The sequence below is a fragment of the Serinus canaria genome, chromosome 3 (genome assembly GCF_022539315.1).
Source record: "Serinus canaria isolate serCan28SL12 chromosome 3, serCan2020, whole genome shotgun sequence".
Classification (NCBI taxonomy): Eukaryota; Metazoa; Chordata; class Aves; order Passeriformes; family Fringillidae; genus Serinus; species Serinus canaria.
Window position 1 is genome coordinate 43,544,478 of NC_066316.1, and position 72,089 is coordinate 43,616,566.

The 72,089-nt window shown below is 41.0% G+C and overlaps 1 protein-coding gene across 1 annotated transcript; it reads left to right on the forward strand.

Moving 5' to 3' along the window:
• The first annotated feature begins 4,628 nt into the window (after positions 1–4,628).
• KCNK1 (potassium two pore domain channel subfamily K member 1) lies at positions 4,629–39,317 on the forward strand. Its single transcript, XM_009092851.4, has 3 exons — positions 4,629–5,174; positions 30,241–30,636; positions 33,550–39,317. Exons 1-3 carry the CDS (start codon positions 4,820–4,822, stop codon positions 33,807–33,809), a joined length of 1,011 nt encoding a protein of 336 aa, XP_009091099.1. The 5' UTR covers positions 4,629–4,819; the 3' UTR covers positions 33,810–39,317.
• Positions 39,318–72,089: the final 32,772 nt, after the last annotated feature.

Genomic DNA, 72,089 nt, shown 5'->3' on the forward strand with positions numbered 1-72,089 from the left:
AAAATGCTTATCTTAATAAAATAGTTATCCATCAGTTAATCTACCTGGACACCAAGATCATTGGTTAGATATGAATACTTACTGCAACTCTAAGGAAAATTATCATTTCACTGAACAAGGATGACTCACTCAAGAAAGAAATTGTGCCTGACCATGCATATAAACTTCCTTGATTCTAAACACTACTACTTCATGATGCAAAACTTCCCCTAAAAATAGGTCCAAACTAGGCACATTAATTCCTTTGCTATCACACAGCAGTGGTCTTAACCTTTGTGGACAGTGTTGCACCATTAAGTAAACAGCGTAAAATAGGTTTTTTTTTGAGGAAACCACTAAATATCAAGCCTTCTCCCTTCCCTCTCAAGTAGAATTTAGCCAGGCAGGATTTGTTGGAAATGGCATGAACACGGACACAGAATTTGCTGACTCTTTTTTTTCCATAGCAATGTATCTACTGTCACCATTATGCTGCTGATAAATTTTAAAGACCTATATACATCTCTTACTCCATCTCCATCCTCCTGCCAAATCAAGACGGGAATGCATCCCCTCTTCACAGATTACTTTTTTCTCCTGAAAAGTCAGGCTCTGTTGTTTCAACTTTTGTAACTTTTACTTTATTTGACCCAAATCTATGATTCCATTTAGCCAAAAATAGAACACCTTACCCATTGGAAACAGAACACATGGCAACCCATCTGACTACTTCTCAACTACATTTGTGTTAGTGCCTGTGAGGATGTGATTCTTATAAATTCACATCCTACCTGCCCACAGGGCCATGACATTCAATCAGAGCCACTAGCCAACCTTGTACTAACTTCTGTGAAAGCTGGCAAATGGAATATTTAGAAATAATTGACCAGATAAAAATTTTCTTCTATAAAAGGAAATGTATTATGTTCCAGCCTTCATTAACAGACAGACTTAATCATGAAGGATTCTACTTCTTATCAGTGTCATTAAAAAATATTCCCGGGGCAAAATCATTAATAGAAGTGAATTCAGAGAATCTCACATTTATGGCAATCTTTCCTCATGTATACATAATTTAGGATTGATCAGACTTCAAACTTGCCATAACCACTGAATTTATATCCATGCCAAATTTGAAGAAAGGTTCTGAAGGACAAATCAGTTCCCTGCTGCTATTCGATATTCAGCTGTCAGGGTAACACAGCTTTGATACTGCCTCACGTTTTCCCCACTTAAGTTTCTCCTGCCTCCCACACTGTCCTGGTTCATCCCACCGTTCCTCACCACCACCTCCTCTGTTCCCTGTACTGCGAGTTCCTGCTGTACGTATGCCAGAGCAGAACAGGTTTGGCAGGATAAGTATTGCCTGGTAACTAATTTTATTTACCCAGCTCCTGGGACTTAAGGTTCTACAACATAATGCGAGGAAGGGCTTTTTCTTTCAAGACCGATTGAAAAAGTTTTGTGATCTGGCTAAAAGGCTCTTTTGGGGGGAAAAAAAAAAAGGAAAATAAATAATCCTTTCAGTCAACTTGAAGTTTCTGTGCATATGAGTAATTTTCAGTTTTCTTTTTGGTACTGAAAATATTTTATAGTCTTGACAGAAGTAACAGTGCCAAACATGGGTGTTTCCCTTTCCCAGACTCATTCCTGCTCACTGACGAGAGCTCAGCGATTACAGCAGCAGAGCCATGTCAGATCTCCTCTTTGGCCTATGCCACCCAGCACAGACCAGGCTCGGGGCACTGGAGCACTGCTGTGAGCTATTCTTGCTTTTCACTGAAGCTACTATTTTTATCTATTGTCATTTTCAGTCACTGGACAAAAGACTAGAGTCCCCCTCTCTGGTCGCTGTCTGCCACCAGGCTGTCCTCTTCCTCTAGCCACCATCTTTTTATCTTCTTATGTCTCAAGCCCTTCAGCATTTCATTGGAAATATTTCTGTAATTAAAGATTATTTTCATTAACCAAAAATCTCAGAGAAGAACAGACTGCCATTAACACAAATCTTCTTTACTTCAATTTCACTTCTCCCAACAGAAAATGTCAATGATTCATACAGCTCTTACACTTCATATGTACAAGAGAGGGTTTTCTCAGCCTCTGGACTATGCCATAAAAGCTGCTAGCCCAGTGATGTGATAGAGTAGTTGTCCTACCTCCACAGGCAGCAGAGTTGGAGACTACTAATTTTCTCTGTGGTTTTCTAGCACCCCAGGACACAACTGTGGTTTCTGTCTCAGTTCTATGGTGGATTAGAATGTCTACCTTCTTTTCTGCCCCTGTAGACAGGCAGCTTGTATTTGCATTTTCTGTAGCTCAGAGGAAATTTTGTGCAATGGAGAGCACCAGTACCTACCAAGAGTGGGTTTCTCCACTCTGCTTGCAGCTGGACTTCTCCCACAGTAAGGAGCCCAATCACCACAGAGCACTGCTGGTGGACAAGCAATGTGATGATGTGGTACACTTTATTAACTGGATTCATGTTTTATTAAGAGGGATGATCACCACAAAATGAAACTTCTGCTGGGGAAAGGCTGTTCTGTAACAGCCTGCTCCCCAATTTCAGTGACTCCCTGCTGAAGCATGTTGTGACATCCTGTTATACAGGTCATAACACAGAGTTCAGTACACTGAATCCTTGGCTAGCCTAATCTTTAACTAGCAAAACATGTAAATGGATATAGCATGCTGTGGAATGAAGCTGGAATGCCATAACTGCATTCACATGTGATATTATCATGGTAAATACAATCACTCAAAATCAGAAAACTGAATATGAAGACACCTTCCTATCCCAAAGAAATCTATAAATATTTGTAATGTTAGGCACTTTGAGTTAAAATATGAATATCAGTAATGGTGGCTAAAACTCAGACTGTCCAGATGTTAGCTTTAGAAGCAAGCACTGAATGCTTTGGTGACACAGCTGTGATGTTCTGCCATTGTTCCCCTCAAGCCATGCCTCTAAAAACCTTTGGAGATAAAAATTGAGTTAGGAGAGTACTGCAGGCTCTGTTCAGCAGAGAGTCCTCTTTTTCTTTTCAGCCCAACAAACCTCCAAGTGTGAGAGGCTTCTAAAAATGGAGAGTGACTGATTCATAAAAATGGAAAACTGAAGGAGGCTGGTTCAGCTTATCCAGCCACAGTTTCCTATAACTGAAGAGAGGTGTGTTCTTAGGCAAACATTTTCTAACCTTTAAACAAATATTTGGCTTGAAGGTTGGGAAAATTCTGTTTCAGAGCAAAGACATGACCACTGCCTATCACGAATGCCACACATGTGTTCTCCCAGCACGTCATGGAGAGTCTGCGAGTCTGCCTGCTCAGCCTGTCTCCTGTGTACCTCCCACATCCCCCCAGTGCTCTACTGACCAACCATTCAAGCAGTTGCTGTTTGCATGTAAGAGCACATTTACATTTTAATGAAACACGGGGGTGGGGGATGTGTTCAAGGCCCTGGAATGACCCAGCTGTGGCTGGCAGTGGGGAATAGACCAGGAGCTGGATGAGCTGTTCTGTCAGGCCAGATTTATCCCATAGCTTCATGTAGCTGTTGTATAAAAGGAAATGTTGACATATAACTTTAAGTTTCTAGCTTGAATTTTTTTTTTGCCTTTCATTTTTCTATTATTTTCCCACAGTAGTCCTTAAAGCTTAGAGGGGTACCTCACAGCTTAAGATAGGTTGCTGGATTTTATTTACTCTGTCCAAATTCCCTAGCCCAGCCCAAGTAAATTTCTAATTTGCAAGTTACTCCTTTGTGTCTGTATAAATTGCCATTAGCTGAGAGGTGGAAGGGCCATGGCAGAACTCTGTGACCAGGGAACCCTTTCTCTCTCCTTTACTAGAAGCTGTCTTTATTCACCCTAAAGGATAGTTTGGGAGGCTGTAATTTTTATTGTTCCTTTTCATCTGGTGGGAAGCCTCATCTGGCAAGTTTACAGTGTCGTTGCTGGTTGGAGTTCAAGATGGACGAAGAAAGAAGCATTCACAGTGAAACTTGTGAAAGATCTCTGGCTGGGGCTACAGAGGGCCGGCTGCACAGTGCATTTGTATTCACCACGGATGCTGCTCTGAGCACTAGCCAGGCACTCCACACTATTAAAAAGTCCTTTAGCTTGTTTGAGGAGCTGGTCACCTGGTTCAAACCGCACCCCCAAACAGGCCTCATTCTGAAGTTACAGACCTGAGGGAGGACTTCAACACCTGACATCTGGGATTCTCCTTGAACTCATCACATCCTGCACTGAATGAAAGCCAGCCTCCCGCTTCACACTGCGTCACCTTATTCTGCGTTGAAACGTGAATGAATGAATGAATGAATAACTAAATAATAACAACAAACAAGTAGAGGAAGGAATTGCTGTTTTGGGGGTTTCTCACCGCAGGGGGCGGGGAGCAGAGGGACAAGGAAATCTCCAGAGACTTTTGCGAGGAAAGGGGAATAAACGTCCGCCGCAGCGCGGGGCGGGGGGAGGCTCTCGGGTCGGCTTCTCGGAGCGCCAGGAGGGGATTGCACGCGTTACTCGGAGACAAGGAACAGCAGCAGAGAAAGCGCCGGAGTCCCAACACGAAGCGGCGGGAGCAGGACCGGAGGCAGGAGGTGAAGGGCGGGGGAAGGCCCTTCCTCCCTGCGTCCCTCCCTCCGCCGCGGTACCTGCGCCGCGCGTCCACGTGAGCGCCACATCAGCGCCGCTCCGCGCCCTCAAAGTCAGCCAGCGGCCGCTCGGGGGGCAGCCGGTGGCCGCGCTCCACCTTCCCTTCCCTGTTTCCTTCACCCCCGCTCTCCTCAGCGGCCCGGCCCGGCCCGGGGCTCAGCCGGCCCCGGCTCGGGAAGATGCTGCAGTCGCTGGCGGGCAGCTCCTGCGTGCGGCTGGTGGAGCAGCACCGCTCCGCCTGGTGCTTCGCGCTGCTGGTGCTGGGCTACCTGCTTTACCTGGTGTTCGGCGCCGTGGTCTTCTCCTCGGTGGAGCTGCCCTACGAAGACCTGCTGCGCCAGGAGCTGGGCAAGCTGAAGCAGCGCTTCCTGGAGGAGCACGCCTGCCTCTCGGAACAGCAGCTGGAGCAGTTCCTGATGCGGGTGCTGGAGGCCAGCAACTACGGCGTCTCGGTGCTCAGCAACGCCTCGGGAAACTGGAACTGGGACTTCACCTCCTCCCTCTTCTTCGCCAGCACCGTCCTCTCCACCACGGGTAAGGCAGAGGCGGTTCGCCCGCTGCCGGAGGCCTTCCGGGGAGGCCCGGACCCCCGAGGGCCCCGCGGCGGCGGCGGGGCCGGTGTGGGGCAGCCGGGGCTGCGGGCCGGGGTCACGGAGCGACCGTCGGCCCCGCGGGCCTGGGCGTGAGGGGGGCTCTGGAGGGAGCCTACTTCCGAAACTCTCCCGTGCCACAGGCGTGTTTTGTTAGGGGGCATCACCCATGACTGACCCCCGTGAATTCGGCGCCAAGAGCCAGGCTCTCGATTCACCCACCTTGAAATCGTTGGCGGATTCGAAAATCCGGCTAGATGCCCGGCTCTTCCTTTGAACTTTTTAATGCTTCTAGAGGTGACTCCTTAGCGTTCTCCTTTGGTTTTGGTTTTTTTTTATTTTTCATTCTGTCTCATTCTTTCTCGGTGGGGGATACACACACACACGGATGGACGGGAATGGACTGCTAACCCAGTTATAATTAAGTTAAATTTCATTTTCATGTTTTGTTGTCAATTTCCATTTAATACTTGCATATGAATGACTGAAAGATAATGCATCCTTTCTTCAATATAGCAGTTTGCATTGGTGTTTTGAAAAACTCGAGGAAACGTTCCTCAGATCATAGCTCTTAGGAGCAGTTATTTTTACAGTAGTTACATTTCACATACCATCATAGTGGACAGCCTTCTAAAGGATGAGTGCAGGCATTTGTGCTGGGAAGCTGTGATCTGGTGATTTGAATGCAGGTCACTGACACTAATAATAAGGGCTTGACAAATAAGAAAAGTTTTTAAAAAATCACCCCAAAATTTGTCCAACCAGAGAGGGCTTTGTGTCTTGGCAGTACATTGATATTGCTATAAAAGATGCACTGTTTCTTTATTTTTTTTACCTCCTTGCCCCCAAGTTAGCACTCCTTCTATTATGGGAAATTTAATCAGCTGATACTAATAATGACATTTAATAATTTGTTACTGTTCATATGTTAGTGCTTCCTGACTGATGTCAAACAGGCAGTGCTTCTCCTATAAATAGTTGCCATTGAGTATACAGATTAGGGTTATAAGGAGGTTGTGCTTTTAAAAAGTAAAACAGGGTTATGAGTGTCCCCACAACACCTCCTCTGCCCACTTCTTAATTACTAGAGTTTGTAAGAAGAGAGAAAGTGACACACTTGAAGCAGTTAAATGCTTTCAGTGAATAAATCTCCAAGCATTAATCAACATATAGAATACTGCTGATGAAAAAAGCATAAAACTGTGATAGTACTTCAGCATCCAGATTTTTTCTTTCTTTCAGTAAAGGTATAAAGCACTTAAAACTTAAGGAGCTGAATTGACCTGCTTTTTTTATTTCTAATCAGCTATACTGTTAGGTACTATAAAATGTAAGTTATTTTTTCCAAGAGCTATTCTTATATTGAAATTAGTTTTTCTGTAGTGTAGTAACTCACATTAAAATAATAAAAAAGGAATTAAAAAAGGTCCTTTTTTTTTTTTTTAAATGACTCAGGCAAAAAATGTTCACCATTGGGACAGTTGGGCTGGGTCTGAGTTGGTAACACCTTAACACTTCCTGCTGATGCACAGCTACAGGATGTTTGGTTTCAGTAGTACAGCTCAGGCTGTATCTTTGCCACTGCATGTGTGCTGAAGGGCAAGGCATAAGCTGGCCCTGCATGTTTAGCTGGCTTGAGCGTAGAGGCCTTGCCAGGGAAGAAGACTCAAGGTACCGTTGTCCAAATGGAAAACATTTTAGAAAATGCCACTTACATGGCGTGTGTGCAGAAAACCCAGAGCTCTGACATGCATGAGGTGAGTTTCATTATTTCTGTGAGTTTCATAAACTGAGGTCATCCAGTTATCACTGATGTGGTAGACCAGGCATCAAGTGGTGGTACTTCCTTCTGTGCCTGATAGTCCTTTGACTTGGGACCTTTTTAACCAAATCCATCTGTTTCTTGTATTATGCGGTGGCCTTCAGCTGCACGTAATCCCTATTTAATATAAATTAGAGTTTGTAAAAGTAGACAAGTATAAATCCAGACCAATACAGTACCTCCAATGCTTGTTCAAATTCGCCCCAGAGCACAGGTATTTCTGGTGAGGTGCATTTTTTTCCCCTCAGTTGACTCTACACTTGTGCAAGAAATCTTTCAAGTCTCTTGAAATGGTCATTAAAAGGGATGACAAGCAGAAGAACCCGCCTGGCCACCTCAAACAGTTGTTCAGAGGTGCTTGAACATTCAAAATATGCTCTATTGTTATAAAGTATATACCTGAAATGCCCTCCCTTTGCCAAGTACAGTAAGGGCAAAAGCAGAAAGGAGAACCCTGCTACTGGTGGTGCTAGCTGAGAGTTGTTTCTGTATGTAATTGAAATTACAGGGAGCAGCTGGATGCTCCTTATGTTCAGCTGACTGAATTTGTCTCTCATATGTAAATAAATGCACACCTACCCCTTGTACAGGGGACAAGGCTTCTTTCATAGCCTTTCAGTTTTCTATATAAAGCACATGGGGAAATGTTTAAATTTGGCAGCCCTGACTTTTCTTCTAGTTCCCTCCCGTCCTTATTATAGTCTTTGGCTTCTTACTCACCAGAGAAAAACCATGAAAAAAATGATAAAGCCAGTTATGAATTTAAAAAAAAATCTTAAAGGAGATTGCAGAATCAGGCAAATTGCTACTTGAAAGCAATTAATATTGCTGTGCACATGGGCTGTCACAGGACTGTCACAAGCTGCCTGAAGGACGGGCAAGCAAAGGGCAGTGAAATGGACTGGTGGTGAGGCTTCAGCAGATTGTAGCAGTGACAGGTAGCAAGTTTCTCATCTGACTTTATTCCTCTCTATGCAACTTAAGCAGTTGTGCAGAATGCCATATGAGCAATGTGTAAGGTGAAGCACTTTGGTCATTAATAATTGACAACCTAAACACTAAGAATACAGTTGTGTGCATTTAAGTAGTCCCCGGCTTGGAAATTCCCTGTAATTAATACCTGACACACATCTGTGGTCTGCTTCTCTCAGTGCTAGATGCCATCAAATAATTATGCTGAAGCAGTTCTTTCTGCTTGGCTTTGTTGTGGTGCCATCTGCACTAAAGTCTTTTATTTCTAACAATAAAAATGAAGTAATTTTTTGCACTCACCCTTTCAGGTGGTGTTTTCACTCATCTTGGGCACTGTCTGTGTCTAACATCTTATCCCGTATTGGTACAATATGGGAATGCTACATTACACGAGTTGTAGACAGAATGAAGCAACCAAAGAAATTGATACTGGTTGTGTCGAGAGATATGAAAAGTACACCGACTTCTGCTTGTTGAAGGAAAATAGGTAGGGAGGGAAAGGAGCTGCCAATTTAGGAACTTGGGGCCTGTAGTTTTATGTTTGTTTCTGGAAAGAGTCTTCTTTGTGCAAGGATATTCCATGGCGTTTTATACAAATGGGCTGTAAGATTTATTCTGACTGTCCAGCTTTGATTATTTTTGCCTTCATCTACAAGCCGTGCCACCTACAAGCATGGCTAGAGATTTCATATAACATTTTGACACCAGAGGGATCCTGAGGAACAGCTGCTTTGTATCCTGCTCTACTGTGATAGTGTTGGCAAGATAACCATTAGAAGGAAGTGAGGATAGCCTTGTCCTGATTTAGGGATTTGCCGAGGAAAGGTAAGAAGTTGCCTCTTCTATGATGGCAACGCATGTTTTAAATTTTTTTGATTGAGGTCAGCTAGCCTCTCATTTGAACCACAGGAGTTAAGGCAGTAAGAGGGGGGAGGATTGTCCGTATTCAACCACTTCCTGTAACATGGTTGTCTGCAAAGTGGTTTGTGGAAGCAGTGTTTTCTCCAGAATTCAGCCTGTACCAATCTCATTGTTGGTGCTGAGGATGGGTGTATTGGCATTCAGAAACTGTCACCCAAGATCCACAATGGACTGAGTTTGGGTTTCTGCTTGCTGTATTTTGAATGGAGTAAGGAACAGTAGTAATTCAGTAGTTGCAGGTAAATGCTGACAGAGGCTCTCCTTTGAAAGTGCTTGGTTGAAGGGCTAGTAAAGGTACAATATGGCTTTCAGGGAAAGTTTTGCATTCAGGTTATTTAACTACCAAGCTGAATGAGGAGTTGATGCATCTATAATTTGATTTATAAGGGTGTTCTCTGTTAGATCTGACTCTCATAAGCATTGCTACTGATAACTTGCAGGAGAAACTAAACTATGCCTTTATTTATGACAAGTAGCTGGCTGTGAGGTTGTGATGTACTGCAAAAGAAAGTGCATTCTGTATAAAGAGACCAGGGAAAGAGAAGCCTGGCAGGCTGCATCATTTTCTCCATGTTCTTCTCACAAGTGCTTGATTTTCTTGCCTTTCTTCTCCCTCAGGGGAACAGGCTCCACATGCAGTCCATATTTAGTGTGCATTACAGATCTGAACAAATCCATAGAAGATGAGCGAATGCAATGAAAGCATCACAATTGAGCATTACAAAGACATCATAAGATTTGTAGGCTCTTACAGCAGAGCCCTCAGGTGGAAGAAACTACTGGGATCTCTCAAGCCTGTATAGAAAGATGTGAATATAACTTAAGGTAATAAATAATAAATAAGAGGACGGTTTACAGAGGCTTTAGGGAAAACAAGGTTTTTTGTCCCTTCCTTGAGTTCACTGTAAAATGCATAAGTTATTTTTGCTGCTGTCAGAATATGTGGGCTGTGTCCCTGGTGATGTCTATTATCTCATTAATACACACCGAATAAATGTGTTTCATAATTCATACCAAATGTCTGTCTAGAGACCTGGCATAAGATTCTCTGTTGCCTCTTATCTGAAAATATACAAACTTGGTGATGGATTAAACTCAGATCTGGCTCACTGGTAGTCACCCTTGACTCCAGCAGAACACTGAAGCTTCATTGTGCTGCTGCGCTGACTGCAGCACTCATAGATTATTTAAATTGTTGTGATGAATTGGGTGAGGATGCCAAACTTTGGGAACTTTGTTTTTCTTTTAAGAGTTGTTTGTTACTTGGAAATAACATCTTCAGGAAAAGGTAATTTGCTGGGGATGATCTCGGAAGCAAAGGGAGGTTGTGCTGTGCTCTGCGACAGAGTGGTTTTTATACAGGAGAATAGAGCAAAGGAAATCATGAGGTAGGTTGAGAAAGATGCCACAGGAAAAGGATTACTTTCAATAAGCTGACTGTTTGGATCTGAAGCCAAGTAGTTGAAGCCTACATGGTTTTCTGGGACAGGGTAATCACAGTTACTGGCCCCAAGGCTGTTGGCCTCCAGATCAATAGACTGTCCTGGAACCAGGCATCCTACCTCTTGCATTAAGTGGTATAAACACAAAGTCTAAGAGTCATTCTGTCTGCCTGTGTGTCTGCTTTCTTCTCAAGGGAAGTTCCTTCATTCTATACCTGTGGAACCGTTCCAGATTTGCTGCTGTCACATTTTAGTCTGGCCCCAGGGTCAAGATGTTGTCTCCTGGGATGTGGGAGATTTCACTTGAATTTGGCTTAATGTTATTCTCAGCACAAGGATTTGAACTAGGGTTTTTTAGATCTCCTTAGGAAGAGGAGACAAAAAGACCACCATCTAGGGAAGTTGTGAAAGAAGTTGAGTATGTATGGACTAATACTGAGAAACTAGCTTGGATGCTTCTGGTGTCTCTGCCTTACAACACAAAATCATGGGAATGTTCAATGAAATAGTAAAAAGGAAAAATAAAATCACATTTGCAACCAGAAAAGAAGGGACTTGACCAGTTAAAAAACCCGACCAAACTGAAAAAAACCCCGACAACACAAAACCAAGCAAACCTGCCAAAATACACAAACCAAAAATGTGTGGTGTGAATATCTCCAAACCCCCTATTTTGTCAAAATCCACGTTAATAAACATATCTGAGAAAGGTTGTAGGTTCTGGACTTCAGGACAGAAGGCACTCAGTTACCAGAGATGAGTAACAGAGATGAGCTACAGCCAGCAGATTGGTCATGCTATCTCTTGTATGCCCAGGACAAAGGTCTTGTTTTCTTCTACTGCAGTAAGCTGTAGCAGGGAGGAAATCTGGGTCTCTCCCTGTTTTGTGTTCCAGGCAGGGTGGTAGTTCCTGGTTTCTCATGGGACTACAGCAATTAGCTAAGCCAAAAATCCTGCTTGTGCTTGCTGAAACAAAGGGTGTCAAGAGTCACTCTAAACCAATATTTAGCCTTCTTTACAGGCCAGTGAGTAAGAAAAACCATCTCCTGACAGAAACTGGGGAAGCCATGGATTACCAAGACTGCATTATTGTGTTACCAGTGCTGCTGATGGGTGGAATGTCTGTCTTACAAACTCTGTCCTCACTCCTGTATCCTCCAATTCCTCTTGCTTTGCTAAATCGCCAGTGATGAAGAGCCCCACCAGCAGCTCTCTGCTGGTAAAGGACTGCAACTGCTGCCTCTGTAGTCCTTCTGTATTTGACCTCGGGTCATTCCTCCTGTGCCGAAACACAAACAGTTGAAAGCAAGAGAGTAATCTCCTGCAAAATTGCCTTTCATTAAACACTTTCTATGTTTCAACCCTTTTGTAAAGCTGGAATTTGTACTATTATTCTACTGCCATCTCCAAATCAAGTCCTAAGTTAAAAGTCATTTATACTTTCAGAGCAGGATTTCTAAAACTTAACAACCAAATCCTGCAGTTCCTGGCCATTATTAGAATTTTCACTTTTATCTGAATATAATTGTTTAAAGGTCTTTTAAACCAGTTGTTTCTCCTGTTTTCATTTATTTGTTGGTTGTTTTGGTTCTTTCCTTGTTTCACTTTGACCCACTGCATCATCATTTTAATAATCTGTGGGGTTTTTTAATAGAGTAACATCATATCTGTGGACTAATGTCTATTTTAGTCACTGCTCCAGGTTAATTATAAAGTAGGTTACAAGCTACTAAACCATATGAAGACCAGAATATTTCTTGGCCTGTGAAGAAGTAGAATTTTAGCATTTTGAGGAAAAATTAGGATTCCTGTGAGACCCAGAAGGTCTAGGAGAAATGTGCCAGTCATTTTTTTCATGGAAGAGCCCTGCCTAAACCTTAAACAGATTGTTTCTAATGAGGTCAAAACAGCAATGTGGTTCTGGTTAAGAGCAGGACTGAAAGGAATCAGTGGAGCAAAGCTTTTCAAGTGGCTGTGCTTCACAAAAGTATTCAAGTGCCTCTTGGAAGAACATATGGATTTCCTTTCCTTTGGAAAGGAAAGGATACACATTCATCTCTGAAAACAGAATGTGCCAGCGTCCTTGTAGGAGAAGCACATATGAATCTGAGTGGTACACCAGCTGTCACCAGACTCCAAACATTTACTAACTGATGCTTCCTAAGTATTACCATGGTCTGTACTCTAAACTGATTCTGTGCCAGTCACTCCAGCAGCTTTGGAAGTTACACATCATCTTTGAGGAACCAGGGAAATGCCAGTTGCAGGTTGGGCTGGGAAACAGGTTTTGCCAGCAGAACAAGCTGGCGCAGTAGTCTTCCAAGTACCCTTTTCTTGTGTGTGAGAAACTGAGTCTGTGCCCTCTGAAAAGGTTGCATACTATTTAGTGCTAGAAACTTTACAGCAGAATTCCATCTTTCTCCTGCAAATTGTGAGTCCAGACTGTTACGATAGCAGCAAGTGGAAGCTTTCTGCCTCTAACCACAAATTGAAAACTTCTGGCATGACCAGAATCTCTGTATAGAATGTTTTCAAGAGTAATTTAATATCATTGCAAATGCAGCTTTGGAGAGCATTGGTACTATGAGAATAGGGTTTTGTCATATATTTTGTTCCTCATGCATTTCATGTCTGACACACTGAGTATTTTTTCTGAATATGCTTAAAATAACTCAAAATTAAATGAAAAGGCTGAAATCAATTTCATTTTCCTTGTAGTATGAGTACCTCCTTCTGTGTCTTTCAGTTATTTAAGCACTGTTTAAATTGACTCAGCTGAATAACCTTAAATTCTTTAATAGTAGCTTCTTCACAGAACGTTTCTAAGACTGGGCATACAATTGGTTTCAGGTAAAAGAGAGACCAACCAGAATTAGGTATTGAAATGATAAGGTTAAGACACATCATTGCTCATGGGTTGTTTTCTTTTTTCCAATAAGCAGAATGAGAGATGAATTTAGTTATAGAGGCCCCCTGTTGAAGGCCAGGTTTGGATGGGGCCCTGAGCAACCTGCTCTAATGAAAGGTGTCCTGCCCATGGCTGGGGGGTTGGAGCAAGATGATCTTTAAGGTCCCTTCCAAGCCAAACCATTCTATGATTCTATGAAATGCATACAAAAACTATAATTATTTCCAAGTATGAGATTTCTCAGCATTAAGAGGCAAAAGTAATCCTTCAGAAAATCTCAAATGATGCAGCACTGACTGGAATGGGACTTAGGTATGATTTTATTTTAAAGTCTGTATTGAATTCTCTCTTATGTGACACTTGGTCTTCTACTTTCTTTGATATTTTAAAAATACGTGGCACACTATGAACACCTGTTTTGCTCAATTGAGTGATTGGCAGCCTCGGACATTGCAATATGCCGTACTAATGCCAAAGTCCAGAAGCAAGTTAGGGTAGATATCCTCTTTTGTTTACAATATAGTTTAAAAAGGAGGTGTTGCTTCAGAGTCACCAAGTGCAAACACAAGGCAAAAATCTGATTTCACCTCTTCCCTGATAGGCTGAGACTGTACTGTATGTGGCTTTAAAATGGAAAAAACCCTCATGTTCAGAAAGTAGCAACATATCCAGATCTCTGCTAAACACATCTGTTTAGCAGGGATCTGCTAAAACTTAAATAGTTTGGATGTTCAACTCTTGGGGACTTCATTATAGAAGTCCATACATCTCCCTCCACAGAAAGGGGAAAAGAGCCTTAAAAATTGATCATTGTATTTAATATGGAAGGCCTTGGAATCTCTGCTTTGTATGTTATTCAAAGTAGCTATTTTCCCAGCTGTACGCTGTGTAAGAATTGCATAGACCTTTTCCTTTGAAGCCTACAGCCTAAAGGAAATGAGAAAACTCTAAAGCAAACCAAAGAACTTCCATCTCTTGTAGAGTTTGGAAGCTCTAGGCTGTATGATTTACTAATGGACAATTAAATTTTAAACACTTCACAGCAGGTCTTGTTACTTATTTATGTATGTTATATAGGTTGATGGTTGGGCTTGGTGATCTTGGAGAGTTTTTCCAATTTAACAGTTCTGTGATCAGTGATTTCCATGGCTCTATTTTGGTTAGTGTTGGGATGCTGACTGAGCAGTATAGCAAAAATGTACAGGGCTCAAAGAAGTGTCATTGTGTTACTATTTGAAAATGCCAGCTACTGGAAACTCTTAAGTGGTGCACAGAAATTAATGCAAAATTCTATAAATAATTTGAGTGGTTAGTACTTAGGAATGAATTTCTCTAATGTGCAGATTGTTTAATTTACCTCTGTGCATTTACACATCTGTTGAGAAATCCAGGACTTCACCCTGACTCCTGGTCCACTGCTGCAACTCTGGTTGGGTATTCAAGGAACTGTGAACACTACAGGATGCAGCACTGTGTGAATCAACAATCCATGTTGATAAGGAAAAAAACTAAATCCAAGACTAATCTCAGGCCTTAGATTTAGGCCTCAGTTTATTATTATAGTTGTTATGTATTTACATTCTGCCTACCTATAGTGGAAAGATACATCTTTAATTTTCAGTTGTATCCTTTAGCGCAGCACTATGTAGTCAGTGAACCTCCTGAATGTTCAGATCAGGTATTCTAGCTGCCACCTGAGAGTATTTTGTGTTCTGCTTTGAGGAAAATGTCATTTGTCTTAGGAGTTATTGTTAGCCATGAATCTCAATCAAAGCAAAAGATGGAAGCTCACTCAACATCTCGAACAGAAGTCTGAGATCCTGGTTTTAACCTTGCATTACACCAGATGTCATGAGGAAGATAGTGATAATCTTTCACATTTCTGGATAATGTTTTATCAGTGGAACTTGAAGCATGTGCATACCAAAAACTGCTTTGCTGATTAGTGCACTGCTGTTACGTTCTGCATCTTGAGAGACCACAGTGATATTTCTGTATGCATTTTGCTAAAGGATAAGCTAAAACAAAGGAAAAACAATTGTGAAAGACCACGTATGAGCCATTAGTATGGTTGAGAATAGGAACTTGTGTGTTTTGTCTTGCAGTTCTTCATTTATGCTGCTAGGCCGTGTTCCCATACAGTAAGCTGATTTCCCATCCTGTGGATGCACTTCAGCAGGCTTTTATTTTCTTGCATTTAATGTTCTTTCTTCTTTTCCTTTAGTAATAGTTTTTCTGCTCAGTAATATTAGAGGAAATCACAGCTACTTGAATAGAGTTTTACAGAAGCCACATCAAAGTGTGCAATGCACATTTCTGTATCTTTACTTCAGTGGAGAATCTAGAAATGTTGTCTCTCCCTTCTAGGGAATTGTTCAGTTGTTTACTATCTGTAGGAAACACACTACACACCAGATAATGCTGCCCACATAACTGATCAAATGCCTGAGTAGCCTTTGTGAGAAGGTGGCAGCATTTTCTCTGCTTTAGCATGCTGGATGCCTCTCTTTACGTAGCAAAAGGTTTGCTCAGGGTGTTGTAAAACAAAATGGGCTGAATCTACCTAACAGCTTTGCCAGTGATATGATGTGTCTTGGATCCCTGATTCTCATCCTAGGGTTCAGCCCTGTGCTAGATCTGTTGCCAACAGGACCACAACAGTGGGCCAGTTTATCAGACTGGAAGGAGCATATTCCCTTCCTGCTGGATTAGTTTGCTCTGAGTTACTATATTTGAGCAAGCTGCAACCAATACAAGAGGGGCAGAACGAACAGCAACCTTTTTCCTGGCAGTTATTCTGGGATTAGTTACACGTTTTATGTAGCCATGTGGTAGAAGCGCAGAAAGAATCAAAAAAGCACAGCCAAATCAACAGTAGGTATAAGGAAGGAGCTGGTAACCTAAGAAAGTTTCCTGTACTGATAACGTATCTGACAATTGCTGGCTGTCCCTCGTAAATGAGCATTATTTCACACTGGATTAAAATGTCAGCTAGCAAAGCTGAAAGAATTTTAACTGGGCTCCTTTTTGTTAATTCAGATGCCATCATTAAAATATTTCTCTCCAGTGTATTTCAGGGAACTTCAGGGGATTCCATATCTTCAGGGGAACTTCATTTTTTTTCCTGCTGGGTAACTACTGTCATCTGGTAAATTGCATTGTCTTTGTAGTTAGTAAGGAAGTAATGCAGTCATACCATTGTAGCCCTTTTACAAATTCTTATCATTGACAATTACAAGAAATTGGATGTGTTCATGGGACCTGACACTTGCAAAGAAATCTGTCCCTTGTAAAGATGTGTTAACTATCGGTTTACTCATTGCTGCTCAGGCTCTTCAGTGCTAGGTCTTTCTTTTGTAATTACTAATAATTTTACATTCCCCTCTCCTTTATGCTGAGATCTGAGAGATGCCATATACAGCATGCTGATTTCCTTACAGAGTCACAGGTTGTGTCACTGCAGCCTTTTCCATGCTAGTCACTGTTTGCAAATGCAAGTGCTGGCAGGAGGGTACTGAACATGAAACCTTCAGCTCAGATGATCGCTAAGCATTTCTGATAAATGTGCTGCCTTACTAGAAAGGGATTTAAGGAAATGGGTCTCAAAATCTTTGGTTGGTGTTGATGGTCTTGACTGACTGGGTGAGTCCAGAGTTGTGATTGGGCAGCTGGAGTATTTTTTGATGAATTGTCATACTGATTTAATGTTGCCTGCTTTCATTGTATGCACGGCTATCTTATTCTGGCCCTGAGGGGTTAGAATGATGTATTTCCACTAGAAAAGTCATCCTATAGGTGTAAGAATTTTTGGAATCATCAACTATCCCACCAAGAGGAATTTTTGTGGCAAAGTGAAGTGCATTGTTTTAAAACAAATTGCCATTAGCCTAAACAGACAATACAGGTTTTGAAAACCACAGAATATTTAAGTTGCTCTGTCTGTCTTTACATTGCTGGCTAAATGTCTTGTGTGTGTAGTTTACCTTTCTAAATGCTACATTCCTGTTTATTTTTAAATAACTTCTAGATAAGTAAAAACCTCTACATTTCATCTGCTTGTGAACATAAATAGTATGGGCAACCACAGTTCTTTTCCTTTGTGATTATCCTGTTTGTCTTTATTCCACTGTAACTAATCAAATTTGTGTTTCCCACAATTATTGTTTGCTATGTGGAATGTCTTAAACATGTGAGTAATTGAATAGGACTAGTGTATCTATAAAATCTGTTGGTGGTTCAGTAGACTAGTTCTCACAACAGTTGAAGTATTTCCCCATTGAGTTTTGCAAATTTGTGTTCTATTTTGAGCTTGAAATGGTGAACATATTCAGCTAGACTGTATTCAGATGTGAGAGTATCATCAAGCATCATATTTAGGATTTAGAGTTTTGAATAAGCTATCTATCTGTAAAATATCTCACTTTGGTCCTTATGTAAGTATTGTCTCGTAATTTATTTGTATTATTCCAGGTGGAATATGCTTGCATGAAAGTGGAGCGTGATGCACTTCAGTTCTGTATGGTTTTGTTAGTTGCTTCAGTGATTTTTTCCTACTTGTGTTAAATTGTTTTGCTTCTGTTTCACTTTATGTGTTGTTAAAATCTTCATGTTTCCAAGAAATAGCTATTGAAACAGAAGATAGTTATAAGATTTATCCACATTCACATACATTATGGTGACTGACTGACTGAATATTGAAATATCTCACAAAAATAGGCAAGAACTATGTGTCTTTCTCTGCCAAACAAGGGAGTTGATGCTTGTCATTTCCCTGAGTTCCAGATGTCAAATCAATAACAAGATTAGAAGTAAATATTCCTAGTCCCCTGCTGCATCTAGTAGATAACACTTTCTTCTATGTGAGGTTGCATTTTAATGCAAAGATGCTGCTTACATTTGATTTGATTTTAACTCCACAGTGTGAAATGGCCTAATTTTTTAATGTTGTGTGATAATTCCTTTCTGCCCACAATACAAGTTTCCTTCACTGTTTTCATGCTCTGTAATTTCTGCTGGTGCAATAGAGCAATCTTTGTTTCAAAGTGGAGGTGGAAAGCCTACTAATCTGCAGCTGGTTGTTTCTTTTTATTTCCAGACGGTAGGAAGAAAAACTGTGGCTTATTTCAATTCGAGAAATTGTTTTCAAGACTAGATAGGTATTCTTCAGTAACTGGATATGTGATTAAAACACTGCAGTAAGTGCCACTACAACATATTCAAAGCTTTTGGCACATCCCAGGGTGCATTTTGGATGGTAACAGGTGTGAATTATAAATTTTTAGAAACCTCTTTTCTAGTGAACTGTACCAGGCTTCAAGCAGAGCACTACAGTGCACAGGTGCTGGGTTCAGCAGTAGCACCTGGCACATCCCTGTGGTACACCATGCATACACAAGTCTTTCAAGTGGTAGAAAGCTGAAGTAATTGATAGAACTTGAAAACCTGTTACATTAAAATTGGAGGGGCTGTGGAAAGACCAAGTTGCAGCATGGAATGAATCTGTGGTTCCAGACCTTTTCTGTAAAAAGAAAGATCCGTCTTCTATCAGTCTGTTCAGAAAGTGTGTGTCCTCTGAGCTTCACTGCCACTTGGATGCTAAATGTGTCTCAGCTGCTAAAAGGAATTTTTCCATAGGTGCAGACTTCTGGAATTACAGACAAAATCTGGATGTGTAAAATCTATTGTGTGATATATACTACTTCTGTGCTGCAGTCAAGGTGAAATCCTCATCATGTTTTTTTACTGGATCAACTTGAGAAATGAGAAGATCAATATCGTGGACAAGCTGCTGGCTAAGTCTAATCATTAATGACATTTTCTCTCTGCCAAAACATTGTTCATGTTAAGTTCTTTTTGTCCTTCTTTGAATATTTCAGGATGTGAACCTCAGGAAGAGCTGTAAAAAGGCTTGTACCCTGGCCTGATTTCAGCTGGGATAGAGTTCATTTTCCTCTTAGTAGCTGGTACAGTGCTCTGTTCTGTATTGACTATGAGAATAAGGTTGATAACACGCTGAAACTTTATTGTTGTTGCTCAGTAGTGCTTACCCCAAGTCAAGGGCTTTTCAGTTTCCCATGATCTGCCAGGGAGCAGGTGCACAAGAAGCTGAGAGGGCTCATGGCCAGGGCACCTGACCTAAACTGTCCAAAGGGATATTCCATACCACAGAACATCATGCCCAGTGTATGAACTGGGGGAAGTTGGCTGGTTGAGGCCAGTTGCTGCAGGGGGATCGCATGGATATCAGGCAACAGGTGATGAGCAATTGTGTGGGCTTCTTTTGTCTGTCTTGGGTTTTATTCCTTTCATTCTTCTTTTCATTATAATTACTGTCATTATTATTACTATTGTCTTTCTCTTTGTTTCAATTGCTAAAATTTATTTTCTCAACCCATAAATTTTACTTTTTGTTCCTAATTCTCCTCCCCACCATGAGGGACGAGTGAGCAAACTGATGTATGATAATTAGTTGCCACGTGGGGTTAAACCACAACAACCCCTTTCAATACCTTGAAGTTGGTATTGAAGTTCTTAGGAAGGTTTTTAAAGAACTTGTTTCTTTGAGTTGCTTGTTAATCTTGGTGATCAGTGGCTTTAAAAATCTGTTATTATGAGAATGCTGCTGCACAGATGTATCTGAGCATTCCAGTGCAAAAATCTCATCTTGTTTTCTAATGTTTCAGAGGACTACAAGTTAAACTTTTCCTAATAAAACTCACTCACATTTCTCTTTTAGCAAATTTAAGCTTCTGAGACTTAGGTAGTTTGTTCTATTAGGAAACCTTAATAATAAAGTAGTCTGTTGGAGCCCCTACTTTGATACAGATTTTTGACCATCTGTTGCCTAGCAGGCAAGTAAACCAATAAAAGAATAATTGGAATTTTCCTGGCTGGATTCTCAGCGGAGCCCTCAGGAAGTCTCACCTTGCTTTTGACCTGTTGGTTGAGTTTTATTCAAAAGACTTTTGTAATTTTTACTTCTCCATTGGAAAATGAATCTGAGATAACAGAAAAGAATTGTTGAAACAACATAAGAGTTTGTTTATTTATGCTAAATCTTTGCTAGAGGCAGATCTTAACATCACAATGTTTGTGTTTTGGATAGGTGTTTCTAGAAATGTGCTGTTATTAAAAGTTCTGTGGGGGAAAAATAGCCCAACACCAGATGGATCCTGGTTGGATTGCAGCTAAAACCTTATAGGATCTTAAATTCAGGATGACACTAAGAGGAACCAATTTCCAGTATAAAGACTTTGGGCTTTAAAAAAAAGGAAAAAAGAGAAAGTGCTGTTAGCTTTAAAAAAAAAAAAAAAAAAAGAAGAAATCCAAACCCAAATGGCAAACCCCCACAAATTCATGCAAACCTCTTGATTATCATGTGACAGAAGGCCTGTATGCTTTGGCACAGAGGTTTAGCAGACCTCTGCCTGCTGAAGCTGCTCACATTTAGTCTTTGCTCCTGCCCTGGAGCACTGTGAAGCACACAGAGGACAGGAAATCTTTAATGACACATCCAAAAAACATGGCTGAAGTTGTCAGGGCTCTGTGGGAGTACGGGTCCAACCCACACAGACTGCATGACAGGCTGGAAGTTTAGCATGTCCCAACATAAAGGAGTTTCTCAACAGGCAGTCTGATGGGAGCCATGTAGCTGACAGGCAGGGTTTGGAAAAAATCTTATTTTGCAGGGAAAGTGGGAAAGCTTTGCCTGCTCTCTGAGTGCCTGGAGAGCACAAGCTCTTCCTGCAGGGAACATGTTTTTTATACAGGCTTATTTACTAGCCCTGGAATGGCAAATGTGCCTCACCTGGAGCCCTGTCTCACATGTGGTAGGCATAATTCTGGTGGCAAGGAATTTGTGTTTTCATGTAGGCTCTACTGGAAGGGTGCAACAGTTCCCTTGGGTTGATAATACCCGTTTTGGTCATACATAATCTATCCAGGCAGGATGAGCAAGACCCAGTGTTGGTTGGTGGCAGGAAAGAGTGCTATCATTTTCCAGTTTAAGTTACTGTCTTTTGAGCTGTTTCCCTCTGATACTTTTGTTGAGAAGAGATAATACTGCACCAAACTCATAATAATCATCTCAGATGTGTGGGGGAGATACTGATTTCTGTACTTAATCTTATGTTTGCATTTGGATCCTGTGCAGTGGATTCCATCTGCTGTTGTGCTGCTCTAGTAACAATTCCTTCCTTGTACACACCCCCCCCCCCCACTGCTGATACTGGAATCACTTCATCATTAGCATCACTGCTGTGGGGTTGTGATGATTTTCACTTAACTTGCTATGGGCAAATACTTTCTAAAACAGCAGTGAGTGTAAATGGACAAAATGGTACTGCTTGTTGCCATTTGCAATTCCTATCAGACTGTGCCTTGCCTTGTCTGGTGTTATTAGAGATACATGGATTGTCTTTTTGATGACAGGAAATGAGAGTTAGGAAATACTAGCATTCGTTTGGTTTGGCTCAGAATTATATTTAGTTTCCCTTAAATTAACAGGGTGTCCTTGTGCATTATCAAGTGACCTGGGGTTCAGGTAGCCTCACTGACCTTTAGTACTGTTGTTGTTCATCCTGCTGAGCTGTGATGGAAATTCAGAAACGATAACTGAAAGTCTTTCCTCCAAAAATCTGGAGCCCATCAGAGAAGTAGGGGGAGCTGTGAAATTAAGCCAGTCTGGCATAGCTCTGCTGTGGAATACCATTGGAGGAGCTGATGCTAGGGAAGCACTGAATTCAGCTTCAAATTCTGAAGGCAGCTGAAGTCTGCCTATTTCTTGGCCCTGTGCTTGGGTTCAGATCAAGAGCGCACTACAGATCATTTTGACTTCCTGCTTTGGTTCACACTTGTGGAACAGTTTGGAGCATGTAGATTGGACTTCTTTCTAATTAAACAGCCTGAAACAGTAAAGAGTACCTCAGCTCTTATTGGGCTTACAGTCTTTGTGAAGAGAGTAGAGCAAATCTGAAGTAAACCCTGGCTTCCCTAAATATAATCTTGAATTTAGGTACATGCTACCAAGTGTTCTGCACAATGGATCAATACTTATTGTGCTACAATACTAACGTTAACAAGGTGACCGTGCAACTTTTTTTGTTCTTTTTTTTTTCCTGTGCCTATACTTTGCATTCCAGTGGTCAAAATAATTGATTTTGGGCAGGAATTGGCAGATTGGTAGATATCTGATCTCTTAAGTAATATGATCAAGATACTCCTTTTTTCATGACATACAAGATCTAAGCTCCTGTTGCAACCAAACTATTTTCATGTTTTGAAGTTTTGCTCACAAGCCCAACACAAAAACATTTTCTCTATCATGGCATCTTACAATTTTTCCTGCTGCCTTGCTGGTATGTGTAGAGTATCAAAAATGATCATGTTTTGAATAGTTAATTACCATCACATATGTAGTGCCCAGGAATCCTCCTGCACTGACTGCAGATTTTCTCTTGCTGATTGAAATGACAGCATGTATCTCTCTAGAAAAATGTAAATGATCTTACAATAGCAAAAAAGATACGGGACTTCTTGTTGTAAATAAATGGTTCAGCAATTTTGCTCTAGTTAAGAAAATTATTAGATACATAATGTATGCCCTTATTCTGATCCTACTTGTTTGACTCATTTGAAAAGACTTAAAGCACTTTCAGTTTTCATTGCATAATTAATGGGGGCAGGTGAGCCAGCAGCATGCCCAGATGGCAGAGAGGGCTGATGTTATCCTGGGCTGCACCAGGATTGCTGCCAGCAGGCTGAGGGAGATGTTCCTTCCCCTCTACTCAGCCCTGGTGAGGCCACTCCTGAAGGGCTGGGTGCAGTTCTGCACCCCCCAGTCCAAAAAAAGCCATGGAGCTACTGGGAAGTCCATCCAAGGGCTACTAAGGGATGAAGAGATTGGATCTCTCCTGTGAGGGTTGGGACAGATTGGGACTGCTGAGCCTGGAGAAGAAAGGTTTTGTGGGGAGTTCACCAGTGTATATGAATACCTGAAAGAGTAGGTTAGGGAGTGATATTGCAGGTGGCATATGGGTGCTGCTGTGTTGCACACTGCCACTGTCAGATCATTCTTTTCCACCTTTACATTCATGTTCACTGGCTGGCTAGTATTTTTTTACTTAAGCTGAACATTTTGAGGACAAGGAAATATTTTCATTCTGCTTTGGTAGCACAATAAGTATTAAATAACTGAATTATTACAGGATACATAAAATACTTTCACATTAGTTTTAGTTTAGTTTTAAATATTTCTGTGTTAAATTCCATGGGCTTACTACATTTATCTAAAAATCATATATACACAAATTGCTTGCTAAATTTTTAATGTATTTTTATACGGGTAATTATCTTCCACCAGAAGTGCCACTCTGTTCAAAGGTCCCAGTCAAGGAGAGCCTTTCTTGTCTCTTCATGTAGGACTCCTCAGCAAGTCAGAGGTGAGATGGGCTTATTGTAGGAAGGCTTTTCAGACAACTGAGAACATACTCAGTAGGAAATTGGAAGTGTTACTATTCTTGCTTCCAGCATAATATGTTGGATTTTTTTATTATTATTTCTGATCACCGTGATTTCTGAATGAGAATATGTTGCATGTCCATACACAGTAAACCCATTTTCACACCAGTTATTTAAGCCAGCACAGAATGTATAAGAACAGGAAGTGAACATCAGTGGTTTGCTAGCACTGGTACAAATCCACAGGCAGTTTGAACAATACCAAACATAAGACTGTAGAGCAACCTGTTCTTCTTCATATTAATATGAATAAAGCATGAAAGTATCCCTTGTCCTCATGCAAACATTCTCCCCAGTTTGATTCGTTAGCATGCCCCTTTCCCAGCATTTGTGGATGCAGTTTCTTTGGGCAGGTGAAATATTGCTGCTTGTGCAAGAACAGACAAGGCAGGTTTTGAATGCTTTGTGAGATAAAAATACAGCTGTTCTGGTAGAAATTGGTTTTGAAACTGGCTTTGACCACAGAAGCAAATATATCCATGCCTTGTTTCTTTAGTTGCGATATTTCTGACAGTCAGCCAAATTGCTCATACAAGTATTTATTTAGTATTTAGTATTTCTTACTAAACTGACTGTGTTAAAAGCCATTTCAGCTTGGTGCAGCAGGTGACATTTGTGAGCTGATTATATGAACACAGTCCTTTCCATAGTCCAAACCTAGCTCAGGACGCTGACTCTGAGGAATTAGCAGTCTTTGGCTTTGATAGCTAGTGGCAGCAGAGAACAGCCCCAGAAGGAATCAAAACCACATAGGAGATGCATGTAAATCAGTGTGTTGGAATCTCTTTGGAGTTTTGGTTGCTTGGTGGGTACTTTTGGAAGAAGCCCCTTCATTCTAGAAATTGGCAAAACAAAACAATTCTATTCTGAGAAGTGGTTAGGTGAGGTATTGCTGTGAGGAAGATGTAATCTTCATGGTTACATTAATTTAAATATTGTTTTACTACTTTTATTCTGGTAAGATTTGAGGGGTATATTATTATTGAAGAGAACTGGATCAGCACCATACTAAATCACCTCAGCTTGAAGTCTAAATCACTTTTAACTCACATTTACTGGTGCTGTGTGAGAATGAACCTAATGACTGTTTTCTTTAGTGGCAAAACTGGTTTAAGAGGTTTCTGCCACACCCTTCATCACGTCTCTAATTGTGCCAGTGCAAGTCTTTGAGAGCTGCATAGTAAGCTTTTATTAGTGAAATGGACTAGGTTTCAAAATCCTTCCCTTCCCTTCCCTTCCCTTCCCTTCCCTTCCCTTCCCTTCCCTTCCCTTCCCTTCCCTTCCCTTCCCTTCCCTTCCCTTCCCTTCCCTTCCCTTCCCTTCCCTTCCCTTCCCTTCCCTTCCCTTCCCTTCCCTTCCCTTCCCTTCCCTTCCCTTCCCTTCCCTTCCCTTCCCTTCCCTTCCTTCCCTTCCCTTCCCTTCCCTTCCCTTCCCTTCCCTTCCCTTCCCTTCCCTTCCCTTCCCTTCCCTTCCCTTCCCTTCCCTTCCCTTCCCTTCCCTTCCCTTCCCTTCCCTTCCCTCCCTTCCCTTCCCTTCCCTTCCCTTCCCTTCCCTTCCCTGATTATTTCATCAATTTTGGTTTACAGCACTTCTTCCTCCTCCCTCTTCTAATGCACACAAAATCAGTTTCATCAACTCAACTGAGGAGATTGCAAAATGTAATTTCCAAATGGATTTCCTCTGCTTAGAAGTGCCTGTCACAGTGGAATTTTTCCTCCTTATTTCTGCAATGTAGGGTGGCATATTTCAGCCTGGCTTGAAATCCAAGTTCCCTGATTTGTGTAGCAAAATGGTGTTGGGGAGCTTTTCCAAAGTGTTTCCAGTTTGGTAGCCCAGTAAGTTTAACAATGAAATACATCTTTCTTCATAAAACTAGGTCTCAAACTATTCTTTTCTATTGCAAGGAAGAGCCTTGCAGCAACCAAGGTGATCTCTCTTACTGCACAGATCTGCCATCACCTGACATTTCCTTTTCATCTTGGAAGATAATTGACCACTTATGAAGAAGGATGTATTTCACTGTTAAACACAGTGGAAAATGTCAAAGGCTTATAAAATGAAAGTCTAGAAATTATGTAAATATTATCATTGACCATCTTCATCATACTCCAGTGAGTCATGTTATGCTTGGGATGAATTAAAGATTTTTGCATAACTTAAAAATACATAGTACATGATGCACTTAATTTATTGGGGCATTTTGAGATTATGATCTGATTTAAAGGTCTGACTTCTCTTCAAGGACACTGACTCAGACCATCACTTGCTGTGTTATGCTGCGTGGTGTGATTCTGCCATCTGAATGGGTGTGTTGGAGAGGACACTGGATGTGCTGAACATAACCCTCTCCATGCCCTGAGAATCTCAGGGTGCTACACAGGGCTGGTGGTGTTGCAGCAGGTGACCTGGGGCCAAAGGGAGCTGTGGCTTGACAAAACCTGTCATAGAAGGAATAGTACCTCTAAACTATGAATAGGCAGTGGAAGAGAGAGGCAGTGCTGCCACCTGGTACACGCCTGCCAGGCTTCATCCCCACAGCCTGGGAGAGGCTGGCTGGGGGAAGCTTTCTGAGGGCTGTAGCAGTTCTGTTTGTCTGATACTTGCCTCACTTGATGTAAGATTCATCTCCACCATTCAAACATCCACCCTTTGAGGCATCATGTGGGGATTTGTGTGGAAGTCTAGGCTGGGTTATTACAACACAGAACCATTGCATCCCTGCACTCTGGCACTAAATGCTCAATTCAAGGTCCTGAATGACCTGTGAGACAGCCATTGCCTCTTAACACAGAGAAGAGCTCATTAATGAGCTACAGGAGGAACTGAACTATAAAGAGACAAAGCAGCGATGATACACAACTGCTGAGATTGGTCAAGGCAGTGTCTGAGAAAGATGAAAGGGAAAAAAACCCACTGTCAACAAGTGCCAACCCACTGCCAAGCTAACAGAGGACAGAAGAATGTGACATGCTCAAAGGCAGTGCTAGGTTTGATACTAGTGCTAGGCTGTTATGAATTAGAAACATTGTTGGAAGCTACCTAGAGACTCAGGAGAACAAAGTCTGATGGTGTATCTAAAAATGGAGTGAGAAAATATATCTTACCAGGAATATAATGGCCAATTCTATGTATTTACCTAGAGAGTGATCTAACAGGAGCAATTAGTCACAGCTAAGACAGAAGACAAAATAACTGAAAGAGGGACAAGAGGGATGCAACATACTGAGAAGTGTAGAAAAGTCATGACTGAGCCTTTTTAGAAACATGTAAGAGCAGAAGACTAACTTGAAGTACAGCAAGAGGAAATTTTTTTATTGAATACATCATTGACATGTATAACTCAGCACCAAAGTAAATGTAAAAAGATATAAGTATTTTAAATTATTTCTAAAAATAAACACTTTTGTATGTAGGTTTTCACTTTTGTGACAACCTTCAGAATTACATCAGAACTGATAAAGACATTTTCTATATTTATATAAGCGTATAATAGTAGAAATAGATTTTTAAGGAAAAAAATCCCCACATGTGAACAGATCTGAAACTCAGCTGTCAACATCTTGTGGAGTTTTACTCTTTGTGTAATCAATCCAGTATGGTCCATCTCAACACATTGAGCTAGATAGATCATTGGTCTTACTTATTTGGCAAATTCTGCTGGTCTTGTTTGCATTATTTTCCTTTTTTTTTTCCTTTTTTTTTAGTGATATCCTTTATCTCTAGTGTCACTGTGAGTAGCAGTGCTTGGCCAGGTTTTCTGAGGGTTTGTTTTTTTAATGGTCAGTGTTTTTAAATGGGTGATTGTTATCTGATATTTTCATTATACAGTATAAAAATACAGCATTCAATAAATCTTGTTTTCCTCATAATCAGTAATACAGTTATCAGGCTGCATTAATGATTTAATTCTGGTCAACCATAGCAAGTGCCCTTGATAGAATAAAAAATACCTTCATAAGTAGTGCCCTTTTGGTGAGCATCCTTTTCTCATAGCAAAAATAATACCTTAGGATAGCAACTGCAATGCTCCTGATCATGGTGGTTTCACTGAAAAAGGAGGACACAGTACGAAGTACGAACAGGTGCAGGAGCTGCGATGGGAGGCAATAGAGCACAGGTGTCTGAGAGCAGACAATGGAGTATCTTGGGCCTTGGATCTGTAATTTCCTCTCTTTTAAAGTGTAGCTGTGTTGGTTTGGGGTGTTTTAATGACTTTTGTACAGTGATAACTAAGATTATCGGCAACTTTCTTGACACTTAAGATTGTCAAGAAAAGTTACATAAAAGCAGTTGCATACTGGGGAAAAATAGAAATCCTTTTCATCCCCGCTTGCCATAGCCTGAGATATGTAAAGGTAGCAAACAGAGTAGGAGAAGTGGTTAGTTCTTGAAGGACTGGTTTGTTCATTCCCCTAGGGATTGCCACAGGTGGTGTTCCTTGTAGAACTGTGTTGGGCTTGTGCTGTTGGACCTATCTTAAATGACCTGGAAGAGGGAAGCAACTAAGTTTACTAAATACACAACATTAATTAAGGCAGTAAGGATGATAGAAGAATCCCATGGCAACTGGGCAGTAAAGTGTCACAGGAAAATGAGTGTGGGTAAAATCATGCTCAGTCATAGTTTCAAACATTAAGTGATGGGATGTGCCCTGGTGGATGTAAGATCCAAGACTTCTGATAGACAGGGCCAAGAAAGCCTCTGGCAGCAGTCAGAAATGCCAGTCAAACCTCCAGCATTATTAGGCACAGAGTAGAATACTTGTCTACGATTTCATAAATCTGATTGAACTACTCTGTGCAGTTCTGATCCTCTTATCTCAAAGCAGATAAAGCAAACAGAAGGTGAGCAGGGAAAAAAGCCATTAATTAATACAATTTACCAGGGCTCAAAAGACTGAGCTTGGGCAAATTATTCATAATATCATTAAAATTCAAGTACAACTGAAATTTCCTGTTGGGTTAGCTAACACAGAGAAATTACACCTCATGTGTTTCTTCTACAAGACTTTGAACATTGTAGTGATAAGATGTTTTGCCTGTCTCTCATTGTCTGGAAGTGTCTTTATACATCTTAAGAAAAGGAAATGTTATTTTTTATTTATTCCTCTGGAAAACTTAAAAAGTAATGATTCTATTATTAAATCCATCAAAGTAGAGAAGAAATCTCTTTTGTTCATATAAAACTTGAAGGGGCTTGCAGAACAACCAGTTTCACAGGAGAGCAGGCAGAGAGTTCCCAGGGAGGCCTCATGGAATGTCTGCCCGGTCTAGTGCTGCACTGGGCAGGTGCAGAGTGCAGTTCAGAAATCAGAAGCAGCATAACCCTGGATTCACTTTGTGTTCTGCCTGGACTGCTCAAGATAGCTAGTTGCAGTAGCTCTGGAAAATGCCTTGCTGTACAGCAGCAATATAACCCAAATGAGGTGGCTGATCTGGGGCTGCAGAATTGGTAGGGCCTGTCTGCACTTGCTTGGTTTGATATCAGTGTAAAGGCTGCCCAGCCTAAATCTAAAGAGATTTCCTTTTTCTGGCTGCAATGAAAACAAAATACTTTTTTTTTCTTTTTCTTTTTTCTTTCCTTGGTTGGCAAACAGTAGAAAGCATTCTTGGTTTATGTTGGATTTACTGTTCCCTTCTGTGATGGTGACTTACATTTAGAACCAAATGCTGTCTGTCAGAATGAGCTTTGGCAGCGTAGCCACTTGCACTGGGTACAGTTGCACAGGTTTGTGACATTGGGATTGCTGGCTTCATCAGCCCCTACACCAGGGGATCCATTCCTGTACTCTGAACACAGCACTATTCATCCTCCTGGTGTGTAAATGGTGAGGCAGAAATCTAGCCACAGGGGCTAGATCCTTGGAGTTTTGCTGTGAAAAATGTTTGTTCTGCTTTTAGATACCTTTTGATGGATTATAATCTGTGGAGACATGGAATTAATTGAATGTCAATTACAGTACTTCTATGTAATTTAATTGATTTTCACAAAAGGTGTTAGAGTGTGTTACTACTTTACATGTAGGAACATTTTTCTGAAGTATGTATTATTCCAGTTTACAAGGTAGGTAGAAAAGTTACATCCTTTATAAAACTAAATAAAAAGTTCAGCAGGAAAACCCAGAATCAAATACAAATTTTCTGGCTTCCATTCCTTACTAGGCCTTTCTTCCTTCTCTGAAACAAGCATTTATACAATGATGATCACAATTTTGAAATATAAAAATATTTGGGTTTACTTGCTCGTGGCTAGTATTGAGTTTTGTTTGCCTGCTTAAAAGAGACCATTGAACAGCATTTGTCAAGAGTAGCAGAATTTGGAATTACTGATAGTGCATCTTATTCTTCTCACTCAGTACAGCCAATATCAGACTGGCAGCTGAGCTCCTAACTTTGACTGAACCCATGCCTGCTGTGCTTTGTTGCAGGTTATGGACACACAGTGCCTTTATCTGATGGGGGAAAGGCCTTCTGCATCATCTACTCGGTCATCGGGATCCCGTTCACACTGCTGTTCCTGACGGCCGTGGTGCAGCGCATCATCGTCTACGTCACCAGGCGCCCGGTGCTCTACTTCCACATCCGCTGGGGCTTCTCCAAGCAGGTCGTTGCAATCATCCATGCTATGGTCCTCGGCTTCATCACTGTCTCCTGCTTCTTCTTAATCCCAGCAGCAATATTTTCTGTCCTGGAAGATGACTGGAATTTTTTGGAGTCATTTTATTTTTGTTTCATTTCCCTGAGTACCATTGGTCTCGGAGACTATGTGCCAGGAGAAGGCTACAATCAAAAATTCCGAGAGCTGTATAAAATTGGAATTACATGTAAGTGTCAAACTAACCAGCTAAGTAAAAGACATTTTATATTAAAAATAAAAAAAATCAACATCAAACTGACAATCAGATTTTTCCTCTCCATTCTGTGAATAATGATCATTTGTCAGCTAGCAAACTGGGCATTAATTTAGGTAGCTCTGTAAAGAGGAAACTGTTAAGTAAGGTCAGTTTTCATAGTTAAGGAAGAAAAAGCTAAAACGAGAATTCCATTATTCTAACCATAGATATTTACTCTCTTATTAATAGTAGGAAAAAAATAACCTCATGTAACTGTTATGAAAATGGTTAAGAGCATCTTGGGCTAACATTTCAGTGCATCACAGAGCCAAAAGGATCCGTGCAACCTAAGACCGTCCCATAAGGTTAAATGACAGGTGGACAGAAATGAGTCAAGAAGCTGTGGAAACGAGGCGGAATAGCAAAGCTTCTGACTCCAGGTGTAACAGAAGGCAGCTGAAGCTGGCACTGGTACATACCAGCTGTCAAAGACAGTCAGGTAGACTGAGATGGTAGAAAAGAAAGATCATGAATGCTAAATTTAAATTAATTGTTTCATTATATTTGACACAGAAGAAATCATAGTGATCAGTGATTTTAAGAAAGTGAAGATTTTAAGAAGAAAATTACTTTATTTTGGTATTCTGAGTAAATGTATACTGAGGGCAATATTTTCCAGCAACAGTGTTTTGAAGGATGGCAGTTTCTCATATAGCTTCAGCCTGAGCAGTCTTTGGGTCATCCGAGGCATCAGTTAAAAGATCTAAGCACCCAAACCAAACCTTTCCTGTCAGGTTCATTTCTTAGGCTGGTCTGCATTCAACTGTGCTTCTGTGCATGATCCAGCAATCATGATGTAGGCAAAGAGTCTGTTAACTTGGTTTTGTGTTTTACCTGAAGAGAGGTTTTTTCATTCTTTGAAGCAGGGCCTTGAACTAGCCAATAGAACACTTAGTTTTGTTATCCTGCCAGGCCTGTTGCTGTTGCAGATTTCCTCGTCTCCCTGTTATGTTCATCTTGTGAATAGTAGCTTTTAATTATTAACCTGCTGATCTGCAGAATTGATTTGGGGCTGCTAAGTGGTGAAGTGAATGGAAAGTCACACATGGCAAAGGCCTTGTTACAAGCTTGCTGTTCTGAAACTCAAAATCTGAAGAAAACATTATGGCTCAGATTAAAGCTTTTTTAAGCTGTACAACAGTTAGGAAGTACTAAAGAAAATACTAAAAGGAAACAGTAGCTTTTAGGCAAAGTAGTGACCTAAGAATATCTAATTTCAATAGGTTTTAAGGTTATAAGTTTTAAATTATTCTTTTTCATTTCATGTGAGCAATTCAAGGAACCAAATAAAATGTTATCTCATGAACTGAAATTTTCTATAAGATACTTTTGACTTCTACATCAGAAAATGCTAAATGCGTACTAGAGGCTTTTCAAGAAGTTTTAGAGGAACACAAGTCCTGTTCTAAATCAAGTGACAATCAGCTGGACTGAGTCTCAGGGATAATTACAAATTCTCAGTGCAGATTTATAGATGCTTTTCAATTTATATAGCTTTGTCAGTTCTTCCTTGTGTAAATGCGTAGCTCCCATTTGATGTTATGATATAAAGTTTAAAAACAATTAATAAATTTTAGCTGTAGTGCTGATTTAGATGAGTATTCAGTATTAAAAAGTTGATTAATGGTTCTCCTGGAAGGAAAAGGAGAGTGTTCCTGCCAGTGAATAATCTGTAACTACAGGTGAGATATTTATGCCTTTAGGTAACAGAACAGTGACCATATGGATATTATAATCATTAATCTGTGTTGATTTTTCAGCACACTTGTGTTGAAAAATGTCCAGTGTGCACCCCTTGGATGAGTGCATTCTGCTAATGGTTATACACTTAGCTTCTGCTTCATTTACTTCATTGAAATGATAAAATAAATAAGTAGTCATGCTCCTCATTGAATTGTAATGATCAGAAGTAGGGATCTGATGAAACACTGAGATTAATAAATATTCATTTTAATACCTTCCTTTAAACTATACACATTTATGTTTGGAGAATATATATAAAAAAAAGAGTGCAGCATACTGCTGGTCATAGAGATCTCCATTTCCAAAAGTCTCAGTCTATGAGAGCTGACTATTACCTCTAAAAATAAGGCAGTCAGTACATGGCTAAAGTAATTTGTAATACATTTGAGATAAGACTTCCAGGTTTTGGGTAATCTTTGTACCTTAGTAAAACATTGCAAATGCGCCCAAAAGATGGAGTAACTGTGTCAGGTTTTCCAAATTCCAGGAGTAATTTTACAATAATTTTTCATTTTGGTTTTATTTGGTTTGTACACATTCCTAGTTGCTTTGTTTTTCCAGGTATTTCAGGGTGTTGTGTGTCTAATAATTTTAGAGGGAAATAATTCCAAATTTTTCATGAAGTAGTAAGTGATTTGTCGTGCTAAACTGATACAGATAACCAATGAACATAATTAGCTCTCATATTTTTTACTTCTGCTTGTATATACAGGAATATTGTGGTAAAAGTTTATTTTCTGTCTTCTCATCAAAATCTTTTGAAGGCCACTTAATCATGAAAGTCATAAGTAAGGGAGTGTGGATGTTGTAAATTCCTATTATTATGGGTTTTTTAATACCTTTACATGGTTTTTTTCTTGCTCACTTGTAACAGATTTGAAGCCACTAGTATTACTCTTTCTGTTTATGTGGGGTCTTCTGGTTGTAGAATTAATAAAGGAAAAAAACCAAGGATGTCGCGGTTCAAAGCTCTGAAATTATGCCATAAAGAAAATTAACATACTGGCCAGAGATGACTGGGGTGAGAAAAGTCACAAGCTTGAAACTGGTCCAGCCCTACCTGGTTTGCTAATAATTAATTAATTTTTTTTTTCCACTCAGGTTATCTGTTGATGGGCCTTATCGCAATGTTGGTGGTTCTTGAGACTTTCTGTGAACTCCATGAACTCAAAAAGTTTAGGAAGTTGTTTTATGTGAAGAAGGACAAGGAAGAGGACCAAGTGCATATAATGGAACATGACCAGCTCTCCTTCTCTTCCATCTCAGACCAAGCAGCCTCCATGAAGGACGATCAGAAGGCAAACGAGCCTTTTGTGAATTCCCAGTCCCCAACTTCCAATGACAGCTCTCTAAACAATTAATACACGGGTATCCATACCAGTGTTTTGGTGCATTTATGCTACTTACCATAAGAAATAGAAAGCCTCATATTTTTTTCTCAAATTATAAAAGCTGGAAGACTGTGCTTCTTTAACAAGGATTCATCACTTCTGACATAGAAAAGACTTCGGCAAAAATGTGGGAGCCACCCTGGGAAGAGGGAATAAATGTAAGATGTGGCTGGGAACATAAGGCCATTTTGGTTGAGGGGTAAGGATTTAGGTGTACTGCATTCAGAGATGCCAGAGAGAAAGGCTTGCACAAGCAACTTCATTGAACATCTATAGGAGACAAGGCCTTCACTGACATCCAGCTCTTTGAGTTGCATGCCCCGTCTTGCAACTGGTTGACAGCAGATTTTGGAATGTGCACTTATGATAGCCACAGATTTAATCCAATAGCTAGCATCCTAATCTGGAAAACATTTTCAGAGCAATATCTCTAGATGTGGTGGAGGGGGGGAATATCTAGGTCCTCCCTCTATTACCCAGTAACTTGTAGGTGTAAACAATTATTCCGGGAAGGATAAAATAAGACTGCAATCCCTCCTTTGCCCATGCTACTTACATCTTAATTTCCTACTTCCTTAAAAGGGCCTCCAATCACCAGAAAAATGTTGTCCTGAAGAGAGTGTGCCTTGGGTCTTCTGTGCTGTTTGTTTTTTGTATGAAATACTTTCCTGAGAGATAGCAAAAGCAATTCTAAGCTCTGGATGAGGTGACATGGTAGGGAAGGAAGACAGATGCATTTCAGTCTTCTGAAATGGGCAGTAGTGGATATTTAGCTGCTAAAAACGAGTCAGCATATGCCACACATGACTGGCACAGTCATGTGCTTGTGGCATTCTCCTAATAGATGGTTGAAACCTGCTCAGCAGAAGGACTCAGTGCTGTTCCTCCCACAGTCCAGCCCAGTGTGTGCTCTTCTGAGCTGGTGGGCACACAGAGGAACAGAAACAGCATCACCTTTGAACATAGCTCTTGTTTCTTCTTTTGCTTTTCTAACTCGTAACTCGGAACACTTTGGAGCAGAAGGGAATGTTTCAGGGCAAAACAATTTTTCAGTTTTTCGTATGGTAAGAAAAAAGGAAAAATGTCACATTTGGTTCGGATGGAACCGAATTTTTTTCCCCTTGGGAAAAGTTATTAAAAAGTCAAGATCTTGCTCAACTTCTGAAGCTGGAACCTCTTTGACTGTAACAGCAGAGGTGTTTTAGTCCAGCTACCAGTCACTGTGCTGAATGCAGGTACCTCAGAGTGAATTTCAGTGAGCATGAGATGACATTTAAGTGGTTGTAGTACTTTCTCTTCTGGCCTTAAGAATCTTATGATAGGGGAATCTTGATAATGCTTTGCAATGAACAAAAGATCTGGAGCACAAATAGCCATAATAGGACAGCCTCCCACATAGGAACAGTGTAGAGGAGAGCCTTTTACCTGCAGTGCAAGCATGCCAGATTGCCTGTAATTTGGCTTTTAGTGTTTAGAGCTGAATAATAATTTACTGTAAAGAAAACAATTGCAGCGTGTCTAGATTTAGCGCACGTGGGAAAAATACTTGAAAGTAAATAACCCAAAATATACTGTGTTTGAGCTTAATTATAGCTAGCATCAAACAGGTTTTTATATCTTTACTGGAAAAACTTACTTTATGGTTAAATCAGCTGAAAGTCTTCAATTGAAATTTATATTTGTAGAAAATCAGAGCTAAAGGTTTTGGTTGTTTTGAGTTTTACAGGTTAGGTGAGAGCATATTGTGTTTGCATGTTCCCAGGAAAGTGGCTATTTTTATACTGCTTAGGTTAACACAGTTCTATTTATAAAGAATGTTAACCAATATATATGTACATATATACATAAATTTATTTATATACTGTACATATATCATAAATCACCAGAGTCTAACCGACTTAGGAAAGGCATTTTAGATAATTTTTCCCCTTGTCTCCTCTTTATACAGTCAATATTTGAAAACTATGGCATTAAAATGACTCTGATGTAAAATTATGAGTACTGTACTATAAGAAACATTTATACTATTTTTTTTCTGTGGAACTTTATTGATTGTTTTCAGTACCTTAAAATTCAAAAATTCTTTTAATTTCCATGTAATATTAAGCTCTAAATGATATGCACAGATGTTAAATGACATACAAAGTTACTTTTGCAGCGTGTACAGAAATGCAAAATGTAGACACGTGAAGTGAAAGCACAGAATTCAAAGCAGAAGCGATAAACTAAGCAGTATACTGTGATTGTAGGTGAATATTTGTTATTTTAAACTGAAATAAAAAGTCTGGCTTTTGCCTCCCTGCACTATGAAGTGGGAGTATTTTCTTTAGTGGAATGTGTGCCTTGAAGAAGTCCTGTCTGCATTTGTGCATCCTTTAGTTAGCCTTCCTCAGCTCAAGGAGGCTCTATTAATGCCAGTGTTGTACCTAACGTTGTTATTAATTGTGGCTTAGTATTGTGCTGGTTATTCCTTTAAAGAAAAAAAAAAAAAAAAAAAAAGAGCAATCCAGGGTATGTTTGGTTTTATTTCAGATGCTGACTGACTAGAGCAAATAAAAAATAGTGACATAGCATTTATCCTGTCCTTATGAACCAACTACTCCAATATTTGAGAAATCTGAAAAACTGATGAAAATAATGGCCCTCATATAGCTTTTATAACTTCACATGAAGCCAGAATATAAGATGAGTTGAATCTGGAATCCAGATCAGAAGGAGAAAGATTATTATGCAATAACCTCAGTGCAAAGTGCATACCTTACCTAGAGGCAAACTGTGAAGCAGGTGCATGTAAACCCAGATGGAGAGCAATGGTGCTGAAAAAAAGTCACAGGAGAGAGTTAGAAATGCAAGCAAATTTCTTGTACACATAAATGCAAATTACTTGTACACGTAAAAGAATTGCCTGGGTTATGTCCTCACTCTCCTGTCTTCAATTGTTCCAGGCATATATCCCATTAATAGCTTTATTCCTGTGCTACAGCTGACATTTGCCATCTTGTCATTCTCTGTCAGTCATTAAATATAAACTTGTTTTATTGGTATTTCAAGGGAAAGGACTGGCAGGATATTCATTGTGTTGGAGGAAAGAAAATGGAAAAACCCACTCGAGTTTTGATTTTGAAGCTGAGTGACAGCCATGTTGTCCCTTAATGAAGGTGTTCTCTTCCCAAAGTTTCTTCCCAAGGTCCGCCAGTGGCACCTTGTGTGGGTGCTGAAGACTTGCTGGAGGTTGAAATAAGTTATTTTTGAAGTAGATAATTCCAGAGACTGGGGCAGTTTACAGCTTTAATGTCAGCACTGCAAAACCTCCCTAGCTGGGTGCTTATGAACCAGGGGAGTTGCATAAGAGCAGCAGTTCTGGGTTACATTAAATATTTGTCTAGCCCAGTGTTTGGTCTCTGGCAATAGCCAGGGGCAAGATGTGAACTTGTGTAAGGAAGGGGCAAGTGTGTATCAACCATTGCCCAGGATGATCTAACTCCCAGCAGTGTGCAGCTCTGGATCCATGACAGTATCTAGGAGGGATGGGAAGTCGATGTAGGTGTGGTGTGTGGAAGAGATTCTACAGTGAGGTGCCTGCTCCCTGCTTTGGTCAGTGAGAGATTGTCCTGCACAGGAGCAAATGGAGATTTCCCACAAAGCTGTTTCAAGTTAGGTGCTTTGCAGTTAGCAGGTAACTTGCATGGAATGGGCTCTTGAAAAAGGGAGTAAGGGAAAAAGGGGAAAGAGGAAATCCTTTTATGTGCTGTTACTTGGACAGTGCTATCCTGTAGGTAGATAGGAACTTGCACACAACCTGTTTGCTAATGCCAAATCCTGTATTTACGTGTTACAATTTGCTTTGTAAACCGTTGCCACAAATGTAGTGAGATAAGTAGCTAAAAATACCACTGCCCTAACGTTATTCCATTATTCATTCTTGTAGATTCTGCTTTCTACTGAAGCAAAATAAAGCAAAAATATTACTATAATGGGAAACAGTGTTGTTCCAAGTGTGCACCAGTACAAGAAAATGGGGTTTCTCTTCTCTGCACTACCATCAGTATTGCAGCATATATCAAAAAGCTTCTGGAGAGCCAAAAAAAATTTCTTGTTGCTTGTTTCAAACAGAAACCGTATTTTTGAGATTCTGGAGCCTGCTTCTGCAAAGCTACATCTTGCTTAATGCAGATTAGGTACTTGGTGTATGTAATTTTAATGCTTACTGTGTCAGTCTCATTGCTTCCTAAGTTACCATTCCACTTACTTTTTATCACAGAGTTCTTACCACAGTTATCTTCCAAGGTCATCGTGTTGCCCCTGAGTGTGAGGACTGTGATGCAGTTGTTTTGCTGGTGATGGTGCAGGTTTGCCAGGGCCGTTGCCTTAGCTGATAACAAGACGATCTCACTCGTGGCAGTGAGATCATTTGGGGCCAAATGACAGATTTAGGTAATGAGGAGGGACAGTGTGGCTGGGAGCGGGTGCATGGGCTGACAGCCAATGTCAGGAAGAAATCATCCTGGCAAACTGCTAAGTGACCACATAGTTTTCACTGGGCTTCATTGCCTGTCACTAGGAGTTAGAGGAAGGAAGAGCAAGGACATTGCCAAAAGTCTTCTGAAATGAAGTTTAGTGGAAGTTTTTCACCATTTATCTACATTTATCTGCAGTTGCACCATATATTCTATGAATCAGGATATTGGTTTGGCATTTCCCCACTGTAGATGGCTCCTGTGGCCCCTGAGGCAAGTTATGCTTGTTATCCTAACAAGCTTTTTCTGTCTGAAGTTTACTTAGTGTTCAGACTCATGAGCAGGAGCATAGGTCAGTGCCACTACTGAAACTTTGCAAGGGCAAATGTGGCTCAAGGCACTGCCTGGCCTTGGGTCAGCCTTTCATTTTAGTGCCTAGCCTGTCTAGAAAGATAGGAATGAACTCTCTACCTTAAAAAGAGAGAAACTCTTCTAGGAGGCTCAAAATTTCCCAAATCCATTTAATGCTGATCCCAGGATTTTCATAGTCTTATGTGTATAGTGCATATGTGCAAGTATTGGGAGGAGCACGTAGAACTGACACTTCTTTTCTCTATACCTGATTTTTTTTGAGACTGGTTTACTCCCTTAACCTTCTGAATTTCTCTTCTCCATTCAGGAACATGGCTCACAGTATTCTCTGATTGTCCTTAAGCTCTCACTAGTACCTAGCTGGGCCATCTCAATAGGTAGCAAGGTGAGATTGAGAGAGTAGAAAGTGACTTCATCATCTGCCCTAATGATGGGGACAAGGTGAGGGGACAAGAAAGCCCCATCCCCACCATTTAGCTTTAGCTGCAGCCACCACTTTATTTCTAAAACCATTTCCTATGTCTGGCACAAAAAGACTGTATGATTCACTCATCTGTACTGTGCATGTCAGCCAGTGCTTGTGCTAATGGTAACATAATGACATAAAAACTAATAGCTCATCTAGAAGAAATAAATTGGTTTATTTTTCTTTTTGAGTGTATTACTGCTTTGCTTATGAGCATTAGACTGATTGAATCCTGGCCTGCAACATTATATCTGGACATATTATCCTACAACTGTAAAGCTTCCATCTCAACCCCACGTGGGCAAAAATTAATCAGCATGTTTGCATAAACAGAAGACAGCAAACTGTAGTGTCAGTTTAACTAGGAATTAGCAAATCCTTATTCTGCATTTCTGGGCTGGTTTCCTGATCATGGGCAAAGATCTGTTAAATTTGTTTAGCGGTTGCCAGCTGTGATTTGAGGCATGCTTTCTGAACAGGGATACAAAAAATATCATTGCCCAGTAATGAAGTACAACATCACCTTTGGGATAAAGTCCCTCAAATGTTCAGTAGGCTACTATTGCAGATTAATGCTATTTGCATGGGATAATGGAGCCCTAGTTTGAAATTTATTGTTCAAAAATGAAAGTCCACACTCCATTTAACTCAAATTCCTGCTTCATGTTCAGTGGAGAGAAGAATCAATACAAAAGAAGAAAATGACCCTCATTTGGTAACCCCCTACTGGGGAGCTTGACCTGCTGTTGCTGAGAGCTGAGAAAACGCCCTGGCTTTTCTGACCCATGCAGAGCGTGGAGTCAGGCAGTCTGCCCCGGGAGGGTTGCAAACAACATCAGCCTCAAGGAGGTGGAGTGGTGCAGGGAGAGCAGCTTCCATGGGGCACAAGAGCAGAGACCACAGCTGCTCTAAGGCCAAAGGTAAGTAGCAAAGATGGCCAGTGAAGGGGTGCCATGGTGGGACTTGGAGGCTCAGGGGCAGTCAGCCTGCTCCAGCCCACCCCCTGGGAGGAACCTGCACCCAAGGCAATGTGAAGAGAGGAGGGGAATAATTTGACAGCAGGATTATCTAAGAGGAGGGTGTCACTAGAATAAAACTAGTCAATCTGTTACAAGTAGGAGGGAGAAGGTGAATTTCTGTCTTTTAAAAGCAGAAAGGACCCTTTTGATGCTCTTGTGTGGCCTCTTACAGCAGCCAAGAAACAGTGCAGTATTAAAGCAGATAGGACTTCTGATCTGACAGAAACAGACCCACCACTCATCCTCTGTCCCTGATGCTAATTATCTTCCCTCTTAAAAAATTCCTGTCTTCTTTGGCTAACTGCACAATTTCTAATTAATTGTTCTAAAACCAGCATTGTTATAGGACTTTTTTATGCATTTTTCTGCTAAGGTACAGACCACATTATATTAGCTACCAGCTTGCCCTGAAAAGATGAGCATCCTTCAAATGTCCTCTTTAGTAGGTGAAGCAGGCCATGCTCCTCTGAGTGCTGAACATGAGTATCTTGTCAAAAGCTCAGCTCATTCCCAGTTCAACATGCATTTTTCAGCACAGCACTGAAACCAGGGTGCCACAGTCCTGCCTGTACCCAGGGTGGTAGCTCTGCAGAGGGGCTGTGCTGTGGCCAGGGAGTAGAAAAATGAGGTGGCATTAGCCACCATGCCCCTACCTCCATGCTTTCCCTCTATTTGGGGACCTCCAGGTTTCCCTTCATCCCTCTCCTTACCCGTGGAGCACACCTGATACTTGTCCCTACCCCTACTAACCTGGGGGGAGGTGCATGGGGACAGAGAATCTGTGGCAGCATCTCTGTCCTAAATGCTCCTAAGTGTCTGACACAGAGACATTGGTTTTAAACACAGTCTGCTGCACCCTACAAGAGCCAGGAGCTTTGTAAATGCCTCCTAGTCCATCTGCCCAGCCTGCTGTTCAGAAGCTGTTTGCCTCTCGTGCAGACCCTTGGGATGCAAGAGGTTGTCAGAGCTCAGAAGAAACGTGGGCAGACATGCCAGAAGGGTCAACTGCAAATTTACTTCAGGCAATCTCAGAGCACTTCGTTTTGGGCCATAGGGCTATCTCATCAATTCTCCTGCTCTCCTGGCTGTGCCTCAGGCATCAACAAGGTGCTGAGAACAAATATGAATGTATAAATGACCCTTGGTCAGGAGTGAAGCCCCTTGCAGGGAGGGCATTGCACAGAGTAGGAAGATGTATTTTTATTAACTTCAGGGTACATGTAAAAAAAATAATCTTTCATACTCCAGGGCTGGAGCATCCCCCTGTGATAGAAAGTGCCCGGTGATGTTCTTGGGGACACTCATACTGCGACCCCCTTGGTGAGGTCTAGTTGTTATTGAAATGCAACTGAGGCTGCAATTTTCTATTCAAGATGAGGCAAGAGATTCAACTCCATGATACTGAGGTAAAGCAATGTCCTGAGTTAGGCAGCAGGGTCCCACCTCCAAACAATCCAAAACTTTGTATCTGCCAAGCTACTGATAATTCTGATGGTGCAAGCATTGCTGCCTCATCTTCTCACAAAGGAGGCTAATAAGAGTTGCAGTTTTTGATTTGCAAGTCATGCATTGAAACATAAACCAATCTCAACATGAAAATAGTTTTTTGACAAGTTTTAGTCCTGAATGCCCTTAGATGTGAGCTTGGTGACTAAACAGAATAATGTAATGATTGGTACACAGACAGCAGACTGATCCTGAAAGCTTGGACAAAAATAGATCCCCTGGGCAAATGGTTACCCAGGACTTTCTTTCCCAGCTGCAAAATGTAAGCCTGGATGAAACTCCCAGAGGTGGTAGCTGGAGCAGAGATGAATGGAAAGCACACAAACCCCAATAAGATAATAAGATAATAACCCCCCAATAAGATAACCCCTTGGTTCAGCAAGACCCCCAATAAGATAATTTCATTGAGTTCCAAGAAACAAGAAGATGTGTTTGCACCAAACTGATCTAGCAGACAGCTAAGAGAACAATTTGCTTCTGCTGTATTTCTGCCTTTATGTCACTGTCGCTCTTTGCACCATCCTGTAATGCAGCAAGTGCCACCCTTCTTGAATGCAATACAGGCTTGGTTTAAAATGTGTTCAGAGATGTTTCATCAGCAGCACCATAGTGTGCTAATGCTCTCATGCTGGCAGCTCCATGAGGCATTCCCTGAGGTCATGTGGTCAATCTGGCAATTTTAATTGCATCTCATCATTTAGCCTCATATCTTGTTAGATGTGAGATATGAAATCAGTAGAAAACCTTTGTGTCAAGTATTGCAAGGAATTACCACTCCATTTTCAGCCTGTGTTTTTGCACTTCTCTCAGAAAGAACCCAGTTTATCTTGTTTAAGTATTTTATAAACCCTTCTGCATGGTAGATCATGGCTCTATCACACTTTAAAAATGCAACCATATTCTGTCCCTTTTGTATTTGTGCTGCTATTTTACCAGAGATTAAAGCATTGACACAAACAGTTTATCCAAGAATCAGAAGCATGTATGAGATCTGGAGCTTCTCCCTCAATCTCAAGAGTCCAAAATCGTCTCTGTAATGACAGAGTGGTCTCTAAAGGACTATGAGGAAGCAAGAACAGGCAGTGAGATCAGAGGTGATTTTCAGCTCCTGTCTTGCTTAGATTCAATTCATATTCTTGCCCTGATGCAGCAGCCACAGTGCACGTTCCCATGGAATTTGGCAAACTTTACATAAATTTGGCCTACTTTGCACCCAAATTTCAAGGCCATGCAGAAATCAGAACATTAACTTCTGTTCTTCTGTGTGGTATTGTTTAGCTTCAAACCCAGCTAAGTGGATTGCAGGAAGTTAATTGTGACAGATCAATTTGAGGGACAAATTCAAAACAAATAGAGACTTGGGCTTCATACCAGCTGCAGGTATGTATTTATGCTATGGCAGAAAATAGGTTTTTAACAGGTTTAAGTCTTACTCAGTTATCAGTCCTCTGAAAGATCCTGCTGTCAAATGGTTTAGGCTAAGCACATCCAGCATGTTTAATGGCTGCCAAGACTGGTTCTGAAGGAGATTTTCACTAAATAGTGCTCCTGCTGAGGGAAGAAGACTTCCTGCTCATTTAGATTATAGACTAGCAGCTGGGAAATATTCTTGGGTTAAAAATGTGCACTTTAAATAACAGCTCTGTTGGTTATGTGTAAATGGTTTGTACCTTCTCAGGTGTTTATATGCAACATTTTCAATTTGTTGTCTCTTGATAGGATTTGTTTCTCTTCTAATAAAACAAGAAAACCTGGATGAGTGTTCAGCTTGTGAAGGGTACAGACTGAAAGCTGTACTTCACAAATAGTCATGGTTTCTGTAGGCAAACTTTCCCCAAAATGAGATGATCTCTCCCAACCCAGATCTACTGATGTGTGGAAATCTTTGCAGGACTGAACTCGGTTCAGATCAGAGGGAAAAGCCCCTGAGTTGCAAAGACATCTCAATTGCAAATGGCAGTGCCTTTTTTCACCATATTCTTTTTCCTTTTCATGCTCTCAGTTTAGCTGCCAGACATGAGAGACTTCCTCCAGGTTATCTAATGCCACTTAACATTCCATGGAAAAGAGGAAGCAAAATTGCTTGCTGTACTGCTTTGAGGCCAGTGGGGGATGCAAATTGCTGCATTGCTGAAAAGTTGTCCCCATCCAAACACCTGGACCAACATCCTGGTGCTGGCTGAAAAAGCTGTAGTGCCCTAAAAAAAGTTCAAACAAACCCAAAATGAACAGCATCAAGCACAGAAGAGAAAATCTGTCCTGGCACCAGGATAACCAGGAACCTGGCCTAGCATGAGATTCAGCAGCTAAATCTTGTGTCACAAACACATGGGACTAAGTCTCCTTTCCACTGGAATTCTGAATAACACTAAAGCAATTGAAACCCCATCTGTTACCATCTTTTCTTATCCCAAGAACTATCCCAGTATTCACACAATCTCTTCTGTAAATTAATCCAAAGTCATCTTGTAACAGTCAAATACCCTCTCTCAGCATCCCTGTTCAAAGGCTGCTCTGGCACTTTATTTCTGAAAGTTAAATATCTTCTTCTTTCCAAGCCAATACTTTCAGGGTCAATGTAGAGCTGCTTAATCTTGTAGCAGCTTTTATCTAAATGGAAATAATTCCTCTCTCTTCCTGTATTTATTACTCAAATGTAATCCAACTTTCTCTCAGTCTTCTGTTAACACAGCTACACAAGACAGGCTATTTGATCTGCCCTTCAGAAACAGAGGGACTCAACTCATGAGTAGCCCTTTTCCCATTTGTCTGTTTAAAATCCTCTTTTTGAAGGGCAGCTGATGAGAAGTGCACACTGACAGCTCAATCAGGCTGCTGTGGAGACTTAGCTAGTGACCTTCCACGACACTGTGGACAACTTCTCAGGTGACTCTTCCTGGATCTGCTATCACGTCTTTCCTGACTCTGGCATTTAGCCTGAGCAGCAGCTTAGGGTTTTGCAGTGTAACCAGATCCTCCTCCTCAGCATTGCTTGAAAATATCTCAGCACAAGACAACACCTTCTTCTTTGATCCCAGGTGAATTGTGTCACACTATTTTCCCATCCCATTCCATACTTTTACTAGCTCCAGGAGTACCTAATTCTTCCTATGACAGAATCCAGTCATCCATTATAAATACGGGCATTGTCTTGAATTGGCATAGGCATGAAGGGAAATGGGCTAATTTGTGCTTTGACACCCCTACCAATTGATCTTTTATACTATCCTGTTTGCCCAAGTCTTTAAGTTGTTTGTAATTCTTGAGGTACATCCCAACTTTGCAAACAAATTCTTGTGAGTCACTCTCCTGTAGAGATGAGGCCAACCAATCTGTGTTTTCTTCACAGCACTTCCCATCTGTATGTATTTGTATGTGACAGCCAGATATTTCTGTGATCACATATTCTTTTCAGCGAGCCTAATGGGTTTTGCTACCTTCCAGTTTTACCCCTGGTCATTGATAAAACACAGCAAAGGAGATGAAAAATACTTGCCATGTGTGCTTGAAAGAAAGAAGTGTCTTGTGTCTTGATGGATACCAAAACACTGGCTGTCCATGTGAAATACTAGACCTGAAATGGTTTAATCCATTGGGTCTTTCTGCTGGCTATCCTTCCCTTCCTCCCAGTAAGAGGTGGTCACAGAGAGCCCAGATCTGCTTCTGCTCAAGTGAGCAGTGCCTTTCGTTTGCACAATCTCCAGCAGGTCCCCAGGTGCTCTAGGGTTAAATGAGATTCCCTGCACATGAGAAGTGAGGAGAAGCCTCTCTCACCTTCCCCTGCCTGTGAGGAAGAATACTGGCCAGGGCCTGGGCTGGCTGGTGCCTTCCCCTTGCTTGGCAGGCGGGATCGCAGATGGTCCGGAAATCAAACCTCCTTCCAGAACGGCTCTTCTCCCTGCCGTGGTCATTAAGGAAGGTGCTTATGCCACTTTCCTCAGAAAGGTCAAACATATGCTGGCTAGCAGCTCTCACCAATCCATTTCCTCCCAGTAATGCAGAGATGCCATTTGTGGGCTTTCCTAGTCTGCAGGCTCACTGCAGAATTTGCTTCCCGCAGAAGACGGCTGCCGCTCTACGTTCATGCTGCTTTAATAATTTCCTCCTTGGGGCGAGGGCTTGTTTGTTTGTTTGTTTGTTTGTTTAATCATCTTCTGCTCTGTTGTGCTGAGCTCTTTCTCAGTGCCTCACACTCCCCCACTCTGTTGCAGTGCCTGCTGTTATTCTTGGCACACGAATCAATGCTAACTGGTATATAATCAGCCTGTGTTTCACCGACCAACATTTGTTCCACTGTCAGCTTTCATTTCAGCTTCTGCTCTCATGCCAGTTACTGTTCTGCTCTCTGGTGTGGAGCTCTGATTGCTCTCTGGGGTGCCCTGCACCACTCTTTGGGCCTCTTCTCATCAAGTTCTTGTCTGTACCAGGGAAGCTTGGTGCCCAGTGCCCCACCCTTACGTCTTCCTAGTCTGTATCCAGGTCCACTTCTACTCTACCTCCATGTCCCATTCTCTTGTATTTGCAGGTTCATGTGATTGCAATTCTGCAAAGAATATTTCTTAATTTTAAACCTAATATGGTAAAATATTTAATTAATGGCCCTTGAGAGGCACATGTAGATTATAAGATGAGTGTTTGGGTGTTTATAAGATGAGGTACAGAGCTGCTTTATTACATTCTGTCTGTGATAATGAAAATGCCAAAACCCATTTTACTTCACCCCCACTTTTCCAAATTTGTGTTTTGTTGATCACTGGACGCATGTGTTGTGCTGAACCAATAGAAATGTAGCTACCTAGGCATTTATCTATAGATATGTATATGTGTATATACATATTTATCTATATATTGCCCATACTTTGTGGGACTAGATTGTGTAATTCAGACTTTGATTTTTGTGAGTAAGAGGCTGCAATTAAAATAAAGGAAATTGGTGTACACAGGAAAGGGCCATGGTGTTTGGGCTGGTGGGGAAGGGCACAGGGACCAGGACATAAGATCTGTGGTTGATAAAGCAGGAGAAATGGAATAATGCAGGCAGAACAGCTGGGCTTGTGCATCACCTGTTCTAGACTCCAGGAGTATTTCTTCTCCAGCATCACAGAGCTGATTAGTTCCAGGCAAACTGGAAGGAAGGAAGACACAGCATTTCATCATCCAGAATGTGAGAAAAGTCTGCTGGAAAGAGCTGAGCAGCCAGGAAGGGCACTCACAATAGAGAGCCAGAATACAAAGGGAAGCTGAATATATATATATTTTTTTTTAAGTTTCCTCAATTTAAGAAGCAATGAAGCAAAACACCAATAATCAAATAAAATGAATCACAATTCTTTGCTTTTATGAATAAGGAAGAGATAGAAGAGTGACCAGGGGATAAAATATTCTGATAAAGATGCAGCAGTTCATTTTAAAATAATTAAAGATGACAGCCTGGATCCCAAGATAAGGAAAACGATGATGCAAAAAGGAATCATCAGCTCAGTAAGAGCCTGGCAGCTCTTTTGTGTGGCCTGATATGTTTTCAAAACTAGACAATACTTTCTGTTGGGCAAATACCAACAGAGAGTAAACAAAGCTGTATTTTTTTTTTCAACAGAAAAAGCAGATATTACCTCAAAGGGTGAGTTAATATTCTTCAGTAGACCAAATCCTGCCCCCAAATCATACTCAATGCTATCTTTAAGATGTTATCATTTTCTTTTAGCTGAACATATTTGCTACCTTTGCTATGTTAACATGAGTGCACAGGCACAGAGTGATCTGTGGAGCTCCTTAAAACAAAAAAGTGTGTCTTCTGGGGTTCAGGCAGCTCCACCTCTACATGGCCTCAATGAAGCCAGGCAGCTGATGTAGGTGATGGCAATCAGTGGCTGGGTGGGGAGATGCTGGTTTGAAGGGCAAGAGTTTCTCCTCTGTGGAGAGATTAAAAGGAATATCATGAAAATGTAAGGGGAAAACTCCACCTGGTAAAACAAATCCTGACAGCCTTAGCTGTGGAGTGGGGGCTTGCAGCAGAGAGTGATGGTGGCTCTCATCAGTGCCGGCGAGGGCAGGAGGTGTGAGCAGCCTTGCAGGCAGACTGTCCAGGTCAGTGCATCCATGGATATTCAACTACTCTGGCCTCACTCCTGGAAAAGGTAAGACCCAAATGTGCATCTCTTGCTCACTTGTGCCTTTCTCCAGTTCAGGGTCAGAGCTGTGGAGCATCCTGGCCTGATCCAGGGGTGCCAGGGCTGGTGAGGGGTTGCAGCTGGTGCCTGGGGGGTGCAGCTGTGAAGGACTGAGGGTGATGCTGGGAGTGAGTAGCTGAGACTAGAAAAGAATCAGAGGGCTGTCCTGGAAGCAAGTGTAAGGTAGAAGATCAGTTTTCTTTTTAGACTCTCACAAGTGCTTCTTGGAGACCTAGAGAAAAAGGCTAAACTGCCCTGGGACTAAAGGATGAGTTTCCTATCTGAGGGAAATAGCAAGGCAAGGATAAAGCCCTTGTTATGAGAATAGCCAAATATATTCCTTTGATCTAGCTGGGTTTAAACCTCATTCATATGTTTATTAGCTTCCCCTTATCTGAGCCATATGCCTTCTTGCAGCTGCATTTCCCTTATCACACAGCAGTGGAAAAGACTCAAAATGCCTAAAAAGCATGCCTCTCTTTCAAATGCTCCATAAAATCCCAGCTGTCACCCATATCAATGTCATAAGTGATCCCTCATCAGTAACTGCCTTAAGTCCTCCTTGCTTTCCCCTTGACTGCCCATTCCTTTCTTCTCTCAGTCTTCCCTTCACCCCTGTCACCATTCTCCTCTGACCACCTCCTGCTGAACAATCCCCTTCTGGGGATCCCTTGGGCTCTTCTTTCCTCTGTCCCTGCCCAATTCACCAAAAAAAACCCAACAACACAAAAAACCCACAACAAAAACCACAAACAAACAAACCCCTATTTAAAACCCATTGGGATGCCAAAGTGCCTCCATGGTGAATCTCTGGTACCTTTACAAACCCAGCTGCTCCAGACACTTCCCAGGAAAAGAAATCTCCCCATTGTGATGCCAAGTGAACACCAAAGAGCTGATTGCCATGTGGTGTCAGGAATTAGGATTAAATGCTCGTGAAGTTCCAAAAAATGAAGCAACCTTCAGCAAAATGTAGGTTGTCAGAGACTGGAAGTCTGATATGTCTCTACTCTGCTTATTTGGGAGAGATTTTTGCATGGGACATCCCCCTGTGGGAAGGTGGAAGTATATATTGCCCTGAAGAACACCTGTAATGATATAACCTCTGTCCAATCTCCTCCTAAGGCCAGCACTTGGCTGTGTTTAGGTTGAGTGAAATTTCACACAGAAAATGTCTTTCCCACATGCAACAACTCAGGTGCATTTCCTGCTTGGGGATAACCTGTAGGACATGGGACACCACAGTACTTGTGCTGAGCCTGTGGGAAGAAGATGATCACCTAGGGCTGAGGCACAGCAGTGCACACAAGGAGCTGGACAGCCAGGTTGAGTCTGGGCTGGCAGGAAAACCTCACCCACACCATGGCTTGTGGAGCATATGGACATGTTCTGAGGCTCTGCTTGACCCCACAGCCCGGCAGGAAGCAGGACCTATAGCTGTGGAGGGGACACAGCACCTGAGCACCCCAGGAAGCAGGAGCTGAGGACAGGACCCCTCTTTTCTTTCCTGAATAAATTGCATGTCTCTTGGCCCAGGGTGCTTGTCACTACCTTCTGACTGAGGGTGTCCTCTCAAGGCAAAGCACCAAGCCCACGACCTGGAGCTGCTCCTGGAGGACCAGCACAGGGCACAATGAAAAAGCCACATGGAAGAGGGGTTTGAGTGTTTTTGAAGGTACCCTGCAGGGAAGCAGTGTTTGGGCACCTGCAGTTTCAATCTCAGGCCTCCACGTGCCTGTAGCCCTTCTCCTTGGTTTTTCTTTAAGGGAGGTTCATGCTCTGCGTGCATCTCACATGGCCCCAGCTAAGGGAGCTGTGGCTTGCAGGAGGCATGACGTTGGTAGGGCTCTTCTCTGCCCACAAGGCTAGGGTATCCCAAGTGGCATCCCACACCAAGCAGCATGGCAGGGGGTTTTAGTTCTGTTTGGTTTGGTTTTTTATTGTTGTGCCAAGCTTTACTGATGGAATTGCCTGAGACATGCAGAATTACAGCTTTTGTGTGTTTGATTTGTCAACCCCCCCTTTATATGACTAGATTGGGAAAAACCACACTGCAGAGCTGCAGCCTGCCAGAGCTCTTGCTTCTGAGTTTATCTTTAGCTGACTGTCAGCTACAAACACATCTATTTTATCGGGGTTTTTTTCCACTAAAGGACTCTTTTCACTCCCTAACTTTCTTTGTGGGGTAGTTAGCAAAGTCACTGGCTCAAAAGAGATTGCACCCCAGGATTTTTCTGTGCTGCTAAAGTTTCAGTTCTGCTCTGCTGACCAGGGAAGATCCTTGACGGGGAATGAAGGAGGAAGAGCTCAAGGATACACGTCCAAGACAGACTGACATAAACTCCCATGTACTTCTTTACTGAAGCAGCTCCAGAAATTGCCCAGCTTTGCCAAGTCCTTCAACCTTTCCTGAGCAGTGTATTAATGAAGGAAAACAAGAGGGACAGGGTAAAGGCAGAGCACCAAGGTGTGGCTGGAGCACAGACATCATTCTCATGGCCATGCTAAGCCAAGGGCTGCTACAAAGGACAGCGTGGCAGGAGACTGTAAACAGGCTTGGAGCAGTGTTCTGCATCAACAGAGCTACTTCTAAACACTTCTTCTTGGGGTGAACCTTCATTAAAACAAAAATAAATAACAAAGTTGGGTTTGTGTTAGGAAGATTGCTTAGAATCCTTGATGTTAAGGTGGTATTTGTTCCATCCTCCAAACCCACCCAGCCTGACATTTGAGTTCACCCTCTTACCATTCTGACAGGGGAAGGAAGCCAGATGCACAGAGCATGGTTACAACAGCAGGTTTATTGTCCTGCTCCAGGCTGTGTTGAGATGTTGCTGCAGGGATTACTTAATCCACAGAGCCCGAATCACATGGGCTGTTTCACCTAGCCCTGTTTCACCTGTTTCCCTTTTAACACCTTCCCTTTCCCAAATGACCAACCTGCCTCTATTTAATTTTCACCTACAGGGCTCAGTTTTGTTGATTTGACCTCAGTGACAGCCAATAAATCAGCACCTCCCTAGCTCTTGGGGTTTCACCTAAAGGGAGTTTCCAGTGCTCCTGTTTCACTTGCTGAAATGCCTGGTAGTTTTTTTCCAGTTCTTGTTGGATTACTGAGTCCCAGGTGTGGCTGGCCAGTTGTTTTCTCCCTTCTCTTCTGTGCAATATTTGGTGCTTTTCTACACTGTTCTCCTGTTAGTTCAGCCTAAGGTCTGGTCACCTGTGCACAAACCTTAACAGCTGATACTTCCTTCTAAAGACTGTGGACTATAAACTCTTTTTGGCTGTATTTAAGTTTTTTTCTTTCAAAAAATGGTGGTTCCAATTCTCTATGCTACCAAAACACTAAGGCTGAGTGAAAGGAAGAAAAGAAAAATACTGAATCCTGTGAACTCTGTGTGTGGAACGCCAGTGTTTCCCAAGCTGTTCAGCTGGCATTAACAGTACACCCAGATTCAGGGTTTCACACATTTGCCAATTTTTTTAGTTAAAAAATACTGCCTTCAAACCCAGACCAGACTTCATAATAAATATCTGGTGTTCACTGGAAGAAGTAATGCTTTTTTAGACACTGTCAGCTCTAAGCTTTCATCAACTCAGCAGCTGGGCAATTTGCTTTTTATACTCTCTGTGGCCTCACTTGCTCTCTGTGCCCTGTGTTTGCTGTGGGACCAATTGCACATCACTTGACAGGGAGATAGCCAGGGCTCTTGGGCAGAAGAATCCATTGCTTTGATTGTTGGTCTTGAGGACAGCAAAAGAGAAACCACTCTCTTTGGACTTTCTGCCCACCTCTGTAGCAGCCTGGAATGCTGATTTACTTTCTAATGTCTTTGGGAACAAGGGCTGCACAAAGATTTGGCAGAGCTGGGTGAGGTCCTGTGGGAACAGATGGTGGAGCAGGAGTTTTGAAAGCTGAGCTTACAAGCTGAGGGAAGCAGGAGAGGAGATGAACAACACAGGATGGGACACCAAGGGAAGAAAGACCAGAAATAGGGACCATGCCAAAGGGGCCACAAGGAAGTAAGACACAGAGAGAAGGGGCACTGATTTGAACTTTTGTAGATCACACAGACAGAAAGACTTTAATTCTCTATAATTTACTGTTGCCATTGACAGCTTCTGGAAGAAAAGTGCAGGAATCTTGTTGGCTTTCTTCATAGAAAGATGCAGTTTTAAGGGTCAAACCTTGCAAAACCCATGTTCTAAGCCTCTATGAGAGAGAGCTGTCAGGCAATTAAATGCTGACATCAGGCAAAACTGCCTTCAGGCACTGAGAACCCACCTGAATCACAGCTTAGACACTGTGACAGCTCTTGGGAACAGACAAAGAGTGGCCTCATTTCAGAATTACCATGTATAACCACTCAGTAAGTGTGGTGTAGTTGCTTCTGCAAGCCACAAACAGGAGCAGAAATAAAAAGTTTTGCCTGAGTACATGGGCCATGAGCAGTGAACATGCACCACCACCTGGGTTATTCCCTGTGTGACACAGCCTGCTTGAGTCTCCTTCTCCCACAGGACCAGCTGCACTCAGCTGTTTGTGCAGAAGCCAAAACACCTCATTTTTCTGTGTGGACAAATCCTGTAATTTATTCCCCCTATTTTCTGATTTAAGACTTACAAAGGCACACAACACTCCAACACACCACTACTAAATAGCCAGGACCTGGGTTTCAAAGCCAGAGGTGGTGCCTAGGTGAGGTGGCACTGGGATGTGAGAGGGCTGGCTCCCTAGCACAATGCACATACTGCAATCCTTTGTGGCTCTCACTGCTGGTTCACCTACAATACCTGAACAAGTCCAAGTGTCACCATGCCCACAGCACATCTTACAGAACATGTTACAGAACTCTCTCATTGTCATGTGTTACAAGTTTGTATCATGTGAGTGCTCTGTAAGGAGAAATCTCACCCTCTGATGCTGACCATGCCATGAATGGATGCTCTGACATTTCAATTTCTCTTTATCCTCCACCTAGAAAGGAAGAGAAACCAAAAGTCTCTCAACACGAGATTCCTGTGGCAGTAAATGTAAACCTAGACATTAGTGTGAGTGTGCAGAAAAACACAAAAGAAGCAACAGATTTCCTTTCATAAAAAAACCCCAGAAATAGTGTGGTCAGACAAAACAGTGAAGGTGAGATAAAGCACTGCATAGCTGTAACAAGCAAGCTCCTACTTTGTTCAGGGTACAAATGGGTCCCACAGGAAAAAGCAAAACAAAAAGCAAGTGGAAACCTGTAATTCAATACACTGTTTGAAAAAATGACCTCAGCTGTAGTGCTCCCTAGCATCCAGACAGTTCAACCAATATTACAAGACATTAATGTCATAGGCTGTGTTTTATTTTACTCATAATCCAAGAAAAGGAAAGGAGAAAAGAGATTTGTTGCAGGTGCGTTCAGTAGAAATTCTCTATGAAGTTAAATGGCTGATATGCCAGGAGATGGTCAGGCTTTCATTTATAACACTCCCCCTGGAACTGAAGGACTGGATAATGCCTGCACTGCCAATGCCATGCAGTGTGCTGCACATTTGGCATGACAGGTCAAAGAAAGATTGTATGAAAAGGGATGCAGCTGAAGCAACAGCTAAACAGCATTTTGGAAACTGCTTTCAGTGTGGGAAATCAGGGTTTGAGTGACAGGACTGCGTCAGCAGAAGGGCTAGGGGAAGAGGCATGGAGAAGTTCCATGTGGGTCTGGTTTGTCTGTTCATCCGTCGCCTCCTCTGTACGGCCAGCATCACACAAGGCAGTCTCTCATACAACATGTGTCTGTGCTGCCTCCCCTCTGGGTGGGATTACTAATGGAATGGAGTTCTTTCTCCTGGTTTGATGACTGAGCAGAAAAGGAAAAGAAAGAAGTACTTTTATCTGAAAGGAAAATTCAGCTTTGTGAGTTCTTGACGAGACAGTTTGGTATGAAAAGTAATTCTGTTCAGAGGGGAAACTTTTAATCACCCCCTTCTTTATTAAATGTTAACAACAGATTAGTACAATTATAAATTTGATTTTTTAAAATGAATTAAAGGAATTTGAAAGTATATACAATTCAAAGAAACAGTTTCTGATTAAACCGCTTCTGATTTAAAAAGTGATCTTTCAGTGTGTTCAAAACTAGCCACTTAATTTGATCAAAACTCATTGATGAAGCTCTCCTGAGGCATCTTTGAAACCTGGAAGGGCTATGTGAGGTATCAAATAGCAGTGGCCAGCTTCATTCCTGGCCCACCTGACTAAAAAATTGAGTATGAGTGCCTCTTCTCTGGATACAAATACTTCTTTTTCCTCCTCTGCAGAAAGATCAAGGAAGGACATTAACTGAGCATGGCCACCCTCTTGAGGGAGGGTGTTGTCACCAGTCTCATGTCTTCTCCCAGCTTTCCATTGCACCAGTGTTGGCAGGTGTCACCCAATCTTACCTGATCTCTTTCAACACTTTGCTGTTCCCTGCCCTTGTCCTCAAAAGGTGACACCTGCAGAGGATAGAGGGTTGGTTCTGCATCTTACCCAGGTTCTTTCATCCTCCAGCAGGTCCTCAGTACCAGTCTGGGAGCAGAGCCTTCACACCCTGACTTCTCTCAATTAGTTGAGCATAAATGATGCCACAACTTGCTTTCCAGGTAGATGGCTTTACTTACTTATGACAAAAATAGTTGTGTTGTCCTCATCACTTTGGAGGGAAGGTGTGGGATCCATCTTCACTTAGCCCAAGTGTTGTACATGTTTTCTTATATAAAGGGGTTTTTATCTTCAACTAATTGATAGGCTGAAGTTTTCAGGTGCTCTTATCCTATCGGCCTTCAGCAGACACATAAGTTACCTTTTAGTTTGAATATTGGAAGGATGATTCTTGTCAAAATGTCACTGGTCTGCTCACTGACTGCCCAGGCCAGCACTATCCTGGTTTCACTTTCAGAGGCCCTCTGTCTTTCCAATGCTTGGTCATGTACCTCAGTGCTCTTCTTCAATTTTAGCATGGATTTTTTTTTTTGTTTGACCTGCCAGCAGCTATTTCCATCCTTTAGTAGCTGCTAAGACACTCTTCTCAGGCTCACTCACAAGCCCAGTTCCCACACCTGTTTCTCACAGGCAGACTGAGCAGCCACCTTATTTTCTTTTTCCAGAAGAGCATGGCTCAAAGTCTATGGGATATGGAAGTAACTTGGAGATCAGTGGAAGTTATATATTATCTCTACTTGTTTTCTGTGTTACTTAATATTCATAGATGATTTGCATCTACCTAATAAGCATGAAGAAGTTCTACTGGGGAAAAAAAGGAGATCAAAACATGCAGCTGATGTAAAAGTCTGCAAATAAATAGTCAGAAACTGGGCTCATGTGTTTATGGTGTATAAAAGTGGCATGTGAAAATGGGATTTATAAATCCCATTAGCTCTTGAGAAGCAGGCCTTCTGGGATTGCACTTTCCACTGCAAATTTCATTTTTATGAATACATATCACAAGAATATATTTTCAAGTGCCTCAAGTGAGAAGGCAGCCTTAGGTTCAAAAGCTGCAGACCACTTGGTGTTTTTCAGAAGTCTAATTTATCTATTGCGTGTCTAATGAAGATTTGGAATAAAAACTCCAACAAACAATTTGATCTATGTAATATGTAGAAACTCTTTCACAAACCCCCTTTCCACTGATAATTAAAAAAAAAATAATCATAACACACTGGGATATAATTTTTAGTTTGCCCTAAATCTGGAAATCTGGATCTATTCATGAGTTGGGATTTCTCTCTTTTTTTTTTTTCTTTAAGTGATACTCTCGAAATTAAAAGGACAAAGGTGGGCCTTGACTGAACCACCAGCTGGAGAAAGGCAGAAGAGATCAGCACTTTGCACAGGTGTGATGTTATCTGCTGTAATTACAGACAAACAGAAGGGGGAGGGATGGAGTGCCCCTGCCTGTTTGCAACCCTGCCCAAATCAAGGGAAGGATGGAGATAAGCAGCTCCTTTGTGTGCAGAAAGGATCTGCATTGTCACGGGGAATTTCGGGTCACATACCATAGGGCTGTCCCTGCCTACGGCAAAACACCTGTCCAATCTCTAAATATTACTGTTCCAAACAAGGTGTTGCCACTGGCTCAGGATTTTTCTGTGTCTGCTAGACAGAATTATCTCTAAAAACACGTTTCTACTTTAAAAATTAATTTCTACAGGTGCCTACAAGCAAAGCATGATCACACTACAGTTTCGTGGAGGAGGAGAATGTGGTTCTGGAAAAAAACAAGAATTCTCAAAAGGCAAATGTGCTACAGGAAACTGAGTGAGCAGGGATTATGTCACAACCCCTCCCATGTTAATAAGTATTTTTATAATCATTCTTTTGATATCTAAACATTGTAATTGTTTTAAAATGTACTTATTTAACATATTGATATCCCTAGTAACAGACATATATTACACGTATGTATAAATATACATGTCATCGTTATTTTTTCTTTCTATTTTTACTATACTTTGCTTATTTAGAATCTAAAGACATTTGCATAATAGAAGCATGAACAGAGTATTTAGTCAAGATACTAAACCAACCAGTACTGTTATGGATCTGTTTCATATTCTATAAATAATATTTAATTTTTAAAAAACAAGAACAGTCCATGATCAATGAATATTAAAGACAAAGAGAGGGACTGAAATCTGATTAAAGAATTTGTATTTTTTCTCCTGAGGGAAGGGGAATAACACAGTACTCTGCTCTGATGTGCATTTTAGCATTCTTCAAATACCTGTTTGTGACAATAAAGAAACTACCTGGTCCTGGACCAAAGCAGAGAAATATCACATGAGCAGAAAGGACATGCTCTTTCAGTACAGTTAATAATACCACCACTGCAGGAATAAAGCAACCTGCTCTAGAGCTAACACTCTTTTGTACTATGCTTTGCTCAAAAGAGTTTAAGAAAAAAATTTAAATGGCAGGGAAAAGATATAAAATTTAATCTATTTGCTCATTGCAGTTGAAGGTTAAGAGGTAACTTGATCAGGTCCACAGGTATGTAAATAAGAAAGGGATTTGAATACTTAGGGAGAAGAGATCACACAAAAAAAAGAAATTTTTGGTGGTTTAGTGATAAACTATCACATCTCTATTTCCTGACAAACTGGAAGTCAGAGAACTTTTGCAACTTAGTTTGTAATCTACTAATATAGATGTGAAGCAATTCTGAAATTCTCTTCTTATCTCATGATTGTTCAAAGAAATATTAAGTTGTTAAACTAATGACATTAAGTATAATGTAAACAGGAGCATCCAAGTATAAAAATAATTTATGTCTCCAGCTTCAAGCAGAGTCTCCAAAGACAGTCCTTTAATTCTTGGTCTTGTTCAACCATAAATCAGGTTATTTTCTGAACTAAGCTAAGCTGTCATTCTTCCGGCTGAGGTGTTTCCCTATACTTCCAAAACCTGCATTTCAGAGATTCATGAGAAGCACTGGAGGCCAGGAGAAATCTTACTATAGAAAGGCACAAGAAAATTTGTAAGCTTCATCAAGCAGCATTTTCAGAAATCTGTTTGGGTCATAAAGAGCTCTTGTTTACAGTCTCTTTTGGAGCTGTGTACTCAAACAAACAACATACAGATGAAAATCTGGGTTTATTTATTCTCCTGCAGGCTGGTTGCTGAGGAGAAGTCCCCAGATGCTAGTACATTCTATCCATGCTAGTAGATTCTCTAACAACTGGATAAAGAAGAAATTTTCCCTAACTGGAGTCTCATTTGTATGGAAATGGGATTACTTATATACATTTAACTCTCCCTGGCACCAGCATCTTTCCCATGATCAACCCATCACTGTCTTTTCTCTCTTCCTGGCACAAGAAGTCAAGCAGCTTTAAAACCTATAGTTGTTAATATAGCTCTACAAAATTGTTTCCCAAATGTACTAGTAGAGATCCTAAAAATGACATGTGTTCATCTTAGTCAGATGGATGGGAAATAAATCCAAGTAACTCAAAAACTTCCTGTAGGTTTTTTTTCATTTAATTTAAATTGTACATCTCTGATGGACAAGGTCTAGCAGAAAGGTTTTTTCTGTTATATACAAACTACAGCCTCACTGAATGTATACTTTAAGATGTTTCATTTCCAAAGTTATCCTCTATGCAGGTCTGCAGCAGTCAGTTTGTGATTATTTGTGGCCAGGATGATTTCTGTACACATTTTCTGAAAGTGCAGATTATCAGCCGAGTCTCTTGTGGAAGTGCTACCTATGCATGACACATTTTTAGTCAGATACATATGACCTGAGACTAATTAAACACCTGCTCTCTGTACTTCTGTTAAAAGTGACTCCCTGATGTTTCTTGCTGCCTTTCACTTGCAAGCATATGAACTCAAAAGGAATTGGCTTTTTCTCTCTCTTTGATATACAATTTATATTAGAATCTTGCAGAATGATTATCTGCAGAATTGACATGATTGCTCTGAAAATTGCACCTAACTCATGAAAGCTGCAATTGATTTTAAAATGGTGACTATTTTCACTCACTATGATCTCTGATCAGGCTTGAATACACTGAATTTTGTCTAAATTTGCTGGGCATCTCTGTAAAAGTGTTTCACCAATGGGAAGCCACAGTTACCATTTGCAAATTTTAATGGGCTATGACCTCCCATGATATCACTTTGGATCTCCTCTGGAAACTAATGGGAATTGCTTTGAAAGAATAAGAAGCTTCCTAAGAGTCTCTGCAAAGACTTTCATACAGCTTGTGAAGGTGGCTCTGAGTTGTATTAACACCCACAGTGCACAATAGAGTGTTCAGATAGAGTGTTTCTGCTCAAACAGGCTCTAATCTGGTCAGGCTCTGACCAGAGGCAGTCATCGCCTGCCGCATTTCAGATCTTCAGCCTCCTTTTCCTACTCTTGCCTCTAGCACCAGCAGCTACACACACCTGTGACAGAGCAAAATGTATTCATCTAAGCCCATCTGAATCTTGAGTCTTGAAGAATCTTGAAGAGTTTTGCAGAAGAGCTCAAGCCAGCACAAACCAGTCCAACATAACTGTGAGATGGTTTGTAGAGAAACCTAACCAGCAGAGTGAAGCCTGCCTGCCAGGAAGCTCTGTGAAATCTTCTTATTTTGTTATCTTATGCTTCAGGACCCTGAACTGGGGTATTTCACAAGTGGTAGACTGCAATGTGTGTGGGTTTCAGAGCTCTGTCCCTTTGCTAAAGCATTCTTCAGCAGCATAGACTTTAGACAGTTAACTTAGTTTCATCAGCAGTAAACTAGTTAAGTAAGTCTTGCCTGAAACTGGTCAGTGATTTGAAACAGAGGACAAAAATAATCACAAAAATCTATTGTGATTATTACAAAAACAATGTAGTCAGTATCATAATCTTGGACTCAATATTTTTGTATTTACAGTGTTTGTTTTTTTTGTTTAAATGAGCACTGTTTTCTGAATTAAAGCAGAATGAAAATGCTCACATTAGATACTTGGGTCCAAAGAGATAAGTAAGGACCTATGGACTCCATTTGCTTAACCAGGTTTTTAGACAGTTTTCATATCTTCCTGTCTTTGCTTGTCTTTAAAATAGGATCATTGCCTCCCATTGTCTTAAAAGACCTGTTGGTCTTGGAAATGTGAAGGATTGCACTCAGGAGAGCTGGAGAATGCTCAGTCTCAAAAAGACTTAGGAGAGAGCAGTCCTAGAAACAGAGGCATAATCTTTCTTTGGCATTCAGGTTAAAGCTGGCCAAAAAGCATTTTTTTTCAAATACAGTTTATTTTTATCCAGATGCCAGTTTGACTTACAGCTTATACAAACAACCTTACCCACTGAAGACAGTGGAGACTGGCACAGAGCTTTGTGTGGATCAGGGGATCATGGAATAAAAGTTCTTATCTGACATGAGTTTGCCAGGTGAGCACTAAAGATCTTCAAGCCTGAAAATCTGTGTGCAATTTGCTGTTCCACAGTCTTTCTATTTCCAGACAAAGTACCATTTAAATGAAGGCTATACTAAGGCATCCAGAGGCAACACCATACACATCCATAGACAGCAATTTCTGTGGCATTAGAGAGCTCTAAACCATTAATGTTTTCCTGTTCACAGTATTAGCCAGATGAAACATGTGGGAAGGCAATCCTGGATACAGAGGACCTCTGCTCACTGTTACCTGCTGTTAACTGCTCCAGTGGGAGGGAAAAGCTGGGTCACAAGGACTAGCCTGGGTTTTTGAGAGCAGGCATTGCTGTGTGTGCAAACACCCAGGGGACAAATCCAACCCTGGATCTCATCAAATGCAGCTTATTAGTGCAAATTGTTACAGGAGTGACTGGTAGCACTTGACAGTCATCTGAGGCTGATGCAGTGACAGGAAAACTGTATCCTCTGCAGCATTTATCTGCTTGAGCCATGAGCTCATCCTTTCTGACTCATCTGTTGAGTACTTTCCAGTTCCTACAACAGGCACAGGAGTTGGTTTAGCAACTTGCACAGCCTTGGCTCATTCTGCAAGCAGGTTCATCCCATGATCTGAAGGAGGGAGCTCCTGTGCAGAGCACTGCCTATAAGCACCCACAAGAGAGTGTGCAGTAAGGACACCATGGTAAAGCTGCAAGAGAAATAACAGCTCACTCCCTTCTTGATTTCCAAACATTTTTCTTTCCAACCCCCTATTGTACTCTGGTGTATAATAACTTTAAATGCAACATCTCCCCTCACCATACTGAACAGCCACTGCTACACAAGTAACCCAAAAGTTAATTAAATTGTGCTTAATCAAAAAGTAAAACCTCATTGTCCAAGATATACCAGTCATCTGCTCCATCTGTTCTATTTCTTACTTGGAGGACTGCAGTGTCTCCAAATTCCTGCTCCAGAGTACCATGAAGAAAGGCAATAAAATTCATCCAGGTATCATATTCTGTGCTGTAGGCAGATGATTACCTTTATACTTTTAATTATCTTTCTGTCTTTATACAGAACACATTAAACTCAAAATTAAGCAGTATTTTTATATTATGAAAATCAATGAAAACATGGTGAAAGTATGGGCTTATACTGGCATGAAATAACAGAATGAGTCACCTCATCAAACTCCTTTTGATAATACAAGTTTTTAAATTCTTTACTTCACTCCATCACAGCTCTTTAACTTCATCCTCCCTCAGATAATGCTATTTGAGTAAAGGGCTGTTTTCATGAAAGATCTTGTGACAAGGAAGAGTTGTATTAAAATGACACCACTGACAGAAAGGCAGCATAGTTCTTTCTTTTGCTCGGGATGTTTGCAGTTCAAAACCTTTGAGCTGGTTATATACTTTGGAACTGGTTTCTTTCATGGCTTAAAAATCCCAGTATTTTGCTTTCTAATACCTTAAAATAGACAGAATATTAGACAGAATAACAGGACATTTAGCTTAATGATCCCTCAGAGGGTGATGAGTATTCAGACTCAAAGCTATATCCCAACAAATTTCAGGGGAAAGTGGGCTGGCATGTTCACTATTCAGAGAGAAGCTGGGATATCCTTCCAAAGAATTTGCATGACCCAACACTCAGCTGGGATAGCCTTGAGGAAAAAAAACCTATAACTTTTCATCAAGTTGCAAATGGACCTGTAGAAGAGAAGTGCTGAAAAGCAGGACTCTCCTGGCAGAAGTAACCAGGATTCAGCCTAGGCAGAAGGGGGAACTCTGCAGAAAAAGATGCACTGCACACATCAATTCTGATTCATCCCACAGAAATCTGGAGAGACATTTCAACAGGTATTATTAGGATTTGTCCTGGTTTGCAGACCTAACCACAGTCCATCCACTAGGAGTGCACTGATTTTATTTCAGGCAGTAAGGAGAACTTGACAGGTAAGATAGAGATCATGTATATTGAAAAATAAATACTCTCATGAATCCCAGTATAAGCAAGTAAGAGTCTTCAAATGAAAATAAACTATTTTTCTCAGAAATAAGTCTTATCTCTCTCTATTTTCCAGGATTTCTATGCATATCAGTGTGAATAGCATATTATGAATTGTCATTGAGAACCTATCCATCCATTTTATTATTGTAAGTGAACTATAAGTATAATGGTGTTTCTTTCATTCAGAAAAATACACACCTTCTGCAGTGCCTTTTTTTTAGGAGATGAAAAATTTTCACATGTGTTCCAGTTCATAAAAAATGCTGAGATAAAATATAATTCTTTAGCTTAGTTTATGGAGTCCAACACAAAAGATGCTGAAGCTGGAAAATCTAAAGTCTTAGGACATAGCAAACTGTATGAAAAAACAAATGGACACTGTAGGCTTCAGCCTTCACACCAGTTTTCAACTGGTTTCAGTTTTCATGGGTTTTTAGTTGTTATGTACCTGGGTTCAAATACCAAAAAGGTGCATTGAAATAGACTAAAATCTTGCACATTGCCAGTTTAGAAGCAAGTAGCATGTAGGAGTTTTGGCATATTTGGAAGTAATAAGCAAATTCATGACAGAAATTATAGTTTCTGTGAGGTGATGTAAATGTGATTGTCAGTTTCTGAGCATTATCTTGAAAACTCTGAGGAGAAAAATACCTAAATCAAGGACAAATAGTTACAAATTATTTTAAAGTTATTCCCAAGACTTTAAGGCTGCAAAATCACCTCTGCAGAGCTATTTGGCTCCAATGTGTAGGAGCCATGACATATAGACCTCTGTCACATCCACAGGTGTTCCTCCCATGAATGGAACTACTTTTTTTTTGTTTTGCTTCCCAGTTTACTAGTCTTTAGACACTGATTATGACAATTTATTCTTGCCCAGATTAATAGTACTGTCAGAGCACAAGTGAAAGTATTTACAGAATACAAACCACAAAAAATCATGGAGTATATTGTACTTACAGCTGCTTCCTTGCCACAGGTCAGGTTCTCTCAGTGTTCAAGGGTTATAAGTTTAAAACAACTGATTAGCAATAGTTAAAATGTTTTTATAACCTTTTAAAAGGTTGATTTATTCCATTACTAATGCTTATTCACAGGTTTTATGCAACACTTTTCAAGTTGGTAAAAATCTGTTAGTTTATCTATGTGTGTATCTGTTCAGATAAGTCAACCAACAACTGTGGATACTGAAAGCTGGAGCCTAAGAGCAGCTTAACAAGTTTGAGGAGAATATGGGATATCAGAGGATTCTGTTTCCTACTGACAGATCTCCTAAACCTCCTGATGAGGCACATCAGTGTTTGCTCTATCTGTTCCCTGTTGGAGCAGAAAGAGGCACAACAGCCCTGGGGCCGCCTGGAGCGCAGCCATGAGGTCCCAGAGCAGCACAGAGCACATCTGCCAGAGCTCTGCTGCTCACCTTGCAGCCTGCTGGGTGTTTGCTGCCTCTTCCCAGGTAACAAGGAGAATTGTTTTCCCTAGTGACTTCTGCACATCCTGTGTAATATCTCTGTGTGTCTCTCCTTGCCTCCCACTATCTGACAACCTTCTGTCCCCGTGGCCAGCCCTGCATAAAATGAGCGTGTGTAGAAAGAACCCTTGGCCTGGTCTTACAGCTTTGAGATGCATGGGAATACTTCTGCAGGAAGTTACAGGCAAGGCAAACCATAACCCCCTCCAGCCACAGAATGGTTGAGTTTGGAAGGTGTGGATGCAACAGCCTGGTCAGAGAGCGAGAAAAGGGGCTTTGTTTTCTCACAGTGGACTTGTGAGACTTGTAGAGAAATTATGATAACTTGTTAGTATAAACAACCTGCAGGTGGTGTTTTCCTACTCTGTTTTTCTGGTTTTCTCAAGGACTGTTTGTGAGAAAGATGTTTTTGTTAATCAGCCAATCAAGCAGAATGCGTTGAATCTGTCTACAAAAGAGGATTTTCGTATTAAAGTCTCCGTCTCAAGCAAACCAGCCTTTGAGTGAATTTGTGTCACTTCTGGCTCAAGGGTGACAGGAAGGTACCTCTGGGGTTGATCTAGTCTTGTTGAACCTCTCCCTCAACAAGGCTTTTGCTAGAGCAGGTTGCTCAGGACCATGTCCAGATTTGGGACAGTTTTTAAAATAAACAAATAAAGGCCAGAATAGTAGTCTCCAACATCTTTTAGAATGGAAGGGGCAGTCTACAGAACCTCAGGAGTGTACTAGAACATGCTCTGCAATGACACAGAGTGTCACATAAATCAAACTCCTACATTCTGTTACTGACCCATAAACTCACCTGAAAATAAGATGGCCCAGTATGCATTCTGCCCTAAAAGAGCTCTTTAGGCAGGGAGAAAAGGCATGGAGCTCATATTTAGCAAAAATAATGGGAATAATTAAAGACCCTGTTCTCAACAAACTAATTTCAGCACAATGCAAAGACTAACTGAAATACACTGATCCCTCTGAAAGTGTAGAGGACCCCTTGCAAAGAGCCAGCATGAAGGAATTGCATTGTGTCATTTTTCTGTTGTCAGGGAAATGCAAAAAAAAGTCCAAGTGTTTCTGGAAATTCAAGCAGTTTTTCTATCTATCACATTGGCATAAAAATACATGTTCCTAAGTTTTTGTACAAAGGCACCTGCAAACAAGAAAAGTGTGTATCAAAGCCTGCATCCTATGAAAAAGATACCAAAAGATGGTATTCTGGAGTGTATAGAACGGTTTAATTTTGAACTGAAATGATTTTGTTTTAGAAAAAACACCTTTACCTTCTTTCTTGTCATGAGACTTTGCCCTGCTCTACAAAATGCAAAGACCATTTCATCCAGCCTTTTCAGCATATTTCACAGATATTCCTCCCATGTTTAGTTATTTTGTGGTGGGGAAGAGCTGGTTTGGGGTGTTCGTTGGCATTATAAAATTGTAAAAATATCCTATTTTAGTAATATTAAATGTCAGTCAGTATGTTCTTTAATTTTTTTTGTTCTTTATAAATAAAGAAACAACCTGCTTTTTGTGGAGAAGGAAGATGTTTTAAATTCCAAACATTGTAAGACTCCAAAGAATTATTACCAGGAGATAAACCAACAAATTCTTCTGAGGACATTATTGTTACTATAGAAACATGCCTACATCCAGAACTTCACTGTGAGGTAAATGGGAGAATTTGCTTCATTAATCAATTTTATTCTCCTGTCACAACTTGGTTGACGGGGACAATGGTAACCACAGGGCAGAGAAGCACAGAGGTAAAAGCATCTCCTGTCCTCTTCAGTAAAAAGAGACTGAGCAAGATGCAAGTTTTTGTTCAGAGCTGGCTCTGAGGGGGCCTTTCCTTCAGCCACCAGGTTGTGTGCTACAGACCCCACTGCTAAAACTGTCTCAGTCATCTCCTACAGTTCTGTAGTTATAGCTTCAAGACCAAAAATGTCAGCCTGTACCCCTTGTGAACCTGCAGTGTGGTCATGCCCCTGCCTTCTTGCATCCTCGTTCCAAACATATTTCAAAATTTGATGTTTCTTTAAGCAGACTTTCATTAGCTGGTGGGTTGCACTGCTGCAGGAAGCCAGTGGGGCAAGTACTGCAGCATGAATTTTTGAAGTGAATGGACAATATTATTACTAAAGTTTTATCTAACATGGGAACACAGACAAAGATGCAACAAAATCCCAGGCTTTAGAGAGTATGGATGTTTTCTCTGCCATTTCCCCACTGCTCTCTTTTAGGCTTTAATAACATTGCACGTATGCTTCCACCTTCCCTGTTGTCATTTTCTCAAGAGATGTGGAAGGCCATCCTTTACACAGGCAAACAGCCCCCAGGAGCCAGAGCTGGGCTGTTATTTCCTTTAGCTACCATTTCAGTGATTTAGTTCCAAAACAACAGGTTATGAGCTAGGTTGTTGGCCGAACAGAGCATAGAGAGGCAGGATGTGCCTGGGGTGCCATGGAGACTTCCAGTGGTTTTACTTCTGTCTCTCTTTGGCAGTTCCCAGAAGCACACCATGCCAAGATGAACATCTATGGAGTTGGTACCCATGGCATTCCTTGATGGGCCCAAAAGCTGTCTTGCTGAGATGACAGTCATGCTCTCTGGCCACTGCATTCACTTGGCTGCAGATTGTTGGGTTTAGAAGTCAGGGAAGAGCTAAGATACCCAAAAACCTGCTAGTTGAAATTTCCATTAAATTTCTCATGCTCCCTGCAAAGGACCACAGAAAATCTCACAGGAAGGTAGGGAAGGACTTTTATGGACAGATCTTTCAGGCTAAGTTAGAAAAGAGAGGGCACTTGCAGTAGCCATTTCTGACCCAGGGATCTCCCAGAAGTAGCCAGGCCACATCCATACACTCATGCCTTCATTCCAAAGACAGACACACAGCAGCAGTGCTGAGGAAGAGACGTGCACTGCACTCCATCCTGTGTGTCCCCAGCCCTGCAGGAGTCCAGGGCTCCCCTGGGACCTGCTCAGCCGAGCCACATCGCCCCCCCAGTGTCACCTGTACCACCAAGGGCAGCACCTAGGTGGTAGAGGTGACCCCCTGCTCCAGAGGGAGGCAAGCTGAGCTGCTGGCTCTGCTCCACACATCATGAAGAAGGTAAAATTATGTAAAATTATGCAAAAGCTGACACAATTTCAACCACAGTTAAACTTCCTTGGAAGGCTCTTTGTGGGGTTTAATAATGATTAGAGCAGAAGACTGCTTGAAAAACTATTGTCACAACTACAGAAGTTAATACAGAATTCCTTCTCCACTGAGATATTTCAAGAACATCAGTTTAAAAGGCAATTGGAAGGATGATTTAAGTTCCCTATGGATACTCAGGGAACTTTCTAAGGAGATCTGCCACAGAGAAAACACATTAACTTTTATACCAGACTCTCTAGGAATCTCCCATAAATTGATTAGCATCCAAACCAGAAAGTACATGACTTTGCCTCTATTTCCTCTGAGCAGTTTATTTCTAGCCCTCCCCTGCCTCTTAGTCCTAAAATGCCTTTAGAAACTTATGATCCTTTCTAAAAAAAGATACTGAAAGTTGGGTTTCTGCCAAAGTCATAATTAATAGTCAAGCAACCAGACTCACATACTTGCCTCACTTTTTCTGTGTTTAACAAATAGATATTCTAATACAGATAACAATTTTTATTGATGACACAGAGGTATAATGGTTTTTAAATTAAGAAGAAGAAGAAAAAAAGAAAGTAATACCAAATTATAACCTCTGAATAATGAAGATAAAAAACAAAAAGAGGAATACATTCATTTGCTCCATGCAAATTTAACTTTCCTGAAAGTTAAATTTCATGAAAAGCTTTAGCTTTGGGCTTTTTTAGCCCATGTTTTAACATGGGCTTTCTCATTTGAAATTTTTTATAGTTTTGGATTACATAGATAATTACTACAGGGTTTTTTTGTTTTCTTTTTACATGCAGGCAGCTATGTACTATAATCAATACTCTTAGGCTCACTGTTGACAAAATAAATGAACTACATTTTAAAATATTTCCCTGTGAGAAATTTTCTTCAGCCCTTTAATCACTTCACAACAATTCTTTCCATTCATTTGATTTAGTAAGAGTCTTTAAAAAAATGGAGTAGGTAAGCACAAAGCTCTATTGCAATATCAGCCTTACCAGCAACAAAGGTTTCCCCTGCCTTCTGCACCCTTTACTCCAAGACATCAGATCAGCCCACTTTCCCATACAATTACTTTAACACCTCATAACCCATGTGGAGGTACAAACATCCTTTTCTTTCCACTATAGCAGCCTGGAAAGAGTTAAAAGAAGCCTGCTTCCTCCTCTTGCCTAAATTGCCTTTTAGTATTACTCTAGAAGGAAGCTTCTCAAGACAGTCCTGGAAAGGATGAAAAAAGAGAAAGGTTCTTAAGAGATCTACATGTAGGAAATTAATAAGAGAACCCTTTGCAGGCTCACACAGGAAGGGTGAGGGATCTTATTTTAAACAAAACTCCCCTTGTCCCTCACACCAACAAAACTGAGGTCCAGAATCCATCTGCTGGTATGGAATTCTGACCCACTCTGGCTGTAGTATCAGTGGTGCTAATTTGTGGTGTCTTCTTTGGGGCTAGGTGGGATAGGTGTCTGAACCCCAGGCACCCTGGGTGAGAGGAAGCCCTAAAAAGCCTTGCCTGGGGCTTGTGCAGGTGGCACTGGGAGGAGGGAGATGCCTGTGCTTGTGCTGGGTAGCCCAGCAGGTGAAGGCTATAGGAGGAGGTGCAGTGTGACCTCAGGTGGGAGATGTCAGCTCAAATCCCTTTTCAGAAGCAGTGTAATTGGCAGACCTGTGCTTCAGGAAGCTGCCAGCTGCTGACAACTGGTGAGTATAGAATGAACAATTACTGTTGTGAGTCCTTCAGCCTGCCCCTGCATGCAATCTCTTCCTCTGGTTTGGTCTAGTGGTCCAGAACAACTCCCTGCTTCTTCTCCTCCCTCAACTTGGTAGTTGGCACATTGTGGTTCAGCGTGTGGGGGCTGTGGTTCACTTTCCCTCTTTTACTTGTATATAATATACAAAATAAACTTTTCTTCTTGGAGTTTTGGATATCAGGAACACACTGGTGAAAAGTTAGATGGGAAAAGATATGACTCACAGCAATTATCAGTTGAAACTAATACTTCATTATGAATTCCTGTTTCCTACACAGTCTTATTACTGCAAGGTTCCTACACTAATTGAAATCACAACTTGAAAGCATCAAATTTTAAAATAATCAGAAATAAACAATTTCTCTAGCTGCCTTTTAAATAAATATTACATTACTTGTTTAATAGATTTTTTTTCAATAATGAGGTTTAGGTTTTTTTAAAATATCATTAAGTGCAATCTTGCTTTCACCAGGGAGAATGTGTTTTGTCAGAAAGACAATTGTTCTTCTGGAAGTGTTACACTGTGAAACTTGTAGAAAGTGTTTGCATGGATCCCTGAGATCTAAACTCATCACACAGAGCTTATGCTGCATAAAGCCTTGTGGTCTGCTTTTTCCTTTTGTCCTTCATAAAGCTCTGAAATGGTCCAAGTTAGAAATAATGGCACAGATCTAGAAAAAAAGACATAATTGATTTTCATAACAAAGAAGAAAATTGTATTAAGATAACTGATATCTTTCTTACTTCCCTACACTTTCCACCTAATATTTTATGGGCATTGTGTGAAGAGATTCATGCAAAGTATGCTTGCTTGAAGTCTGCCAACCACTCATGCTAAGTTTGTTTGGACTCTATCATTTTATGTCAGTCATACCAGGAATAAAAAGGAGATGTGTTTGCTGCTGAAGAACACACCTATAAATTCACATAGAACAAGAGAAGACAACAGGCCAAAACTGTGAGAGAAGTGGAAAGGGAAGAAATAAGTTGAACCTGACTGGACTGTGTAAGACCCCTCTTGTAGTAGGTACCCCTCCATTGCACAGCAGGATGCAATGAAGTGGGGATCTTGAAATAGTGTGAATAAAAGAATTGGTCTCACAAGGTCTGAGGGAGGCAACTGCATATACTTGAGCATCAAGGAATAAATATTCTTGCCTGAGTATATGTTTTGCTTCTATTAAACTGTTTTGCTAATTTTTTTTAACAGTCTGACAGACCACAGGCAGAACATTTATCTTTAGAAATTTAGTCTAGAGGTGGCTAGACTTTTTTGGCCTTATGTTGCACAGTCCATAGACCCAGAATGCCTGCAGATGAAGGTTTGGGTGCACAGAGGGCGTCGGTCAGTGTCTGCTCTTCTGGGCAAAATGAGGACAAAGCCATCTTTGGAACTCCACCCCAGTGATACCATGGAGAAGGGGCTTTTTTCTGCTTCCACCTGCCCCACATTTAATGAGGTGCATGCAAAACATTATTTATCAGAGGTGCACACCTCTGTTAGAAGCTTTTGTTGGCATAGGTAAATTGGTACATGCTCCCTCTCCTACCCAAAGAGCCAATAAGGAGCTGCAGAACAGGATACATAGCAGATATTTGTGTTATGATTTGCCTCTGATGTTTGTGTCAAATATTTCAGCATTGGTTTTAAGCTTGATTTAATTCCCTAAATGTGTTAACAACTAACAACCATCAAGTTTTTTCCTAATGCAACTTTGTAAATGCACAGTATAAAATACAGAGAGGATTAAATTACACCGGTATGTGATTATGCTCACAAAAATGTATTGCAATGAACTTTTCATTTTAAAGGCAGGAAATTAGGTCCTGTATTATTATATGACAACATAACATCAGAGCAGGGAAATTGGAATCTGGTTCTTTCATTTTCTTGGTCTGCTGTCAGCAGACATGAGCTTGACCCATTTTCCCTTCCATGTAGCTCAAAAGAGATTCCTGGTGAGAATCCAGTGAGAAACTGGTAATTTACAGACTTGAGAAGTGAGTTATTGCCCAAAGCATGCAGGGCTATCTTGTTCCAGTGCTGGTGAGCAACAGGGCAATGCCCCACAGCTCCTCAGCTCCCTCAGGCAAACATAAGGTCTTTTAGAATTTAAAATACATATTTTAATCACAGTAAAGCACCTCTCAACACAGGATAACTAAAACTGGTTTTGGAATATGCTCTGTTCTGAGGTTCTGTGGTGCCATAAGATATACTTGTTTGAGGGAAAAGGACAAGTTCCACAACCCTCCCTGTCCCACACAGAACAACTTCAAATTTAAGTCACAGAGGATGAGCATGTTGAACCTCTGATGCTGCTTAATTGTGAAAATAAGATTTACAAAATACAGTATTGATACCAAGATGACATGATAATGCCAGTTCATATAATGTTTTTTATAAAATATTTGACAGAAAGGCTACAAGAAAACCAAATTGATAATTTCTGAGTAAGGGATTCCTTCTTACTTTGGAAAAAACATATTGAATAAGTATTGCACCCACAGAATAATGAGCTCTTCATAACAGTGATGCTTTCTGAAGTAAACTTTAAAGTAAAGAATTAAAATTAGCTCTACATTTCCACAAATACAGCATGGACCTACTACATCTGTGTGAATGCTTGGTACTGAAGTGTATGACCCTCAAAATAGGAAGGGCTGTGTCTGAATACTCTCATTAGGAATTCTGCTTCAGCTGAAGTAATCTGTGCTTATTTTTGTGATCATCTAACTGCAGAGACTGGAAGACAGAAGGAAACAAGTGGAATAAGGTCTTTGCTGGTAAGGGTTGAGACAGGCTGGAGCTTCATCCTGAAAAGGGCTGCTGAGCTGCCAGAGGAGCTATTCCTTGAAAAACTTGCTTCTGAGCAATGGCTGGGATTTTATGCCAAAGATCAGTTAGGCATGTTCTGAGAAATACTGATAATGAATCTAGGACTGGGATTTCTCAAGGAAAGAAGAGAAACACTTGTTAATTGCTAGGAAATCCACAACACTCAGGTCTTCATTTTAAAGTAGCTCTTATTAAAGTACTTCTAGTGACCTCCCCCCTCAGAAGCTGATGCACTTCAGGCACACTTCCAACTCTACAGAAGATGTTTTATGTGATCACTGAGTATTAATTGACTTTTGTACAGAACTGCAGAACTTAATGTAGATCAATGCTGATTCCTACTTTCAGTTACATAGTTCTTCTATCAAATTTCTTTGTACTTGTATAATTGTTTTCAGTACTGTGAGAATAGAAAGTATTTGTGATCCAAGCAGTTAATCTTGATTAAGCTGGAAGGGGAAGCCACTTATTCCATACATAATGCATTAACTGTGTTAGAAAAGCTTTTGAATCAGTGATCTCTAGTAGGTACATGCTGTGTTAGGCTGCTGTTATGGTATGCTGCTGTGTTATGGTTTACTTGACTTAATTGCAGGAATATATTACAACAATTTTTTAACCATCTTAACAAGAAATATAAATGCTCTAACTGTTTTTTCTTTTCATGATCATAGGACCTATCACAAGTTGCTAGTGGAATACAAATATTCATTGTGTTAACAAGAAGTAGGACATGAATCTTTGTAATACAGAATACTGAACATTGAAGTATAGATTTTTAATGTGAGAAAATAGATATTGCATAATCTGTGTTAGTAAAGACAAACCTCCCAGGTTTGCATAGGAGATTAGAGTACAGGTCTCTTGCTTACTCTAAAGTCCTTGTTTCCTCTATGCTTGAGAGGATTAATATTCATGGAGGAAAAGTGGGACTGAGGAAATGATGTATATCTCACTAACATCATCAGCTGATTGTTTGAGTTTTTACTCCTATCCAGAGTGAAAAGAAGGACTAACATAAAGCTGGTATCAATGCCTGCTCTGGCATGTGACCTGTGTGCTCAGCAGGTTTCTACTATCACTGTTGAGGGATCCATTTAAACCCATCCTCACTCTGTTCCAAAGTGTCTGTTTGGGTAAGCTGGGCTT

What these genes read in the sequence shown, in the direction of transcription:
- KCNK1 (XM_009092851.4), top strand. Translation starts at nt 4,820, where the DNA reads ATGCTGCAGTCGCTGGCGGGCAGCTCCTGCGTGCGGCTGGTGGAGCAG. An exon ending in CACCGTCCTCTCCACCACGG is followed by an intron (nt 5,175 to 30,240) that starts GTAAGGCAGAGG and finishes GCTTTGTTGCAG; the next exon opens with GTTATGGACACACAGTGCCT. An exon ending in GTATAAAATTGGAATTACAT is followed by an intron (nt 30,637 to 33,549) that starts GTAAGTGTCAAA and finishes TTTTCCACTCAG; the next exon opens with GTTATCTGTTGATGGGCCTT.